General features: G+C 35.4%; 1 long non-coding RNA gene across 4 annotated transcripts; it reads right to left on the reverse strand.

The window, feature by feature from the left end:
• Nucleotides 1-12,493: 12,493 nt before the first annotated feature.
• Nucleotides 12,494-41,728, reverse strand: LOC145069032 (uncharacterized). Of its 4 annotated transcripts, XR_013689235.1 has the most exons (4): nt 40,966-41,564; nt 28,026-28,305; nt 12,765-12,948; nt 12,494-12,669 (listed from the first exon to the last, which is right to left on the reverse strand). It is a non-coding gene; the product is annotated as an uncharacterized LOC145069032 (long non-coding RNA). The 4 variants fall into 4 exon arrangements; XR_013689236.1 differs by lacking the exons at nt 12,494-12,669; nt 12,765-12,948 and adding an exon at nt 21,141-21,349; XR_013689238.1 differs by lacking the exons at nt 12,494-12,669; nt 12,765-12,948 and adding an exon at nt 41,572-41,728 and having other exon boundaries at nt 25,754-28,305; nt 40,966-41,030.
• Between the last annotated feature and the right edge of the window lie 30,361 nt (nt 41,729-72,089).

Genomic DNA, 72,089 nt, shown 5'->3' on the forward strand with positions numbered 1-72,089 from the left:
ATTATTTGTCGTTTCGGGTAATCAACTTCTTACTTGAATTATTACAACACTTGTCCCATGCTCTTAGCATGCACACAATGTTTACCAATGGTTCTTACTTTGTGAAATAGATCAAATGAACACATTTCCAATCATACTCATTTCACAACTCCTAATCCTTTTTTCATAAGTGAAAGAATATCAAATTCTTGCCACTTATAGAATATGTTAGATTCTAACATTTTATGCAATGATCCTTTCGTAATGTCATAGCACAAAAGTCACAATGACCATTGCCAATGAAATTACAAATTCCTCTATCGGAGATTGTTACAATTCCTTAGATGTGATGTCTCTCATTCAAGGTACATTCCTTTGAACATCCTTTTGCATAAAATTTCTAATCTAGACACAGACTTTTAATATCCAACTCCCAATATGGAAACATTTCCATGTTTTTCCATATGACAACTCATTCTTGATAGAATCTTTTCTATTTATAATAATTTCGATATGATCCATCCAATATCATGCTTCCAACTACTCACAAGCGACCAATCCTCGGCGAACTTTGGATTGTCCTTTGATAGTTGTCTAATTATCTTAGTCAAAACCGATTCTTGTCCTTTTCCCTCTAAATGCACTAGACATTTGGAAAATTTTAGAATCGTCAAATATTATAGCATTTGCCATCGATCCTATACCCGAAGCGTATGCGACACGATGCATAATGTCTTACATAAAGATTCGATACTTTATCAATCTTCTGCCATAATATTTTATGTGCTACTTTCTCTCAATTCGAAATATGAAGAGGAATGTCGTAATCATAATCGAATTTTTAAGAATGCACTATGTTTCATTGACTTAATTTATTAACATTCCATAACCTAAGCCTTTAGATTTGAAATGAAGCATAATATTCTCTCCCTGAATTATAGCAAAACAACTATTCAACCCTTACAACTTTGCAAAGTATGACTCTTGTTTTCTATAATTAATACTGCTAACTTGCAATACTTGCCTTAATAATCATGCAATCATAACCTTTATGCTCCCACTATCACGATGATTATTACAAACATAACACTTATGCTCCCACTAGCTATGACATGTATTCAGAAACAGCTTAACTTTCAGAAAGACAGTGCCTATTGAATTTCTTTATGTTCATATTTCTAATACCCAATGCTTTGATAATCTTTTATCAAGGCTTCTTAAACTTATACACCTTTGCCTTAGATAGTTTATATGTGTGTCTTAAACAATTCAGACTAATTGCCAAATCTCACAATTCGAATCATGGAAAGGGATACCGTAACCATAATCGAATTCGAGAATACAATTTTCACAATCACTATCTTCTTAAAATCTTCCTTAGTGAAAGCCTTTCCTCACAGTGATTTTCATGAAGGAGGGAATCTTATGACACTTATATTTTAATGGTGTATGTGTTCCTATCCATGTGAATTTATCAAAACCAAAGTTTACGACAAATTCAAACTCATATGGACCGAACTTTCTCTATCTTGATTTCTTGCCTTGTGTTAACACGGCTGCCCACCATGTCTTCCAAGTAGTGAAGCAGCTCACCCTTTCCTATCAATATACTTTCAATTGATCAAGGTCCTTACCTTTTATGCATTCAAATGAGAACTCATAGGGCTCACATGCATAATTAACTCAATTGGAACGACATAGAAACAAGATAGTGTCAACACAATAGGTTGTGAACCTCAACTCGTGTGCCAGTGATGATCAATAAGGTTTATTTTGATTTGTTCTTGAAACCTTTCAAGACCATTAAGACTCCCACTGACTCCTTGACATATAAGATTCTCTTGTCAATAAACATTTCTTGACAAACAAATATTCAAAAGTTAGTGTAGCCTTTATCAAGACAAAACATTTCATAAAATTGGTCCTATTTGGTCTTTGTCTTATCCAAGACATCACAACTTTCCAATTTCAAATGTGCAAGAATAAGAAAACCTTTTTCCATATTCTACATTTGATGAATGTTATAAACCTTCTTAAGACTTGTCACTCAATATTACAATCTTAACTCTAAGACTTGCTTTGGAATGAAGTATGATTGACTTCTTGATTTAACCATTACTTCAATTCTTGATTCCTCTCCTTAGACATGCAATTGTACTAAGATTTACTTAGATGATCAATTGAGATATGGTTCTTAATCATTAAGACATATCATAAAGCATAAAAGGTACTCTCCCTTCTTCTTAGAATAAAGAAACTTTTATCTTTCTGCCTACTTGATTCTTTTATTCGTTCTGCTATTGATTTAAACCTTTTCAATCAATTCAGAATTACACTTAATCTTATAAGTATAATCATATTTACTAATCCTTTAGTAAATCATGACGAATATCTTTGTTACCATTGTGGTGGACTTGATCAACACACAACTTTGTGTACTTGATCTCCTAGTCCTTCACTTGACACTTTGTCAACGAATTAGTCTAATTTCCAAATATGAAATTTCTCATTCATCATGTAACCAAGTTGCATGATTCCAAGTTTCTGTCCACTTGAAACTTGGACGATGAAAAACTTTCCCTATTTGGTAAATTCTTGACATTTCCACTATTAACACAATTAAGAATCACATCCATTTGTTGTAGAAATATGTAAGCATCAATTTTTCATAACGATTTCTTTGCAAGGAACTAAATAAATAAATAAATACGTCAAAAAAAGGTTATTTTATTCATAAAAGCAGCGGAAAACATTTGTCCTTACAATGCAAAATCAACTGAAAAACTATGTAGAAAAATTCCTAACAACTCTATCATAACTTTCTAAGCTCAAAATCTAATCTTCAAATCCACGCGATCGAGATCCATTTCTTCGTGATTAGATTTATCTTGCTTTTCCATTAAGCTTCCTCTCTTTTCACTTATCCTGTAAAACATTCAAATGCAATCTTATCACATCATGTATTAAGAATCAACGAATAGGAACTTAATGGAGTTAGACAGTGGATTTTACCTGAAGCACAGCCATACTCTTTGACTCTCCCATCTTCTGGACTCTTCAGGCTCTTAGGGCAGACTTGTATCCAACGCCCTTTCTCTTGGCAGCAAACGCAGGTCGGTTCTCCTAGAACGTCCTCGGAAGCATGGTTGGTTGACTTTCCCAACAAATATGCTCCATTGCTTTTCCAAATCATTTCTGATTCAGTAGCAATGAGCATGTAAGTTAGGTCAATGAGGTTATCGTCATGATCCATCATATAATACTTTCTTTTGAACTCATTATATGATTCAGGAAGTGACTGCAGAACCCAGTTCACAGCCAACTTATCCGGGAATGACGCACCCAACAGTATCAACCTATCGATGTGTGATTTCATTCCTAGAATGTGGGCACACACGGGTTTACCATCTTCATGTTTCATTTCCAATAGGGCTTTAGTGACATTGAACCTTTCAATTCTTCGATCTTGTGGGTTAGGGAGAATAATTGGAGGAGGAGGAGGAGGAAGTGAAGCATGATCTCTTGTTCCTCGATCGAATCGTGGAATATCATCTTCGTGTGGAATGCTTGTTCCACGGGATTTGGGAAGACCATAGTTGTCAAACTTTGACATCTACAAAACGGGAGGAAAAATACATTCAAATTAGTTGATTGATTGAGTCCTTAATAAATCACCCAAATGAGATATTAAGGCTAGGACCCAACACAATACGCTACAACCTAGAAAAGGGATGCCGTAATCTAGTTGCAGAATATTTGAAGGTAAGTGAATGACGATTCACTAATTTCCACCATGAAAAATGAAAAAGAAATTTAAGTTTTAAATCTATGAAAACTCCTAGATCCTTTGAGATTCATTGAACATTTCAACGACATGTTTAAATCTCGATATGCCCCTCTAGTTTGTGACTGGGATGTTGAGGATCACAAAGTGGGTGTGAATAACCATGCAAACTTACATGGTGCCCCCACATGTTACAGTCACCTATTCGATGTGCCGGTTAACCACACACGCTCCACCGAACTATGAAAAACATTGAGTCGCCCTTTGCTACCTTTGCTTAGAACCATTTAGTGTGCCGGTTAACCACACACGCTCCACTAACGTCTTCGCAAGGGCACAAAGTGTAATTTCATGGAATTGCATCAATTCACTTTTGCCTAAAGTAACTAAGATTGAGAATTTTATGAAAACATTTAGTTACTTTTATACTTCGTTATACTTATAATGGATGGTTTCTGTCCTATCCTACCCGTTCGGCTAACGACCCTCCACTGGTCAAGAGTGCGGTGGGTAAGAGTGGATACCCGTTCAATCGCCATTTTATAGGCAATTTCCTTAAACACCCCTTATAGACCAGCTTCGTGAATGAGGCCTACTAACGGTAAGACTGACTTTTACTTATACATATATATAATGTTAGACTTTTAATGATATATATATATATATATATATATATATATATATATATATAGTATAGGGAGTATTTTACACTTTTAAAATACTAGGTGGTCTAATTTAATAATTATACTTTTAATTCAATTAAATTGTAAACCAAAATTTAAAGGATTTATTAAACCTCTTTTAATTATACACCTTAATTAATTAATAAAACCATAAGGGTGTGATTTGAACTTTTCAAAACAATACTAGTGTTTTAGAATTTAACATTTCTAAATTAAACTTTTAATCAACTTTTAAATTCCAAAACTTGAGGGCAAGTTTTGAAACATTTCAAAACATTAGGGGTTAGAATTTAAATATTTCAAAATCAAACTTTTCAATCAAAATTTAAATTTTAAAACTTGAGGGCAAGTTTTGAAACCTTTTTCAAAACATTAGGGTTTCAACTATTTAAATTTCAAAACAAAACTTTTGAGTTCTAATTTAAACTATAAAACCTAAAGGGATTAATTTGAAACTTTTCTAAACTTTGTCAAGAATATTCTAGATCACATAATTCAAATAAAGCAATTAACTATAATTGGTGGTTATCTAATTAGATCTAGTTCAAATTCTTGCAAGATAATGATCAAATAATTTCCATAACTTAACATTTATCAAATAAGGTAATAATTAATTATCTAATTAGATGACCAAAATCTTTTATTTTGACAAGGATAATCATAAGGAATCAATAAAATTCGAATTTTATTAATTTTAAACAATTATGGCAATTATCCTAAGTCAAAATAGGCAAAAATCCTGAAACAGCCTCCTTCTGACGCTCGAACTCGCTGAGTTGGAGCTACTCGCCGAGTCCACATTGGAACTTGCCGAGTTCATCAGACAGGGGGCCAAAAAATTGATTTTTGAAGCTTGAACAAATAACCAAGGCATCAATACAATAGAAACCAATCAACGCTCTGATACCACTGATGGGTTTTAGCAATAAGAACATCCTATGTGCTCATACAAACCCTAATGCTGGGATCTAGGTTTCTCTATTGTACATGCAATTCATCTGAGACTTTAAACCCTAGATCTATTAATATAACATATAAATTAGGGTTTAGATCATACCTTGATTGTTATGTAGCAATAACAATCTCAAATCCTCCTTGTATTGACCTTAGAAAGCTTACAGTCACAAATGTCACTCCTCTAATGGTTCACAAACACCAAGAGCAAGAGGATGAAGAGGAGAAGAGAAGGAGGTTGCCCAAAATATATTAATAAATCATATTTAATCCTTTCTCTTCATTATTCATCCTATCAAGTTGCTTTGATGAAGGCAACTCAAAAGGACCATGCACCATCGGGTCAAGTACATACCAAAATAGTTATGGACTTAGACACTAATCCAATACAAACTCCATAGTATTTTTTCCTTTATGGACATCAATGATCGTGTGAGCGGTATTCATGAAAGGTCTTCCAAGGAGGATCGTAGATTGTTAGATAAGCATGTGAAAAAATGTAAGTCATAATTTTCCAATGAACAAGTCTCTCATATATTGTACAATTCAACTTATACAATACCATGCATTTGTCTAGTTGGCGATGAGATTTCTTTTTCACCTGGTCAATTATGACAATACCATAAGTGATACCATAGGAATCAAATCCATAATTAATATTGCTTATATTAGAAACATAACGAACACTTTCATTAAATGTCACTGCAAGGAAATAAGATAAGGCAACTGTGTAAACCAAAATTCCGCTTTTATTGAAATAAATGAAAAATTGGAACTTGTCCTTACAATGCATGAAATGAAAAACTATATTTCTAAACATCTCAAAAGAGTAATAAAAATCTATTAAATTATCCTAACTCCCTATTAATAGCTCCAAATTCTTACCATCGAACAGTACAACAAGAGTTCATCTCCCACGATCAGATTTAGCTCACTTGGACTAAGCTTCCTTCTTTCTTTTAGATCCTGCAATACCATCAAAATGTGATCATCAAATCATGTATTAAGAGCCTATGAATAGTAATTATTGATTTAAATAATGGATGTACCTGAAGTAGAGTCATACGAATTGACCTTACCATCTTCAAGATCTTTTAGGTAGTTTGGGCAGCTTTGCTTCCGATGTACCTTTAATTAGCAGTAGAAACAAATGGAATCATTGGGGTCAACATGTGGAATGATCTAAGATTGAGCCTTTCTGCTTACCATACGATCAAACAGTTTGAACTTGGTTGATCCCTTTCGATTGGGAATAGAAATCTTTTATTGATCGACAATGTCACCATTGTCAATGTCCATGGAAACCTTGGGATTAGACCCTATAATCATTTTTGCTTTAGTTGTGTTCTTAAGCATTTCTGCTTCAACAACCATCAACATATAGGTCATATCAATTAGGGTTACATCGAGATTCCTCATATGAAATTTCTTAACGAACTGACCATATAGGAAGAGAAAGAAGAACCAAAAAATGGATTGATCCTTTGGGAATATGACACCCATACTTTCCAACTTGTCAATGTACAAATTCATTTTCAGAACACACAATTACCATCTTCATGTTTAAATGCCAATAGGGCTTGAGTAGTTTCATATCTTTCAACTCCAGGAAAACGTGACGTTAGGAGAGTCACATGAGGAGGAAGAGGAGGAGGAGGAGGAAGAGTTGAAGAGAGACGATGTCCAGTTCCTATTGGGTTTTGAGTACTATAACACTCCTATGGTGCACATACAACCCTAAATCTTTGGATCTAAGTTTTCTCTAGTTATACATGAAATTTTCCATTTTCTAAAGCATGAAACCTAACTAGCATGCAACATTGATATATAAATCATAAAAACTAGTTAGATGATTACCTCTTGTAGTAGCTTGTAGAACTTAACCTTATGAGAGCTTAGAACCTCAAGTGTGATGCCTCAAATGGTTCACAAAACACCAAGAGCAAATGGAGGATCATGAGAGAGAGGTTATGGAGCCACCAAAATCGTCTACCGTCTTCATAAAATACTAGTGTTCCGATTTTGGAGCTAAGGGGTTACATATATAGTATAGGATTCCAAGAGTCACTTGTAACCCTAATCCACTCACATAGGATATTGATCCAATATATCATTTTCATGGACTCCATATAAACTTAGTACATTACTAATCAATCATGGATCATTAGCCCAGACTATATGTATCATTGATTTACATAATCAGCCCCTGTTAATTTAATTAGTCTCTTTTGATCAAAAAATTAATTCCAAATTAATTCTTGATCAACACTAATTAAATAATATGATTTCTCAATTAATATATTATTCTTATAATATATTAATACATCACAAATAATCACTTTCTCAAATATCCTTCCTATCAAATTGCTCCGGTGAATGCAATTCAAAATGGATCATGCTACTATCTGGTTAAGTACATATCAATTATAGTTATGAGCTTAGACACCTAATCCAATAGTTTCTCACTTGGATAAGTCTAATAACTATAACTACATGTACGACTTAAAAAACCGACTAGCAATCGTAGCTCTCAAAAGGCGTTGTTGAACTCTGACGCGTCCATTAGATAAGGGATCAAATATTCCTCCATTATACAAGATATCGTATGAACTAAGACATGGATGACAATTATTCTCTCTGTTCATGCGTTGTGTCCTGATTTCTGATTTATGACCTATGACTAATTGAACAAATCAAATTACTCTAGGCTTGGACAAGCACTTAGGGTATCATCACTAAATCATCGAGGGTCCCACAAATATCGCTTTTATCCCTCATTGGGTAAAAGGAATAAATAAACGTTGACTCATATGCTTGCTCTATTACTCATCAAATCATACATAACAATATGTTTAATAATACCAAGTTACTGGTGTGTTTACATATCATCAATGTGCAACCGACTTGTAAACTACAACTCACATGTCTTGGTTTCAAGAATATAAGATATTATCGTCTCACAATCACTCGTGATAAAATCCGTGAAGTGATTCACGTGAGCGTGGGTTTAACCCAATACTCAAATCTTATTATAGGAGTACTCATGAACATTGCAGCAAACTTGTGCTATGTCTAAACACTTAGGCAATCTACAGTTGGATCCATGACAGTCTTACATCATTACTTACTTCCAAAGTATGATTGACTGTAGATGTTTGATAAAACCTAGTTATCTAGGAAGTAAAACTTGCAAAGTGAAACACAAGAATAATCAAATCCAATATGGTTTCAAAGCTTTTGAATATAAATCAAACAGTTATTTAATCACCATATTGATTACACATTATTCATTGTATAATGTTTCAATTAATCAACTTAATACTTGAATTAAAACAATAATCATCCCATGCTCCAATCATGCACACTATGTTTATCTATGATCCTTACTTTGTGAAATAGATCAATTGTAAACATTTCCAATGATACTCATTTCACAATTCCAAATCCTTATCAAAATTCTTGCCACTGTTAGAATGCGTTAGATTCTAAACTGTCATGCAATGATCCTTTTGTATTGTCAATGCACCAAAGTCACAGAGACTTGGACAATGATATTACAAAGTACTCTACTGGAGATTGTTACAAGACAATTCCACAGATACGAAGTCTTTCATTCGAAATACATTCCTTTGAACATCCTTCTTGCATCAAAGTTTCTAACTTACACAGATTCTTAATATTTAACTCCCATTATGGAAAATTTTCCATATTTGCCATATGACAATGAATCCTATCTATTCATAATAATGTCAATATGGTCCATCCATTACTATACTTCCAACGGTCCATAAGTAACCAATATTTGGCGAATCTTAGATTGTTCTAAGTAATTGTTTAACTTTAGTCATATCTGGTTCTTTTCCCATTTCCATCTTAATGTCCTAGGCATTTGGAAAATACAGAACACATAAATATTATAGCATATGCAATCGATTCTATACCCGTAACTTATGGGACACAATTGATAATGTCTTACATAAAGACATGATTCTTTACCAGTCTCTCGCTATAATATTTCCATATATAGAATTTCCTTGTGTTGAATCATTTCAACATAACATTCATATATTTCATTGACTAAATTTGATTACAATCTCAATCTAAGCTTTTATATTTGAAATGAAGTATGAGTTCCTCTCCCTTAATTATAGCAAAACAACTTTTCAAACTCTACAACTTTGCGAATTGAAACTTTTGTTTTCTATAATTTACATTCCTAACTCGCAACACTTAGCGTAATAATTGTGCTCCCACTAGCATAATAATTACATTCTTATTATCATAACACTTATGCTCCCACTAGCTTTGACATGTACCTAGAAATAAGCTGGACTTATAGAAATCAATACTTGTTGACTTTTTTACCAAAGTTCAGATTTCTGATACAAGATGCTTCGATAAGACTTTATCTAGGCTTCTCAAACTCATACACCTTTCCTTAGATAGCTCACACGTATGTCTAAACAATTTTAATACTTACATAAATAAGTCTCAAATGTTTAGACCTTTTTTTGTTTCTCACAATTCAAACTATGAAGAGGGATGTCGTATTCATAATCGAATTTGAGAATGCAATTAAAACAACTGCTATCTATTTAAAATCTACTTAGTGAAAGCGTTTCCTCACCATCATTTTCATGAATTGGAGAGAAACCTTAGTCACTTAGATTTTATGGTGTATGTGTTCTTATCCATGTGAATTTGTCATAACCATGTACTGAACTTGTTTAATCTTTATATCTTGCCATTTGGTAGCACGAGGGTCCTACAATTACTTCCAGGTTGTTGAGCAGCTCACCCTTACAGATCAATGTACTTTCCATTGATCAAGGTGCTTTACCTTATGCATTCAAATGAGAAGTCATAGAACTCACATGCATAGTCAAACTAACTGGAATAGGCATAGAAACAAGAATATGTCAAAACGATAGGTTACAAACCTCAAGTCATGTGCTAGTGATTAACAATATATTTACTATTGATTAGGTCTTGAACCTTTTCAAGATATTTAAGACTCCCACTGACCTCTTGACATATAAGATTCTTTGTCAAGAACATTCCTTGACACCCAAATATTGAAGAGTTAGTGTGAGACCTTATCAAGACAACACTTCATGTAATTGGTCTTAGCTGGTCTTTGTTTTATCCAAAACATCATAACTACCAATTTCAAATGTTCAAGAATAAGAAACATTTCTATTCCACATTTCATAAGGCATTATAAACCTACTTAAGATATGTCACTCAATGTAAAATCTTGGAACGAAGTATGATTCATCTATTTGATTTAACGATTTCAACAATTCCCGATTCCTCTTCTTATCCATACATGTGCACTAAGGTGTCCTTAGAGGATCAATTGTGACATGGTTCCATAAACAATAGGATGATCATAAAACATGACACTAAAGTACTCTCCTTTCCTTTTAGATTGGAGAAACCTTTATCTTTCTGCCTAATTTGATTCTTCTTATGTCCTATTTGTTTATCTCTTATTGCCACTTAATGGGAGGCAAGTCTGAATCTGTATGCTTAAGAGTGTTTGTTTACATATTATTTTAGCATCTTAATCTGAAAAATATCACTTATTCGGTCAGACTTCTCATCACATCTGAAAGAGAAAAAAAAGACACCTTCCCTTTTTGCCCTAACCCAGTTCCTTCCTTGGTTCTCTTTTTACATCCAATGAACACCAGTCTCCACCCCTCCCTCTCTTCTTCCTGCATCTCCGACGTCTCAGAAGCACCAGTTCCCACCGCCCACAGTCGGCCACCGTCGATTGAGTAGGGGAGATAATCAACTCATGCAGACCATCGTCTCCACCTTCTATTCTTGGTAATCATTTTCAGAAATTGGTGTTCTTTTTTCGATTTTCTTTTTGAAATAGCCACCCTCTAGCCTCCATCTACTCTAATCGGAATTGCGGGTCAAAAATAGGACAAGAACATGGATACTCTTCTTCTCCTTCTTGCCCCTGTACTGCATTTTTAATCAAAGAGACGGATCAACAAGGATTTATGTGATGGAGATGATGGATGTAATTAATGATGGCAATTTTTGTATATCGGGGGTTTAGTAGAGGAAATCAACCAAAATCCATACTTTCTTTGCTTTAATTTGATGGCAGCTGGATGAATAAGGTTGGGGAATAGAACTTGTGTTATAACATCAACATCTTTTAATAGGTATTTGTGGTAGTTTACAAGTTCCATTAATTGCATATTGATATCAACAATCTTGGAGCAAATGGATATTGACAATCAAATTGGTAAACCCATGATCAATGGGTCAACATTGGATTCCAAGATCATACTTTGGAGCTGACTTTGATCTTTTTTCTTCTTTTTGTTACTTATATTATTGTCAAATCATGAATTTTTTTAAACTTTTGGAAGTTACTTGATAGAATTAAATAACAAGATGAAACTAATAGGAATGGTTTGATTTGGATTTGTGTTTACTTTTGAATTTAACAAAAAATTATACATAAGGGTAAAATGGGCATTTTTACAATTCAGAGGTTCCAACCAAACAACATGTTAAAATTCAGATCTTAAAAATTCAGACCCTCTTAGAAATTCAGACCTCTTAAAAATTCAGATCCTGCTAAACACACGCTTATTCGTTCTGTTATAATTTGAATCTTTTCAAAGTATCAGAATTATACTTAATCTTGTAAGCATAATCATATTTACTGAGCTTTTAGTAAATCATGACAAATAAACTCTATCGTCGTTTGTGGTGGATCTGACCAATTCACATCAATGTGTACTAGATCCTTCTATCTTTCACTTGACATGCATACTTATGTAAACAAGGAATTAGTCCCAATTTTCCTGAGTACCAAGATTTTCATACATCACATGATTCAAATCATATGATTCCACATTACTGTCCAATTGAAACTTGGGCGATGAGAATCTTTCATTACTTATAAAATTACGACACTACCACAATTGATATAGCTAAGAATCAAACCATTATCAACATTACTATTAATAGAAACATATAAACAACAATTTTCACAAATGCCATTGCAAGGAAACTTATAATAAGATAAAATCAAAATCTCTTTATTTATTAAAAGGTGCGGAAAAAATCGTCCTTACAATGCAATTACAAATGAAAACTATGTTGCTATCTATTCCTAAGTAATCTATCATAACTCTTAAGTAACAGCTCAAAAATCTGATCGTCGAACCATGTGATCGAAATCCATCTCTTCGCGATCAGACTCAGCTTACTCTTCCTTTAAGCTTTCTTTCTTTTCTTTGATCATACAAAACATCAAAATGCAATCTTATCACATCATGTATTAATAATATTATAAATAGGAACTTAATAGAGTTAGATAATAGATTTACCTGAAGTAGAGTCATACATTTTGACTTTACCATCCTTGCGATCCTTCAGGTAGATATGGCAGCTTCGCAACCAATGCCCCTTCTCTTGGCAATAGAAACAAACACACTCTCTTGGAATAGTACACGGGACAATCTCAGACTTAGTGCTTGTGCGTTGAAAACATACGAATGGACCAAACCTCATCTGGGAGACAAAAAGTGACATGATGAGTCGCTATCCACATCTGTTTGCTGATGCATGATTATGGGACGGAATCATTTTAAGGGTGAGAGAATTGTAACGCCCGTGTTTCTGGGCTACGCATTAGTATAATGATTTAATAGTGAAGGTCAACCATTGTAACTCATTTTGAAGTAATAAAGAAGAATTATTTGAATATTATGTGAATTATGTGATTTTGTGTGCTTATATACTTATTTATAAAGATATAATAAAAATAAGCATCAAAAATAAAATATTAGATAAACCTGATATATATATATATATATATATATATATATATATATAAAGAAAGATGTAGTGGTCGTGACAAGGATTCTGGAGATATAAAGAACGCCGAAATCCGAGTTATAACGAAAAAGTTATGGCCTATCGAAGTTTCGCGACAAAATCGGCACGACACTATGTGACGTAAAAAGTGAGTTTACGATAAAGTACTTTTTAGCCTTAGCGATCTAAATAAAAGTCATAGCATATGTTAAACCGAGAGCGTGCATAAAAAGAACGCCCAAATCTGACTTCGTATAAGGAAGTTATGATTTTTCCAAGTTTCGGCTTAGCAGTATACAACCCCAATTTCAAATATTAGACCGACCGATTTTTCGCTGGCACAACCTAAACGAAAATCGAAGTTCTTGTTAATAGTAGTTTATCGGTAAAAAGATGGATGAAAATGGACGTCGGATGACGAAGTTATGATTTTTAGCGGATTTTTCCTTTCTCGCATGTTAAAAATATAATTTTAAAAATAAATTCAAAATTAGCTGACGAAATCTAAACGAAAGTTGTAGAGTACAGTCCCACCTACATGTGGATATAAATAACGTCGAAAACAGAGCTCGTATGCAACGTTACGAATTTTAGAAGTCGAAGGTGTAAAATGCGAGGTTGGTGCAAGGACTACTCCTCGCTTATAGTCAGACGCCTTGCGTACCAAAGTACGCCCCGCATACAAAGCCCATACGCCCGAAGATCTCGCATTGCTCGGTCCGGAAGAAGCCACGATGCACCATGCAAAGTTTGACACGTCGACGTATGAACGCGCTGCATACCCTCGTACGTGCAGCGTTCCAAGGAATGCCCAGCGTACCACCGAAGGTACGCGCAACATAGTCAGTAGCCTCCAACTATAAATAAGATGCGAGGTAGCCCTTCTTTCTCACACTATTTCACACTTCTTTCTCTCTCTAGCCTCCCTAAACCCCAAAAGCCTAGGAAACTTCCCTAGCACTAGAAAAAAGCCCCGGAGCCCCCAGAGGCTTTGAGAAAAAAAAGTTTTTTGGTTTGAAACTCTACCCGCGCATAACCCGATTTTCAAACAAACCTTCAGGTTTCGTCAAAGGAAATCAATTTTTTAAAAAGCGAAGCGCTGTTCAAGTTGGAATCACCACCTTATCAAGTGAGTGTATAGTTACTTTCATCATACACATAGATATGAAGTATTTTATATAAATTACGTGCTTTGTGCGCATATTATCTGTTTATCTTGACGTCTATGTTGGGTGAAAGTTTTAAATTTTGTTATTCAGATCTAAATTGTATATGTATTTTATATCTTGATATCTATGTTGGGTGAAAGATTTAAACTATGTTTTTTTGTCAGATCTAAACTTTTTTCTTCAGATATAAACTGTATATGTATTTTTTTTTCAGATCTAAACCTTTTCTCCATATCTGAAATGTATATGTATTTTATATTTACAAATATGTTGGGTAAAACATGGTTATATGAAATAATTGGTGTGTGATGAAATAAAATGATGAGAGACCTTGACGCTGATGATGATCCAATCATCTAGCAGAGTATAGATGATGACCACAGACTTTTCTAGACAGTCCAGTGGAACGCTGGTAGGCTCGCAGCCAGTAGGTGTTTGTGAACGATGTGTTCACCGGTGTACTCCATCCCCCTCATGGCTGCCTTAAGGACATTTATTGCTGAGGAACCCCCTTAGTAGTAGTGTCCAACCCGATGATAATCCTTTGGCTAGGTCCCCTATAATAGATGTTCTAGGGACGTAAAGTGAGAATAAGGAGAATAGGTAATCGGGTTGTTTGGTTTGATGAAATTAATAAATTTATTTATTGTGGGTTGAAAAACCTATGTGCTCATCAGGCTCCCAAGTCTGACCCACTCAGTTTCTTGTATTATAGGTAGTGACACAAGAGCATAGTTGGATTACTGGATGAGGGATTATGGATTATAGGCCAATAGATATAAATAAATATAGTAAAGTCTATGTTGTACTGTTTATGCTTTTGATCTGTATTAACAATGACATCCCGAGGTTTTAATATAATGAAATACATTTCTTCGGAAATGCTTTGATAATTCTTTATCATATTTTCTTATGGGAACAAATTCCGCAACACTTTTCAATAAAAGGTTACTATGATTTTCAAAACAAAGCATAAACAAATTGGTCTTTTCTGGCCGTGAAAATGGGGATGTCACACATGTCAATCGAAAGGGAAGAAGCTAACGACCTAACTGAGTTCATGAGTCCACAATAGAGCAACATGGAAGGAGTAACCTATGAAGGAGTAAGTCAAACAAATGGAACTGAGGATGCCATAGAAGGTGAAATCCAAAAGATGATGAAGATGGCAATGTCCTAGATGTGAAAGAAAAACCAATGTTTAATAAAGACATACCTTGGAAGAAGCGGTTGCCAATTCTAGGTATGAGGTTCACCAACCCTAAACAATCGAAATTCATGCTTTGTATTTATGTTGTAGCCAATGGGTATCAAATGTACTATGAAAAACTGACAGTAAAAGGTTATTAGTTAAGTGTTGTGATGGTGAATGCACATTTGGGCTCGGGCGTCATGAATGAGTGAGGAGCACTCATTCCAAATCAAGTCCCTTATCAATGAGCATAATTGTGCCAAGAACATTAAGTTAGGGTCAGTTGTTAATTATAGATGTATTGGTATTCATTTAACCAGGGAAGTTCTTGAGAATCAAAAATTCAATATTAGGATGCTAAAAGAGGAAGTAAAGACTAAATTTGGCATAGAGGTTAGTATGGGACAATGTAAGAGAGCTAAGAAACATGCAGTGTCTTTTTTTGAAGGTACCATAGTGGAATATTATGCAAAGTTGTGGTCCTATTGTGAGGAGATAAGAAGGTTTAATCCAGGGTCAATTGTCAAGTTATTTGTGAACACTATGCCGATGGGAAAACTTACATTAGCAAGATGTATATATGTTTTATGCACTAAAACGGGGTTGGAGAAGTGGATGTAGAGGGATTATAAACTTGGATGGGTGTTTTTTTAAAAGGAATGTGTACTGGTTAGTGTTGAAAATAAAGACAATTGGAAATGGTTTCTGTAAAAATCTGCAAAAAAGATCTGCATCTTGAAGGTGAGTATGGCAAGACATTAATATCAAATTAACATAAGTTATGTTTGTGTTCATTATGCCATGTTTTATGTGTTTCATATATGATCTATTTCTAAATGTCCTTATGATGTAAATGCAGGGGATAATTGAAGTTGTGAATGATCTATTCCGAGAGGTAGAACATAGGCAATATGTCAGGCATGTTTTGTCCAACTTCAAGAAGAAATATCTTGGTGCTCAATAAGAGACATTGTTTCGAACATTGTTTCGGAAGGCTTGTAAGGCATCAATTGAACCTCTTTTCAATTCTGCAATGAAAGAGATTCAAATGATTAGCCCTACTGCATATGTGCATCTTATGGGAAGTGATCCAAAGTCATGGTCCAGAGCATTTTTTCAAATAGGAAAGGGGTGTGATGTTGAAAATGGGTTGTCTGAAAGCTTTAACAATGTTTATATTGGATGCTAGGAAGAAGCCAACTATTACTATGCTAGAGGATATTAGATTATATGTGATGCAGAGAATGTGTATTTTGAAATAAAAAGGTAGTGGATGGGGACATTTTGATGTATGTCCAAACATAAGGCTTTCCATAAATGAACTGAAGATCCAACAAAGGTTTATTCTTCTTTGTCATTATTTTTCAACCATAGTAGCTCATTGTAACTATGTTTATTTGTAGGTACTGGCAAGTGATTTCTAGTGGACTGAATACATTTGAAACAAGAAACATAGGAGAGTCATATGTTGTTGATTTGGAAAAGAAAACATGTACTTGTAGGATATGGCAACTGAATAAGTATGGTTGTGTCCATTCAGTGGCAGCCATTTCTTATGTAAACAAAAATGTGGAGGCCTTTGTTGATCCTTAATATCATGCTTGCACATACATGAACACTTACAAATACTCAATAGGAAGTATAAATGGGAGTGCAATGTGGCCCACAACAGACTACATAGCACCATTACCACCACTAAAAAGGAAGATGTCAAGGAGACCTACTTTTAAGAGGAGGAGGTGTAGTACAGAGGTTAGTGGATCTCACTGAGTATCAAAGTCAGGCAAAAGGATTGTATGTGGTCTTCGTAAACAGGCAGGGCGCAACAAGTCAACTTGTACTGCAGTGGCAAGGCCCCCAAAATTTCAGGTTAAAAAGAAAAAGGCTGAAAATGGAGGTGGAAGTGGTTTGAATAAGGGAAAGGGTAACAAAGTGGTGCATATTGATCTATTAAGGTATCGCTTTTCTTATATACCGGGCCATCGAAGACGTGGTAATCCTTGGGGACCAAGGGTTGTACAGTGGACCACACTCATCTGCCACGTAAGCAGTGAGTTGGGATCCACATAACCATTTATTGATGATTTGGCGAGGACACCATTTATCAAGGGTGTAAGGACTTTTTAAAATGGTCAACTTTGAGTTTATTTTGTTAATGTGCAAAAAAAAAATCGATGAGCTTTTAAAACAAACACAAAACATTTGATGGGCTAATATAACATTTTTCCAATTACATAAGCTTTCATTTATAAGAAAAGCTTCTTATGTTATTATATTGTAATTTAAGGGATCGTAGAAAAAAAAGTAGGATAAGGAATTGAACCTAGGTTAGACTATTCACTAAATATCAAATGTCATAATTAACTCATCTACAACTTGTATTTAAAAATATAAATTTCAGTTATATATATATATATATATATATATATATATATATATATATATATATATATATATATATATATATATATATATATATATATATATATAATATATATATAATATATATATATATATATATATGTGTGTGTGTGGGGGGGGGGGGGGGGGGTGGGGGGGGAGGGGGGTTTAAAATTTAGGGCACCAAACCATTCCCCCCCCCCCCTCCCTCCCAATTAGGTTGGACCTAACCACAAGAAGCACAATCTCTTGATTTGTTGAACACTCCACAAACAAGTGTTCTTCGTCATCGTCTTTCACGCTACAGATATGACATGTGATTGATGTGCATCGTCATCGGTTGAAGTCGTCATGCGCCAAAAAAAATTGTCAACCACCACCAAACATATGATCATTGATGCGCCTCGTTATTAGTTGAAGTCGTCATGCAACCAAATAATCTTGTCAATCACCCCTAACCTAAGAGACAACACCATGTAACATCCGGAATTCTCAAGGCCCTAACTCTATCGATCATGGTCTTGATTTAAAAGTCTCGTTAATAATAGTTAAATCATAATAAATTTTAAAAAAATGATCACTCCAAACAAAAAACTTCGCGTATATAATTGCATACACTTTCAAAATACTTGTTCTTTCTTTGTACAAACGCGATAGGAGATACAAAAAGCTAAACAATAAAATTTCTCACCCACTAGATTTATAACAATTGCCAATGTTTTTCTTTATGTTTTCATTGTGTTTTCGTTATGTGCTGCTAGCACAGAAAAACATCGCCACTACAGTCTCCTATCACCCACCCAACATTTGAAAACGTCAACTTAATCTATAGAAATTTAACACATATGATACTTTAATTAATTATAAAAACAAAACTAAACCCGTAAAAAAAATACAGAATTGGTAGAAAAGTTACCTAACTCTTTTTAAGTAATGTAGGAGTGCCTAAAATAAACCCCGATTGAGGTAGCGTTTGGACAATTACGTGTACCAAATAGGATGCACTATTTATGTAGTTTAAACACTCATAACGTTCAATGTACGCTTGACGTTATCCATCCATCTGAACTCCTTGATACTTGATATTCAATGGTGTAATATCCCTCTTGGTTAACGTCATTCATTAACTACAACAAGGCCCATTAAAGCTTTGTGTTGAACCAATCACCACTAACGGAATTCACACCACAATTCAATATCGTCTCCGCAAACGCATGGTGGAATGCAAGAGCCTTATACTACAAGTAACATCCCCCGAGCAGGACTTTGAAAAAAATGTTATTTTTATGGCGTACTTTTGAGATGGTGATTAGTAGTTGCTTTATACGGATAATGCACTCCATGGTCGAATGGTAGCCAACATATTGGTAGCGTCCAGTGACAAATGTGTTTGGTTGGTGAATTTTATTGATAGTGGTTTGATAAAACTTACTTGTTGATGATTATAGACGAGGGTATTAAGAAGATGTTTAAGGTTTTCGGCGATGGTGGAATCTATGAAACTCTAGTAATTACAGTTCATGTTCACAATATTTGTGAAAAAATCGGAAGGGGTGAAACAAGTAACCAAAGAAACGAATAAGTGGAGACGGAATAGATGACTTTTTACGGAAGGCATTTAGGGGCGGTGACGGATCCAACTGGAAAGTTAACTGTGGTCCAATATGATTAATATAATAAAAAAGTTTTAAAAAATTAAATATTACAAAATAGAATAACATTAAAAACATAGAATATAAAAAATATGTTAGGCAATGAATAAAAATATGTTGTTGTTTAAGGTTAAAAATAAAATTACGTGTTGTTTTCGACTATGGTTACATTTTATTTTAAAAACTAGAAATATATAAATAAAATTACATTTTATAATATGAACTTAATGACATTATAATTAATTTATAATACATGCAAATATATTATTAAATGTATTATAAAACAAATAATTATCAAATATTATAACAAAAATAATATGATGGCCTTTTGATGAATAATTATTTTAGAAAATTACATTTATATAGTAACATATAATATTAAAGCCATTTGTAAAATAAAAATAAACATAACTATTACTATAAAGGGGATAATATAAATTAAATAGACAACTTTAATTTCGTTATTTCAAGTTTGTATGATTTCAAATGATAAAAGCAATTTCTTTTATAAACATTCAATAAAGTTATTAATGATTTGTTATAAATATGATTTATTTATCAATAGGCTTAGGCTTATGTGTAATCAAATGAGATATTTTGGAATAAAAATATTCATTGAAGAGTGGTTATGGTAGTCTTCAAAGTTGAAATTCAAGTTATCATTCATAACTTTTGATTACAAACTAATTTTTGATAGTCTTCAAAGTTGAAATTCAAGTTATCATTCATAACTTTTGATAGGGGCTCTTCAATTAATCTTTTGATTCCAAACTAACTCATTTGATTACATAAAAGTCTAAGCCTAATGCATACTTTGATTCCAAAATAACTTATTTAATTACACATAAGTCTAAGCCTACGGATAAATCATATTTATAACAAATCATTAATAACATATTCAATGTTTAGAAAATAAAAATGGATTTTATAATTTAAAATAATACAAATTTGAATTAAAAAAGTTAAAATGGTCATTCTAGTTTATATTATCCCGTACATAGTAATAGTTATGTTTATTTTTATTTTACGAATAGTTTTATTATTATATGTTACTATATAAAATAAAAGTAATTGCCTAAACTAATTACTCATCAAAAGACCATCTAATTATTTTAGTTATAATATTTAATTATTCTTCGTTTATAATATATTTAATAATATATTTATATGTATTATAAGATAATTATAATGTCATTCAGTTAATATATTAACTGCAATTTCATTTATATTCTTTTAGCTTTTAAAATAAAAATAAAATATAATATGATTGTAATCGAAAACAAAAACGCAATTTTATTATTAACTTTAAAAGACGGTTGCCAAACCCATTTTTTATACTATACTAGACTATGACCCACGTTAAACGCGGGAAACATAAATTAAATACATATTACATTAATAGGTGATATTGTCTTAAGAGTAATTTTAATAAAAATGTTAGTTATATTCATTTTTACAGTTTTTGGACCAAACTTATTAAATAAAATTATTTAATATTTATATTAGAACAATTTGTTTTTTTAATACAATAATTTTTAACATGAATGATCCATGTGATCTTTGTTTTATCACGACAAGATGTGACTTTTTGATTAAAACATGTTGCGTAGTAGCTTTATGAATTAACTTTGTTCGATGTACCAACCCCCATGAAGGCTCATATGATTCTTTTCATATTGGCCCTATAAAATCAAAAACAAAATAAGTTGTTATATGTACCAACAACGTTAAATTTTGCAAAGAAATTCGATAAAGATTACAGTTAAAGAGCATTGTCATAACTATAAACATCAAATTCAAATATTTTAATTTGGTCAAGATGGCATAACCAATTTGATCTAAGGATGGAAAATGTATAAGTGAAACACAATCAAAATTATTTATTTCTTTAGATGATGAAATAAAGTTTCTCTTTAGACATAGAATTCAATCTTTTATATTGTAAATATAAACGTCTTAGTCTTCGCCTCCCTTTAGCATCATTGTAATGAGTTTTATTATTTGAATCTATAAAATTATAGAATATCATTAATATATAAAAATAATAATATTTTAATGGTAAATATTTACTAATAAATTTATGAATAATTTCACAAGGATTTATTAATAATTGTTTCAGAACAGTTACAAAATTAATAAAAGTTTAGAGTTTCATAAAAAATGGTAGTTTTCTAATATTTATATTGAAGTTGTAATGAATAACATTATAACAATGTTGACAAATTTACATTCAAACGAAATAATAGAATAAAATATTATTAAATTTCTAAATTCATCTGAGTTTAAACCAAAAAGACAAATAGATGAATAATTCAGCATTTCATAAAACCCAAAATGTATTCAAATGATCAAAATTCTAACCCAAAAATGAATAGTATGAAACAAAGTCATCAAAAATCAAACCCCAAAACCAAATAGTATGTAAACAAAATATGAGATTAATAATATTCAAATCATTCAACTACTCAAACAAAATCATGAAAATCATATATTATTTTTCTTGCTTTGGAATTAACAATTTTGACTTGACTTCTCTAGAAGTACGATATGTCATTGATGTTGATGGTCATTTGTTTGAGGACATTGTTGTCAAATTATCAACATCATAAACATCTTCCATCATGCATTTTAATTATTCATGTCCATACACTTTTTTAAAGGATGTCCATTTAGTTAGTGGACTTGTTGCAGTGCATTTATCAAGATTCAAAGCGGGTGTGATGTTATCACCAGTAAACGAAACAACATCCTAAATGTAGAAAATAAATTCATATGTCAATCTAGAAGTTAATAATAATTTAAAGTATTTAACATATTAGTTTTAGTTATATTATATTTAAAACCTTCTAATTTAACGTGTCTTGAAATCCGAATTCTGCTAATAAAACGTTAAATAAATCAGATTATGGCGCCTATATTTTTAGTACATAGAAATATGTTAGTTGATCAACCGAAATATTAAAAAAAATGAAATTTAATAAGTGCAGTGTTTGTAGCATTCTTCGTAAAAGAATGTTTCATGTTTGATGTTAATTTTTTTTTTTCCAATTCAATAATGATTGTATTATCAACAGTGAAGTTTGAGATTGCATAACCATCAACTTTGTTCTCCAAATTATAATGTAAAACTTGAATTTTGAACACCAATTTTTTTATCCAAAAGTACATTCAAAGAAGATGGATAAATCTCCATAATACCCTCTTAAAAATTTAAAAAAAAAGGTTATAAAAATCAATAGACAAAAAGTAAAAAATTAGTATTATATAAATGAAGTTAATATCGATAATCTCGTTAAACTTTTGAAGCAACTCTTGTGCGGTTTTTTCTAGAAGTTTCTTTGCATCATGATCAAATATTGTAAGTAACACCACATCGGTAAAGTCTTGTACTCGAATGATGATTTTGAAACTAAAATCATTAATATAAACAAATTCAGTAAAATAAAATTAGAAAATTTAACTGAAGAGTATAATAATATGTATAAAAAAGTTCTTAAAAACCTTAAAACAACATATATGTATTTGTTCATGAAAGTTGAAGTGTAATAATAAAAAACTTATTTATCTTGCTTTTGGTCCGGTCCACGAGTTTTGTCATCATGTATTAAAATGACTTTTATGGCTTTCTCTTAACAAACATAGGTCAACACACACACACACACACACACACACACATATATATATATATATATATATATATATATATGGATATAATTTATTTTTTATAACTAAAAGAATGAAACTAATATGCTTAAAGTAGATTAATAATTTTATTAATGACCTCTCAATAGGAATAAAGTAGAAATAAGAGGTAATAAGAATAGAGTAAATACAAGAGATTGGAGAAGAAGAAGGAGAACACGGTAAACAAAGAACTTGGAAAAAAGAATAAAAGAATAAGACCGCTAAAGAAGAAACACTGTAAATCATAGGATTCAATCTAAAATCGTAAGAAGAACAACTTCAATGTAATCGTATATATAGGTTGTTTTCCAATAAGGAAATCATTATCTTTCAAAAAAATGGGATCCTAAGATATCATCTTGGAGAATTTTGGTTATTCATCTAAAAAAAAATATCATTTTTATTGTGTCAAAATTTCAAATTAATTGACTTTCTTAATTAATAAGTTTTACATTCAAAACCATTATCTCAAATTGATTTCTTTTACGTGGGATATTCCGAGAGATAAATTATGAATAATATTGACTTTAATTTTAACTATTAAATATTTTACAGATTTAATGGGATTAGATTGGCTTTTATAGGTTAATTACTAAAATATTTATATGCTTATTTAATGGGTTTTTCAAAAAAAAAAAAAAAAAAAAAAAAAAAAAAAAAAAAAAAAAAAAAAAAAACTAAAAACTAAAAACTAAACGGGTTTGAATTTTGAAGCCAAAAGCTATAAATAATGGAGTCAAATTAGGAACAATATTAATTAGAGAAACTGATATCTAGTAAATAAATAGAATGATATGTGGTAATTGATAATATAATTGCTGAATTTAAAGATTCTATAATTGAATCTTATTGTGTTTGAATTATATTTAAAGAAGATGATGTAACCAATTTGATCTAATGGTGGAAAACATAGAATTGAAATTCAATTAAGGGTCCTGATTGCTTCATTGGTAAATTAAGAGTTCTCTTTTAATAATTTTTAAAGATAACTGAATTATTTATATGCTTATTTAATGAATTTTTTCAAAAAGAAAAAATAAAAACTAAACGGGTTTAGATTTTGAAGTCAAAAGCTATAAATAAGGAAGTTAAATTAGGAACAACGTTAATTAGAGAAACTGATATCTAGTATATAAATAAAACGATATGTTGTAATTGATAATATAATTGTTGAATTTAAAGATTCTATAATTATTCAAGATTCTATAATTGAATCTTATTGTGTTTGAATTCTATTTAAAGAAGATGATGTAAGCAATTTGATCTAATGGTGAAAACGTATGATTGAAATGCAATCAACGATCCTGATTACTTCATTGGTGAATTAAGGGTTCTCTTTTAATAATATTTGGAGATGCTTTTAATGTTATTCTATTTTGTAATATTTATTTTTTTTAACTTTTTTTATTATATTCAGCATATTAGACCATAGTTAACTTTCCAGCCCGATCCGTTACCGCCCTTAAATGTCTTCAATAAAAAATAATTATCTATTATGTCTCTACTTATTCGTTTTTCTTGGTTAATAGTTTTGCTCGTTTCGATTTTTTCACAAATATTTTGAACATGAACTGTGAATACTAGAGTTTCACATACAAATGTGCTTTGGGCCGGAACCGACTGGAATCGGACCGGACCGAATAACCCAAATTGGATGAAAAGGCGGAACCAAAATCCGGACTAAAATAACATTTACACTATACTTTTGAACTGAAATAACCCAAATAACCCAAATAAAGAAATATTATATCTAGTTCAAGAATATATATATATATATATATATATATATATATATATATATATATATATATATATATATATATATATATATTAACTATTGATATATCATATTCCAAAAATCCATCAATTTTCGGGTCGGTCCTTTAAGCCCAATTAAACCGTTATTTGGGTAACCCGGACAGAATAATCCGAAAACCGAATAAGCATAAAATACATACCCGATAACCAACCGTGTAACTTAGTTGGTCATAATTCAGTTCGGGTTTCGTTTTCGGTCCAAACATTCATCCATAGTTTCACAGATTCCATTATCGTTGAAAACCATAAACATCTTCTTAATACCACTGTAGATAATCATCAACAACTAAGTTCTATCAAACCATTGCCAATTAAATTTACCAACCAAACACATATGTCATTATAATCTACCAATGTGGTGACTACATGTCGATCACGGAGTGCACTATCTGTGTAAAGCAACTACTAATCGCCATCTCAAAAGTATGCCATAAAAATAGCATTTTTACCGTAGTCCTGATCGGGGGATGTTATTTGCGGTATGAGGTTCTCACATCCCACCATGCTCTTGCGGAGACGATCCAAAATTGTACTATTTGTGTAAAGCTTCGCTGAGCCTTGTCGTAGTTAATGAATGGCTATAACCAAGAAGGATATTACATCATTGAATATCAAGGAGTTCAAGTTAATTGATAGTGCCAAGCGGACCTTGAATGTTATGAGTGTTTAAACTACTTAAAGAGAGCGTCTAATTTTGGTACACGTACTTGTCCAAGTGCTACTTCAGTAAGGATTTATTTTAGGCATTGCTACATTACTTAAAAAGAGTCAGGTAACTTTCTACCAATTTTATATTTTTTCAGGGTTTTAGTTTTGTTTTTATAATTAATTAACGTATCATATGTGTCAACTTTCCATAGATTAAGTTGATTTTTTTATATGTCAGTACCAGTGATAAGAGACGGTAGTGGTGATGTTGTTTGTGCATCAACAACACAAAACAAAAAGATACCAAAACACACAAGAAAACATTGGAAATTGCATAAGTGTGGTGAGAGGGGCAATACTATTGTTTAGCTTCTTGTATCTCCTATCGTGTTTCTACACAGAAAGAACAAGTATTTGTACAAGTGTATGGAATTATATACGGTAAGTTTTTTGTTTGAAGTGTTCAAATTTTTTAAATTTATTATGTTTTAACTATTATTAATGAGACTTTTAAATCAGGACCATGATCGCCACAGTTAGGCCTTGAGAATTTCGGCTGTTACACGGTGTTGTCCCTTAGGTTGGCGGTGGTTGACAAGATTATATTAGTGTATGATGACTTCAATAGATGGCGTGCATCATTTACATGCTTCTTGGTGGTTGACAAGATTTCTTGGTACAACATGACTTCAACAGATGACGACACACATAAATCACATGCCAACTCATAGAGCGGCAAAAATCGACCCAACCCGCCAACTCAACCCGAACCCAACCCAAAATTAGCAGGTTGGGTTGAGATTTTCAACTCATTTAAGTTAAATGGGTCAACCTGTCTAACCCATTTAATTAAATATGTTAGGTTGGGTAAAAATTATCAACCCTTGTTAAACCCATCAGGCCTTTTAACTTTAATATATGTTTAATTTAATATTTATTTGAATATTATCATGTATTAATCGAAGTATTAATTTATAAATTAAAATGTTGTTTTATTATTTGTGTTTTTAAAAAATGTAATCTTAATTCTCATCTTTTTCTTATCTCCAAAAATACTAGTCACTCTCCAAAACCCTTTTGAAATTAAATATTTTTTTATGTTATTTGATCAGTTTAATCAAATTTGTAAATTATGATTGTGCTTTTCTTATACTTTGAAAATTTATTTATGTTTGAAATTGATTTATATAGTATAATCTTTAGTTAATATATTTAATTTTTTGGTTTTAAATAAGTAACCTAAGTTTAATTATTTATTTAATAGGTTGGATCAATAACTATATAAATGGGTCAACTCAGCCGCAACCCATTTTTCTATAAGGATGGATTGGGTTGGAAATATCAATCCATTTAAATAAACATATTAGGTTAGGTTGATATTTTCAACCTAATTAATAAATGGGTTGAACCCGAACCCAACCCAGGTCGACCCAGTGCCACCTCTATAGCGTGAAAGACGAGGATGAAGAAAACTTGTTTGTGAAGTGTTCAACTGCCGGCGAGGTTTCTACTTATTGTGGTTAGGTCCGACCCAAAACCATGGGTCGGGGGAGTTGACAACGACGCAGGGCCTCGTAATGGTTTGGGCCCCCAAATTTTAACTAGATATTACATAAATAATTGAAATTTATATTTTTAAATACAATTTGTTATAGATGACTTGGTTACTATGTAATTATCGAGTTCAAAATTTCAAAAGCGGTTATAAGCTGGTATTTGAGATCGTGGTTATAGTGGTGGTATAGCATTTTTTAATATTATGTATAATTTATTATTTTATATTATATATTTGTATAGAATTTATATGTTAGAATATTAATATTATATATTACACAAATATATATGATATATGGACAAATTAAGAATTTAAACTCATAACTTCATAAATTCACTAATTTATGTTCCTAAAGGCTAAATCACATATTCATAGCAAGGATTGATTGTTTCTATGCTTTATAAATTCAAAAATTGTATTGATTGCTTCATAAATTCACAAACCGACGAGTTCATAAGTGTGATGCATTGAAAGATAAACATTGAACATTAAATGATTACAGGAAACATGACATTTCACATTTAACATATTCACAGTAAGTGATTGAAACATTTGACAGTCATGAGTTTGTAAGCGTGAACTGTGAAGCATTGTATGTTGCAGTGTGTGTGTGTGTGTATAGAAAGGAAATGAATAAAGGAAACCACACATACCTGTTACTATGGAGTAGCCAAATGGCCGAAATATGAAAGAAAGAGCAAAACCGGATGTAGCGCCTCTATAGTGGTGATGCGTATCGTTGTAAATAGCACTCAATAGCGCCTTTAATAGCGTCATCTCTATTTGTAAATGCTATTTTGAAAGAGCGGTTATGTACCTCCAATAAACGATATAGCGTCGTTATTGTTGGATTAGTGTCTAAGTCCATAACTATTTTGGTATGTACTTGACCCGATGGTGCATGGTCCTTTTGGGTTGCCTTCACCAAAGCAACTTGATTGGAGAAATAAATAAAGAGAGAGGTTATTATGATTTAGTAATATGTTATAAGAATAATATATTGAAGGAGAAATCATATTTGTTTAATTAATATTGGTCAATAATTAATTAAGAATTAATTTTGTGATCAAGTGTAATTAATTAAACTAGAGGGGCTGAATTGTAATTATGTGATAGTTACAAAATAGGGCAATGGTTATCCTTGTTAAAGGATGGACGAATTCAAGGATAAGGATATCCTTAAAATCGTCCAAGGTCCAAAAGATCCAAGCATTAGGGTTTGTATGAGCACATAGGATGTCTTATGATCAAAAACCCATCAGTGGTATCAGAGCCTGGTTTGGTTTCAATTGTATTGATGCATTGTATAACTGGAAAATTCGTTTTTTGGGTTTCTGGAGGCTGGACTCGCCAAGTCCATGGCTGAACTCGTCGAGTCCATGCAGACTCGCCGAGTCCAAGCCTGACTCGTTGAGTCAGCTCGTCAGATGGAGGGTACTTCGGGATTTCTTGCTGTTTTTTGCTTATGGATAGTTACCTTATCATATTAGATCAATATAAATCCGATTTTTTGATATATATATGACTATATTTTTGATCTAATTGAAGATATTTATCAATTAATAAGATAATTGTTTCCTTATGTGATAATTGATTAATTATTTTGACTAAATTGATAAATTGTTTTGCAAGAAATCATTAAATAAATCAAATATGGATAATTATGTAATTAAATGTTAATTTAGATTATTTGTTATTTGATCCTTGTTGTTATGAAATGTTTCATATTTTGCCCTTAAGGTTTTATAGTTTAAATTTGAACCCAATAGTTTTGTTGTTTTGAAATTTAAATAGTTAAAACCCTAATGTTTTGAAAAAGGTTTCAAAACTTGCCCTCAAGTTTTGGAATGTAAATTTTGATTAAATGGTTTAATTTTGATGTATATTTAAATTCTAAACCCTAATGTGTTGAAATGTTTCAAAACTTGCCCTCGAGTTTTGGAATTTAAAAGTTGATTAAAAGTTTAATTAGGAATGTTAAATTCTAAAACTCTAGTATTGTTTTGAAAAAGTTCAAATCACACCATTATGGTTTTATTAATTAATTAAGGTGTATAATTAAAAGAGGTTTAATAAATCCATAAAAAGTTTAGGTTTACAATTTAATTGAATTAAAAGTATAATTATTAAATTAGACCACCTAGTATTTTGAAAGTGTAAAATACACCCTATACTATATATAACATTAAAAGACTAACATTATATATATGTATGAGTAAAAGCCAGTCTTACCGTTAGTAGGCCTCATTCACGAAGCTGGTCTATAAGGGGTGTTTAAGGAAATTGCCTATAAAATGGCGATTGAATGGGTATCCACTCTTACCCACCGCACTCTTGACTAGTGGAGGGTCGTTAGCCGAACGGGTAGGATGGGACAAAACCTTCCATTATAAGTATAATGAATTATTAAAGTAACTAAATGTTTTCATAAAATTCCCAATCTTAGTTACTTAGGCAAAAGTGAATTGATGCAATTCCATGAAATTACACTTTGTGCCCTTGCGAAGACGTTAGTGGAGTGTGTGTGGTTTACCGGCACACTAAATGGTTCTAAGAAAAGGTAGCAAAGGGTGACTCAATGTTTGTCATAGTTCGGTGGAGCGTGTGTGGATTACCGGCACATCAAATAGGTGATTGTAACATGTGATGGCACCATGTAAGTTTGCATGGTTATTCACACCCGCTTTGTGATCCTCGACATCCCAGTCACAAACAAGAGGGGCATATCGAGATTTAAACATGCCATTGAAAGTTCAATGAATCTCAAAGGATCTAGGAGTTTTCATAGATTTAAAACTTAAATTCTTTTTCGTTTTTCGTGGTGGAAATTAGTGAATCGTCATTCACTTACCTTCAAATATTTTGCAATTAGGGTTACGACATCCCTCTCCCGAGTTGTAGAATATTGTGTTAGGTCCTAGCCTTAGTATCTCGTTTGGGTGATTTACTAAGGACTCAATCAATCAACTAACTTGAATTTGTTTTCTCCTGTTTTGTAGATGTCAAAGTTCGACAACTATGGTCTTCCAAAATCTCGTGGAACAAGCATTCCACATGAAAATGATATTCCACGATTCGATCGAGGAACAAGAGATCATGCTTCACTTCCTCCTCCTCCTCCAATTGTTCTCCCTAACCCACAAGTTCAAAGACTTGAAAAGTTCAAGATCACTCAAGCCCTTTTGGCAAGTAAACATAATGAAGGCAAGTCGGTGTGTGCACACGTCCTAGGGATGAAGTCACACATTGATAGGTTAAGAATGTTGGGATCCGTTGTCTGTGAGGAAATGACTATTGATCGGGTTCTTCAGTCACTTCCTAACTCATATAGTGAGTTCGTAAGAGAGTACTATATGATGAACTACGACGTGAACCTTATAGATCTCACCTATATGCTTGTTGCTGCTGAATCAGCAATGGTTTGGCGCAATAGAAAAGCAAAGTTGGTTGGTGAATCTGCCTTCAAGACCTCTATGGATAAAGAGAATGGCGACGAAAGACATGCTATGATCTAAAAGTTTGATCATAAGAGAAAGGCAATGTCTGAAGTAGTTCCATGTCACGTTCCAAAAGAGTCAATTTGCTTTTATTGCCAAGAGAAAGGGCATTGGAGACGAAGCTGCCCCATTTACCTAAGAGATCTAAGAGATGGGAGAGTCGAAACGTATGGCTCTAATATAGGTAAAATCCATTAACTAACTCTTTTAAGCTTCTATTCTAGATTCTTAATACATAATGTGATAAGATTGCAATTGATGTTTTGTAGGATCGAAGAAAAGAAAGGAAGCTTAAGGGAAGAAGTGAGCAGAATTTAACCGTGAAGGAATGGATTTCGATCGCATTTATTGAAGATTAGATTCTTGAGCTACTACTTAGAGTTAGAATTAGATTGCTAATAAAATTGTATTAACATAGTTTTTCAATAAATTGCATTGTAAGGACAAATTTTTTCCGCAATAAAATAAATTTTGATTTTATATTATTTATTCATCCTTGCAATGGCGTATATGAAAAATTGATGTTTGAATGTTTCTATTATTAAAAATAATGGATTTGGTTCTTATTATGTTATTTATGGAAAGTCGAGAATTTACCAAATAGGGAGAGTTTCTCATCGCCCAAGTTTCAATTGGACAGAAATTTGGAATCATGCAACTTGGTTGCACGATGAATGAGAAATTTCATATTTGGAAATTAGACTAATTCGTTGACAAAGTGTCAAGTGAAGGACTAGGAGATCGAGTACACAAAGTTGCGTGTTGATCAAGTTCACCACAAGAGTAACGAGGTATTCGTCATGATTTTCTAAAGGTTTAGTAAATATGATTATACTTACAAGATTAAGTATAATTCTGAATTGATTAAAGGGTTTAGATCAATAGCAGAACGAATAAGAAGAATCAAGTAGGCAGAGAGATAAAAGTTTCTCCATTCTAAGAAGATGGGAGAGTACCGTTTATGCTTTATGATAGGTCTTAATGATTAAGAACCATATCTCAATTGATCCTCTAAGTGAGTCTTAGTATAATTGTATGTCTAAGAAGAGGAATCAAGAATTGAAGAAATGGTTAAATCAATAAGTCAATCATACTTCGTTCCAATAACAAGTCTTAAAGTTAAGATTGTGACATTGAGTGAAAAGTATTAAGAAGGTTTGTAACTTTCATTAAATGTGGAAAGTTGTGATGTCATGGATAAGACAAAGACCAACTAGTACCAATTTATGAAGAGTTTTGATAAAAGCTACACTAACTCTTGAATATTTGTTTGTCAAGAAATGTTTTGACAAGAGAATCGTATATATCAAGGAGTCAGTGGGAGTCTTAATAGTCTTGAAAGGTTTCAAGAACAAATCAAATAAACCTTATCGATCATCACTAGCACACGAGTTGAGGTTTACAACCTATCGTGTTGACATTATTTTGATTCTGTACCAATCCAATCGAGTTAATTATGCATGTGAGTTCTATGAGTTCTCATTTTGAACGCATAAAAGGCAAAGCACCTTAATCAATGAAAGGTACATTGATAGGAAAGGGTGAGCTGCTTAACTACTTGGAAGACATGGTGGGCAGCTGTGCTACCATAATGCATGAAATCGAGATCAAGAAAGTTCGATCCATAAGAGTTTGAATTTGTCATAAACTTTGGTTTTGACAAATTCACATGGATAGGAACATATACACCGCTCAAATCTAAGTGTCATAAGATTTCCTCCTTCATGAAAATGATTGTGAGGAAATGCTTTCACTAAGAAAGATTTTAAGAAGATAGTGATTGTAAAATTGCATTCTCGAATTCAATTATGGTTACGGCATCCCTTTCCATAATTTGAATTGTGAGGTTTGGCAATTGTTTAGACACACATATGAAGTATCTAAGGCAAAGGTGTATAAGTTAAAGAAGCCTTGATAAAAGATTATCAAAGCACTAAGAATTAGAAACATGAACTTAAGAAATTCAATTAGCATTGTTTTTCTGAAAGTTAAGATGTTTATGAATACATGTCGAAGCTAGTGGGAGCATAAGTGTTATGTTTTATAATAATCATCATGATAGTGGGAGCATAAATGTTATGATTGTATGACTATTAAGGCACATATTGCAAGTTAGCAATATTAATTATAGAAAACAAGAGTCATACCTTGCAAAGTAGTAAGGGTTGTAAAGTTGTTTTGCTATAATTAAGGGAGAGAATATTATGCTTCATTTCAAATCTAAAGGCTTAGGTTGTGGAATGTTAATAAATTTAGTCAAAGGTACATAGTGTGTTCTTAAAATTTCGATTATGATTACGGCATTCCTCTTCACAATTCGAATTTTGAGAACATAGCAAATAAAACATTATGCGTCGTGTCCCATACGCTTCGGGTAAAGGATCGATTGCAAATGCTTTGATATTTGACCATTCTAAAATTTTCCAAATGTCGAGCGCATTTAGAGGGAAAAGGGACTAGAATTGGTTTTGACTAAAACAATTAAACAACTATCAAAGGACAACCCAAAGTTCGACGAGGATTGGTCGCTTATGAGTAGTTGGAAGTATAGTATTGGAAAATATGGAAATGTTTCCATATTGGGTGGACCATATCGACATCATTACGAATAGATAAGATTCTATTAAGAATGAGTTGTCATATGAAAAATATGGAAGCGTGTCCATATTGGGAATTGAATATTTTAAAAAAAAAATTCTATGACTAGATTAGAAACTTTTATGCCAAAGGATGTTCAAAGGAATATACTTTGAGTGAGAGACATCATATCTAAGGAATTGTCTTGTAAAAATCTCCGATAGAAGACTTTGTAATATCATTGGCAATAGTCTTTGTGACTTTGGTGCAGTGACATTACAAAAGAGATCATTGCATAAAATGTTAGAATCTAGCATATTCTATAAGTAGCAAGAATTTGATATTCTTTCACTTATGAAAAGGATTTGGAGTTGTGAAATGAGAATGATTGGAAATGTGTTCAATGTGATTTATTTCACAAAGTAAGAACCATAGGTAAACATTGTGTGCATACTAGGAGCATGGGACAAGTGTTGTAATTCAAGTAAGAAGTTGATTACCCGAAACGACAAATAATGAGTAATCAATATGGTGATAAATAAAAGTGTTTTATTTATGCTCAAAGGGTTGAGGCCATATGGGATTAGTATTATTCTTGTGTTTCACATTTGCATGTTTTGACTTCCAGAATAATTGAGTTTATTAAGAATAATCGAATTATTCAAACGGGCCATAGTCGTTCATATGTTGGAAGTAGATATGAATGAAGACTGTCGTGAATTGGTGTGTGGATTGTCTAAAGAGCATTAGACATAAGCAAATGTTTGCTGCAACGTTCATGAGTGCTTATGAATATAATTTGAGCATTGGATTAAACCCACGCTCACTTGGATCACTCCATGGATTGTATCACGAGTGATTGGTGAGATGATAACATCTTATATTCTTGAAATCGAGATGTGTGAGTTGTTTCTTGCGAATCGGTTGCACATTGATAATATGTAAACGCACTAGTAACTTGGTGTTATAAAACATATTGTTGTGTGTGATTCGGTTAGTGAGTGCAAGCAAGCATTGTATCAAAGTTTATCCGTTCCTTTTATTCAAAGTAGGATAAAAGCGATATCTTTGGGCCCCTCGATGATTTAGTGATGACAAACGTAAATGCTCGGCCGGGCTAGGGCTAATTTGATTTGTTCAATTAGTCAGTCGTCATAAATCGGGAATCGAGATATAGTACAAAGAGAATGATTTGAAATCATATCTCATATGATATCTAGATTGGAGGAATATATGATCCCTTATCTAAGGACACGCGTATCTGATAGGATCAGAGTTGACAGCGGCTTTGGAAAGCTACGATTGCAGATCAGGATCTGAAGTCATACGCAGAATAGTTATTAGACTTATCCAAGTGGGAGACTGTTGGATTAGTGTCTAAGTCCATAAGTATTTTGGTATGTACTTGACCCGATGGTGCATGGTCCTTTTGGGTTGCCTTCACCAAAGCAACTTGATTGGAGAAATAAATAAAGAGAGAGGTTATTATGATTTAGTAATATGTTATAAGAATAATATATTAAAGGAGAAATCATATTTGTTTAATTAATATTGGTCAATAATTAATTAAGAATTAATTTTGTGATCAAGTGTAATTAATTAAACTAGAGGGGCTGAATTGTAATTATGTGATAGTTACAAAATAGGGCAATGGTTATCCTTGTTAAAGGATGGACGAATTCAAGGATAAGGATATCCTTAAAATCGTCCAAGGTCCAAAAGATTGGGATTTTCAAGGCTTATCTTATGGTTGCTTGATGGGCAAGTAACTAGATAAGGATAAGGACTGAAACCCTAATCCTAACCCTATATAAAGACCCCAAGGCTCATGAATTTGTCTAAGCCTTCCCAAGAGGTCCTAGAAACGAATTCAATACCTCCTCTCTCTCCTTATACCTTCTCCACTTGCTTATGGTGTTTGTAAGCCATTAGAAGAGTGACCCTTGTGACTCTAAGCCTTCCAAAGTCAATTCAAGGAAGAATTGGGATTGTTATTGCTACATAACAATCAAGGTAATATCATAAACCTAATTATATGTTAATATTGATTTCCATATGCTAGAATTAGGGTTTATAGTCTTGGATTCAAAGCATGTACAATAGAGAAACCTAGATCCAAGCATTAGGGTTTGTATGAGCACATAGGATGTCTTATGATCAAAACCCATCAGTTATAACACCTCTATAACGCGCTATTGATAGCATAGGTTGGTTATGACATTTGATATTTGGTGATTAGTCGTACGTGAGTTCAATTCCCTGCGCTATTTTATTTTTTTGTTATCCCTAATGTAACATCCCGAAATATCAAGAGTAGAGTAGAATGGCTAAAAGAGTAAATTGGGAAAGAGTGAATCGGCGAGTCCATGGGTGGACTCGGCGAGTAGAGTCGTGACTGGGCCGCGTGTTAGGTAGCCGACTCGGCGAGTCAGTAAGATGGACTCGGCGAGTAGGCGCTGAGTGGAGAAAACCCTAATTCTCGGGGTTGAGCCCTATATAAAGAACATAACATCCCTCTCTCAGCCTCTTTGTTCATCCTCAAGTCCAGAAACCCTTAGCCTTCGTGTGTGAGTGATCATATCTCATTAGGAGCTTGAAGGGGTGTTTGATTGAAGGAATTTTGGGAGTTTGAAGGCTTGGAGCAAGGGGCTTTGCTTGGATTCGAGCTTCATTGCAGTTGGGGGGTGTTCCTTGGAGGTAATATCTCGTTCTTGGGCTGTTGTTATGTTGTTTCTTCGTTTTGGGGTTTGTGGGGAGCTTGTCTTTGGATGTAATTGGAGTCTAGAGGTTAGATCTGAGGTTGCTACCTCAGATCTGGAATGGAGAAGGATCAGAGAGCATGAAAGTCCCTGTGTTGGAGTGTTTAGTGGAGCCATCATGTCCCAAACCCTAGTTCAATGTGCAAATGGCCTAGATCTCTTTGGATTCACGTAAAGTTTGCCACTTTACGTGATGGATGGGTTGTAGGGGGCTAGATCTATGTTTTGGATCAATTGCATGGCCTGGAATGCTTTTGAATGGATTCAGACCGGTGGTACTCGGCGAGTCACATGGGTGTACTCGACGAGTTGCTTGAAGATGAGCTGGAACTCGACGAGTTGGAAGAACAACTCGGTGAGTTGGATGAAGATGGCCTGGAACTCGGCGAGTTGTATGAACAACTCAGCGAGTAGGTTGAAGATAGCCTTAGACTCGGCGAGTCTGTTCTTGGGCTCGGCGAGTCTTGTCGAAGAGTCCTAATATTTTCTGGTCGAGTCGAGAATCGGTGAGTCAAGGGATGACTCGGTGAGTTGTGTGCGAGTGGACTCAGAGTTGTTGAACTCGACGAGTCTCGGGGTGACTCGGCGAGTTAGGTCGCGGATTAAGGGAAGTTCTGAGTATGGGGACTCGGCGAGTCATCGGGTTGACTCGGCGAGTAGAGTCAGTCAGGGGTTGACTTTGACCTTGTCTTTGACCAAGGGTTGACCAGTGGTTTCCAGCGGCATTTTGGTAATTGTTGATTATTGTTTTGAGTTCAGTGCATTGGTGATTGTCCAGTGGTGGAGATCGTATCAGTGATCGGAACAGCTTGGGTTATCTGTTCAGTCGGCGGTTTCGAGGTGAGTTATCCTCACTATATCAACAGGGTCTAAGGCACCAAGGCCGGCCCTTATCGGATTGAGATCCGGGTAGTTGTTGTTATGTTGTTGCTATGTTATGTTTGCATCCCGATAGCTAGGATGGTATATAGAGACCTATTTGAGATCGGTACCCTGGGAGATAGGGAGATGCTATGCTAGAGACCTGTTAGGTCGGTATCCTGGTTAGGATGGTGATATGCTATGTGATCTGTTTGATCTGCTTGTTGACTGTGAATTGCTATATGATTGTATGTATATGTGCACATGGTTGTTTGGACTGGAGTTGGGTTGAGGCGGGTCCTGCTGCGTGCTGTAGGCCAAGATACCCAAGGCGGACCGGTTGTCCCGAAGGCCCCGCGAGCGGTTCGGATAGGCTGTAGGCCCCGAAAGGGCGGACCAGACGTGCCGAAGGCTTGGAGAGTGGACCAGATAGACTGAAGGCCCGGTGCGGGCGGACCAGTCATACTGTAGACTCAGAGAGTGGACCAGGTGGATTGAAGGCCCGGGAGCGGGCAGACCAATCACACTGTAGACTCGATGTATGTTGATAGACTCAGAGGGTGGACCAGGTGGACTGTAGGCCGGTGCAGCGGACCATTCACACAGTAGACCCGAAGTGCATGACTGTTCTGTGATCAGATATGTTATGGCATGTTATGCGTGTATGGTATTTGTGGTTGGTATTTTGGGGATATCTCACTAAGCTTTCGGGCTTACAGTTGTGGTTTCATGTTTTTCAGGTTCTTCAGGAGACTGTGGCAAGGCGAAGGCGTGATCGTACCGCTCCTCATGATTTCATAGTATTGTGATTCTGGGAAAACGTTAAATGTTTTGTATTGAAAACCTTTTGTAAAGATTTAATGGAATCGAGATGTTTTTGAAAAATTTAAAATTGATTGTATTTTTCGGTTGTTGCACCTAAAAGAAGAATATAATAAGATATGAAGCTTTTATTATTAATGAAAGCTTTTTGTAATTAAGTGGTAATGTTAATATAAGAGCCCGAGTTTAAAGCTAGTAAAACATTGTTTTTTTTTTTTAATTTAATTTAAAGGAAATATTATATAAAAGGTTTGAACCTTTCAAACAAAAAGCAGAAAGAAAAAACTTTAATTTGAAAGAAAAATACTTAGGTGGTTCAAACCTTGTAAGGTATTTTCTTATTTTTTTTAAGGAAAAAAAATGTGAAGTTTTTAAGTCTCCATATTTATTTATTTTAAATTTTAAACTAAATAATTAATAAGTTTGTTTTAAACTTTTAATATGACTCACGAAAAAATATATAAAATTCCTATTCATAAAAAACCAAAATAGATACCCTCCAGGTGTGAAGCTTCTTATTTTAGAAACATTAGTTTACGTTTTTATAAAAGAGGTTTCTTTTTTCATCTTTGACACAAATAGGAAGACTGTATTTTAACCGTTATTTGTCGCTTTTGTCTTGATTTGGGTATTTATTAGCAAAAATGGTCCAATTTTTTACAACGATTTTTTTTAGAAAAAACTAATATTAAGGGATCTTTTTTATTTGTTTTCTCTCCGGGTTGATCCAACATGGTTGGATCGGCCCAGTTTGTGGTCCGAATTGAAAGGAACAATCTATCTTTATTTGATTGAGAACAAAATCAAAAGCGCATTTTTTGAGTAGAGGGAAAGTGCATTTTTTGAGTCTATCTATCATATCACTTTTCTATTATATTCATATCGCTAATGATTACATCTTCTTATTTTCTTAAACAGCTATAATTATTACTTAATAATTATTACTTTCTTTTTTTCTATAATTAAATAATTATTACATGTCAAATTATTTTTTCTTTTTATTTTTAAAATCTTATTATTATTATTATTATTATTATTATTATTATTATTATTATTATTATTTTAGTTTATATAATTTAGAAAATCTATTTACATTTTGCTTGTTTGCATTTTTGAGTGACATTTTTATTTTAATAATTATGTTAATGTTTTATTTAAATATATTAGCTTGTCGTAATATGTTATTTAACTTTAAGTATTATTATATTTATCTTTATGATTTTGGATATTTATTATAATCTATTTACATTTTGTTTGAATATATATTAAACAACATATTCTAACAAAACGACAAAAAAAATATTAAACAATATATTTAAATAAAACGTCAAACATTTTTTAAAAGAAATCCACTGTTAAAAAGGATTTTTTAAAGGGTTTAGGTCATTTTTGGTCATTTAACTTTTGGTTTTGTGCTTATTTGGTCACTTAACTATTTTTAAGTTTTAAAAGGTCATCAAACTTTTGATTTTGTGCTCATTTAGTCACTTAACTTTTGGTTTGGTCACATTTAGTCACTTAACTTTTAGATTTGTGCTCATTTAGTCACCCAACTTTTAAAATTTTGCTCATTTAGTCACCAAACTTTTAAAAAAATTTAAAAGTTTAGTGACCAAATGAGCACAATTTTAAAAGTTAGGTGACTAAATGTGACTAAACCAAAAGTTAAGTGACTAAATGAGTACAAATGCAATAGTTTGATGACCTTTTGAAACTTAAAAAAAGTTAAGTGACCAAATGAGCACAAAACCAAAAGTTAAGTAACCAAAAATGACCTAAACCCTTTTTTAAATTATACAAAGAAAGATAAATAAATAAAGTTTTCTTTTATATTTTGTTTGAATCCGTTATTTAATGATGTTTTCATTAACATTTTGTTAGTTATACATATGCACAAACAAAAATAAGTTTTAAAAAATCAAGATTTTTATCCGATTAAAATGGCTTTTTCAAAAGTCTTAATCCGATTTTTTTTTAAGATTTCAATAACAATAAATTCGATTTAAAAAAAATTAGATTATAACACACACACATATATATATATATATATATATATATATATATATATATATATATATATATATATATATATATATATATATATATAAACGAACAAAGCGTAAAAAAAACATTAAAAATATATATTCAAACAAAATACTAAAAAATAATAAAAAAATGTTATTCGAACAAAATGTCAAATAAATAAACGAATAAAATATCAAAAAAATATATTATAAATACTTTATAATATTTTATATAACATAACTTTAATATAATGTTTTATTAAATGGATTTAAAAAAGAAGAAATATTTGGTATTATAAAAAATCTACGCATCATTATTTTATAACTAACTATTAACTATTGGTAAAAAGATAAATTATTTTGTAATAATGAGTAAATTACATGAGTGGTCCCTATGGTTTAGGATAATTTACGTGTTTGGTCCCTAAATTATTTCTTTAACTCAGAAGGTCCCTATTGTTTGTTTTTATTACGCGCTTGGTCCCTGTACATAAAAAAAGACTATTTTTTCCTTGATTTTTTAATTTATTTAAATAAACACACCCTTAACCCCACCTCCTCACCTTACCTTACATACACCACCATCTTTCCATATTCAAATATTAGTATTTTTAGGTAAGGCAGAGACCAAACGCGTAACAAAAACAAATAATAGGGACCAAGCGCGTAACAAAAGCAAACACTAGGGACTTTCCGAGTTAAAAATATTAGTTAGGGACCAAGCATGCAAATTACCCCAACCCATAGGGACCATTCATGTAATTTACTCTAAATTATAAGTAAATAGATATAAAATTATTATATAATCATTGATTAAGGAAAAAAATATAATGCAATTATTAAAGGGTATAGGAATGGGTATAAATAATGGGAATCTACAAATATACGTATACAAGGTATGTGTGGGCTGGGCTATACAAGGCCATGGCCTGATACAAGACTAATAAAATAAGTCTATATCTTGGGTTATGCTCCAACAAAAAACAAATTCAGTAAATCCAATAGTGGTAAACATATAAGGTCTAAATCTTTAGAATGTAATTGAATACTTACTTGAAATCTTGGGTTATGCTCTCAAATGTTAGTGTAAGTTTATGACTTCATGTGTTCCCCAAAACCTGCAAAAGTTACAGATATAATTCAGGTTCACGACAGATATATCTACATATCAATAAAAATGATACAAGCAAGTTGATTACCAGATTGATTGAATAATACCTCACAATTCTGTTGTATATCCAAAAAAAAAGAAGCAAAACAGAGAAGTTCAAATTAATTTTATTGACAATGTATAGATGTATAGATATTGTTGTATTTTGTTTCTAAAACAATTTCTAAATTTCTTGTTTGTAGTTAGAGATTGATTGCTTCAGGATAGAGGAAACAGTCTAAATCATCCAAACATTGGTTCATTTCAACCTGTGGAATTTTGGAAACTCAAGGTAAACCCAAACTTGCAAAAGAAAATAAATATCCGAGATGTAGGTAAATGCTAATTCCACATATGACAAAAGTGTTATAAACAGAGGACAAGCCTACATATACATACAAACACCACAATTTTCAATAATCAAACTTTAAAAATGTTGAAAAAAATAAGAGAAAACAAAGACAAGAATAGGAAGGATCTTGAAGTGAAAACAAATACAGAATACATACAAGATTTACAAAAGGTAATTATTACTAAATATGAGTGATCTTAACACTTATGCGTGATTTAATGGTTACAAACTAAAGAACCAACTGACAAGATGGAAACAAAAAGAGAAAAGGGTTTGATAGAGGAGATCGGAGACTACGCAATTATGCTCTCTCTCTCTCTCTCTCTCTCTCTCTCTCTCTCTCTCTCTCTCTCTCTCTCTCGGTAAATAGCTACATAAATTACAGTTTCAACCTTCGGTTTACAGAAACTTGTCAAAATCTACCCTACTACAAACTTTTATCTTTAATATTCCTTAACTTTTGCTCTAGCAAATAGATTAAATTAAAAACAAACAGTTTATAAAGAAAAACAAATATTATTAACTTTTCAAAGTTAGGTTTGGATTAATTTGACAGTTTCAACAAAAACTTGTAATTGGAAACCATGAGTTATTGTTGTAACAAGTTTTGGCATCATCACATACGCCTACAATTAACCTACAATTCCCCAAAAAAAACACATCCAAAGTGCAATTCTGTGTAAATTACGAAAAAACAAAAATATAGTTGCTTTAAAAGCTCATTCAAAACCATCCGTCTATTATTTGTAAACTCTAACTTTTGTCTACAAGCTAGCTTCCTCTTCTGTTCAAAATCCAAATGCAAACTTGGCTTTATTTTTTCACATTTTGTAAACTCTAGCCTTGTGTCTAAAAGCTAGCTTTTTCTACTATTCAAAATCCAAATTTATACTTAGCTTTATTATTTTTTTTTCTGCGATGGAATGAGAAGATGGGTGTGTTCTTATTTTTTTAACCATAAATCTAATCTATTTTTAAATTACTTCCTCCACTTCAAAAAAAGATAGATACAACACCTATACTATTGATGGGGTAGAAGCCATTTAATTGTGGGTCCTCATTTACACACTCTACCAAACATCCAAAGACACAAAACTAATTAGGTCCCCACTTCCTTTTTTATTTTTATTTTTATTTTTTATTTATTTATTGAAATGTGGTTGGTTCCATATTACAACTCGAACTCCATTAGTGGAGCCTCCATCAAAATGCTTTCAGATCTAATTTCACAATCAGGTCTATATACTTATAGTTAAAACTCCATCATTAGTAATAAATTAAATCCACACGTCTGTTATTTATATTATTAAGTGCCATATTTAGTAATAATTTAAAATCGTCACGTCTCTTAATGTATTCAAATTTGCTAACCTTTACTTTTGCATTAATGTTTTTGGCATATTAAGCATGTGCAGGGCTTTCGACAGATTTAATTATTATCAAGATTGTAAAAATCGCTCGGCGGTAGCTCGACGGTTGACTGTTGTTAGGGGATTAATCGGTATTGGCGGGGATTAATCGGGGATAATAGATTATTAATAAAATATTAAAATTAATCAAATATTAATATATCTTAAGAAAAACAAATACTTCAAAATTAGAAAATAAGAAAGTTTGTAATTTAAAAATACAAAAATATGAACATTTTGGTATAATATTTGAAATTTTGAAAATTTGAAAATTTTGGAGTAAAAAAGTTGATTCTTTGATAGAAAAAATTTACTTTTTAAAAAATTGTTGACATTTTTTTTAATTTTTTTTTGACTTTTTGACTTTTGTTGACCGATTAATCCCGCCAAGACCGATTAATCATAAATATCCAATTAATACCATAATTCCTCGACGGTTGGAGAACGCCAAACGATTAATCCACGATTAATCCTGATTTCTGCAACCATGATTATTATACATACTAGTTTATAACCCGTAGGAACCACAGTTATAAAATTAATTAACCATTTATAGTAAAAACTCAAAATTAGTAATCAATTATTTTAAATAAATATTAATTAAGAGATATTTTTATTAATTGTGTAAAATTATAACTGTTGATTCAAAGAAATATGTAAAAGTAATTTTTAATATATATTAGATATTTTTTATTTGTGAATTAATGAAAACAATAATATAAAATTTAAATTTAAAATTAAAATAGTAAATAAATACATTGACAAATAACATCACATTAATGAGGTTAATGAGGATGTCTACTAAATTTAAAATGGAGAACTAATATATTAACAAGTGGCAAAACATTAATTAAAATGTCTAAGATGATGACACATGACAAAAACTACTCTTTTATAAGTATAGAGAGATATATAACAAATAATATTATTCGTATATCTTAATCATTCAGAAATTTTGAGTATTTAATTTAATTAAATATTTCAAATATAATTAAGGGGCACTCGTCGTTAATATCACCCAAAAACATATTTTTTTTAAACAACAAACACACACTTCGTGTCTATTCTTAAACCTTTTTTTGTCTTTAAATGAGACTCAACCTCAACCTATTCTTAAACACACACTTCGTGCCTACAAGCCCTTGGGTTTTCTACAATAGTTGTATATACTTAGAGGAGGATCAAGGATTTGGATAGGGAGATCGGAGGCACAAAAAATATTCCTATACAAGTTTTTCGGGATTGGTAAAAATGTTTAAAATGCCGCTAAACAAAAAAAAAGTGTTTAACTTCATTTGTAGAATTCGCCGGTTCTTTTCAACATATCAAATCAAATAAGGATTAAAATATTCAATACAAGCAATAACAACTAATCCGATAACTAAGTACCACCAATCGTATTCTTGAATTTTTCAAAATATGAAATTTCATTATTCATTTCATTGTAATCGTACCACAGCAAAAGGTTTGGGCCAATTAAGATTGAGTACATTGACCATACAACCATTCCATGCAGACATAACTTTTATCATATTTAATTTCCATACCCTTTTTCTCGAAATATCATTTCAATTCGTCGTTCATATCTTCTTAAATACTATGTGTACAATGCCATCAAAACAATTTGTGTGTATGAGAGATTTATGTTGATTGATGGACTATAAACATTCGTAGCCAGGTCTATTTACAAAACATTGTTCTAAACTACATTTACTTGTTCCTTAGAATTGGAATTATATAAGTGCAAAGCTTTCTCCTATAAAGATTAATGAGGTTTTGTAGTCTTTTAATTTAATATAGGGGACAATGAAATATGTTAAGATATAAAGACAATAACCCTAAAAGGAATTCGCCAGCTAATGCTACCAAACAACTTTGGAAATCTGGTTGTAAAGTTGCACCCTTAACCTTTATTATCAATATTACTCTACTTAAAATAAATAATAATTTCTTTTCAACTAATATAGTTCAATACATATCGATGGAAGACAAACGGACAACAAGCTGCGTCGCTAACCCTTTCTGGATTGCAAAACTAATTCTTTTGAAAACAACATCTGTGGATCTAGGAGATATGACACTAGAATGCATGACCCGTTGGACTCTGTTGAGGAGCTCCACCGCCTTTGGTGCGAAAAAACCAAATGTATCGAATAAGCACATGTTGATTTTTTATATATACATTCTCATGCTTGGCCACTTTGCACGCAGCGGCATGCCCAGCTGTGAAACCCCCGCTCCTCAAACCGACGACAGGAGAGACCCCAGTAAGATCCACACACACATGCTTCCCTCCTACCCATCCAAAGACCAAAATGTCAGCCGGTCTAAGTGTGGATCTTCCATCCTGCGGGTCCGTCAAAAAGTTCACTGGTGTTTCTTTCTTCGCAGAAATACCAACACGCCGACAAGCAGCAAACAGAACATCCCTAACTACATCATGTCTATACTTGAAGTCAGAGTGCTCTCTACAATGGACTGCGTGTTCCCCAAAGATATCCAAACATGCCTTGCGGCAAACTGGGCATATCTCGTCAATTAGGAATAGAGGAATCATGAGGCGGTAACGAAGGATAGTACGGTACTCTACAGGAGACATATGCTGGCCAAGGCCATCAATAGGGATAGTTAGCAGAAAATCTTGAGCATAAGGTTCCTGAAGGCACTCAAAGACTACTTTCTGCCTAACAGTCATATCAAAGTCGACTTCCATATGTTTGACGATTTTTCTAAAAAGGGTACACGCCAATGCTTTTTGGGATTTAGGGGGGTGGTGTCCTTATTAGTGAAACTACTACAGTCAAATCCTAGAATCGTGTCGCGAAGACAAGTCATAGCACATAGGTAATCCACGTCCACACCACATATGCAACTGTCACGTAAGATGTGGTCTTGTAATGCCCAATACTGGGCCCTCGAGGCTACAAATGCATAGGAGGAAACCTCGTATGCCGAGTACAAACCCAAACCACAAAAACGAATAGGTAAGGAAGCCAGACGCCACCGAATGTCTCTAAAGAATGGGCCTCCACATACCACTATATCTTCGATAGACCTGCACAATCCTTTGTCAAAGAAAAAAGTTGCCTCTTCTATGTATACCGGTTGGCATGTCCTTAAACCAAAGAAAAGTTTTGCAATTCCTATACATGATCAAAGTAAAAGGAGCTCACTCTGCGGGTCACATAGCTGTGGAAGAAGGCCCATCAAATCAACAACATTGATAGCTCTCTTCATGGACAGCCCGCTAATAAACCCTGTGTCTCTGCTAACAGCCCCCCAAGGAGATTCACCCCCAAAGAAGGTATCCCTATATCCGTTGGGAATAAATCAGAACTGTAATGCCCAGGTTTCGGGGCTAAGCATTTTTGACAATGTAATAGTCTAGGTCAACTATTGTAACTCTTTTTGAAGTAATAAAGATGAAATATTTGAGTATTATGTGAATTATGTGTATTTATGTGCTTATTATTTAATTATAAACGTATAATTAATAAAGAATAAAAATAAGCATCAAAATTAAAGTGTGAGATAAGCCCGATATCTTTATATAAAGTTGTAATGATCGAAACAAGGGTTCCGGGGATATAAAGAACGCCGAAATCCGAGTTATAACGAAGAAGTTATGACCCGTTGAAGTTTCACGACGGAACCGACACGATACCGGAAAGCGTAAATAGTGAATTTACGATAGATCGAGATTTATCCTTAGCGGTCTAAACGAAATTTGTAGAATACGTTAAACCGAGAGCGTCCATAAAAAGAACGCCCAAATCTGACTTCGTATGAGGAAGTTATGATTTTTTGAAGTTTCGGATTAGCAGTGTACAGCCCGAAATTCGAATATTAGATCGAACGGTTTTTAGCCGACACAACATAAATGAGAATCAAAGATCTCGTTATTTGTAGCATAACGAGAAAAAGATGGGCGAAAACGGACGTCGGATGAAGAAGTTACGAGAATTTAACAGACCAATCCTGTCCTGGCCTGTTAATAATATAAATTTTAAAATAGAGTCCAAATTAGCCAACAGAGTCTAAATAAAAGTTGTAGAGTACGTTCCCACCTTCGCGTGGATATAAAGAACGTCGAAAACGGAGCTCGTATGCGATAGTTACGAATTTTTAAAGATTGCATTCGAATTTGCGAAGCCTATTGCTCAATCGATGACGTGGCAAGATCACAACCGTCGCTTGCAGCCCATGGTCTCGCTTTGGATAAAGGACACGCCACCCCTCGCCTACCCCCCGTGTACTCCGGTTCTTATCCACTCCAAGATCAGTCCACGTGCGAAGACAGCTGGAAGCCTCATCCGAAGTTACGCCCAGCGTAACCATTTCCGAATGCAGCGCGTAGCCAGCAGCCTCCGACCTATAAGAGGGCTGCGAGGGCTGCCATAATTTCTCACAAATTCACCATAACTTTCTCTCTCTGCATTCTCTCATTACCCCCAAACCCTCCCCTAAGCCTAGGTGATCCCCTAGCACCCTAAGGAAGCCCCGAGGCTCACGGAGTCCCGAGAAAAAGGGTCTTTCGGTTTCGGAAACGCTGCTCCGAGCAAAGCCCAGTTTTCTTTAAAATATGTTGTAAGTGAGCTACGCTTACGCAATTTTTAATATAGCTTTCAAATAATTATAGTAATGTTATTAGGTCCTTCAAATAATTATTTGGGCTATTATTATGAGTTATAATTGAGTGTTATTTAACGCTTATATAATAATAATAATAGCTAGACTATTAGTTAGTCGCGATTGACGTTAGACTAAACCCTAGTGGTATTGATACTAGGTTTTATCGAAGGAAAATTGTTTTAAGAGTATCGAAGCGTTGTCCGAGTGCTGAGTCACCACCTTTCAAGTGAGTGCATAGTTACTTTCAGCTTACACATAGATATGAAGTATTTTATATAAATTACGTGTTATATGTGCATACTATCTGAATACTTGCTATCTATGCTAGATGAACGTTTTTATACATTTTTTCAATGATTTAAACTGTATATGTATTTTATATCTACAAAATGCGTTGGGTAAAACATGGGTAGATGTAATAGTTGTTGTGTGACAAAATAAAATAATGAGAGGCCTCGTTTTAGATGTTCTTGATGATCCAGTCATCTAGCGAAGTATAGATGACGACTACGGACTATTCTAGACAGTCTAGTGGAACACTAACAGACTCGCAACCTGTAGGTGTTTATTTGAACTGTGTGTTTATTTGAACTGTGTGCTCACCAGGTGTACTCCATCCCCCACATGGTTGCCTTAAGGACATTTATTGCTGAGGAATCCCCTTAGCGGTAGTGTCCATCCCGATGATAGTCCTTAGACTAGCTCCCTTGTGTTAGATGTCTTAGGGACGTAAAGTGAGGATAACGGGAATGGGTAATAGGGTTTGTTTGGTTTGATAAAGTTAATAAACTTATTTATTGTGGGTTGAAAACCCTATGTGCTCACCAGGCTCCCAAGCCTGACCCACTCAGTTTCTTGTATTACAGGTAGTGGCGTATGAGCATAGATGTGATGTCTTGGGATAAGAGATTAAGGGATTTTAGGCCTTTAAATACAGAATAATGTAGTAAGGCCTATGATGTATTGTTTATGCTTATAATATGTATCGAACATGACATCCCGAGTCTTTTTAATGAAATACATTTCTATGGAAATGCTTTTGATAAATCTTTATCATATTTTGTTTTGGGACAAATTCCGCAACACTTTTAATTAAAATGTTATTCTGATTATTAAACAAAGCATAAACAAAATCGGTCTTTTCTGGCCATGAAAATGGGGATTTCACAGTTGGTATCAGAGCATTAGTTTAAGCGAACTAGGAATTTGTAGGATTTCTAGACTTAAACTTAGAATGCTAAGCGATGATTGTGAGGTCTGAGCACTAGCTTATTTTAGGAATTATGCCTAAAATGCTTTTATGTGCTAAATGCTTTGTGCCTTATATTCTATTATTTGTTCGGATCTATGGTCTGATGCCGACCGGATCTGGAAACCTTATGTGTTTAGGATTCTAAACGTACGACTACGATATTAGAACTAGCATGTAAACGTTTCGGAGAGATAAGGATAATTTGAACATCAGTCCTAAATAAAGATCTAAATTCACCTTATTCGGTGTATAGATCAAGATGGCAAGGACCCGTAGCGGAAACATGAATGCAAATGGGAACAGAAACCAACCCCCAGTGATTGAGCAAATACTGGTTGTGGAAGCCGCTGCTTAGACAATAACGATGGCCGGAGTGCAAGCGATGATCCAGGCGATGTTGGATCGTCAAATGGAGGAAACCAGACGTTTTCTCCAGCAAAATCGAGAGGAAGCGACCATACAGATCGAACGGCCCGAGTTGAACGAAGGGTAGACTAAGGAGGGAAACTACAGTGGAACCGTTGGTCAAGTCAACCCACTAATAGTTCAACAAAACAACCAAGATGACAGAGTCGAGAGGAGGCGTGTCAGTTTCGAGGAGGTGTTGTATGTTGGTGGAATACCTTGGGGAAGACTTTAAGCCCCAACGAGCCCCTGCAACTGACATGGGTAGAATTTCTGGTGCAATTCAAACGAAAGTACTGCTCAGCTCAAAACCTGCTCCAGCTAGAGAACCAGTTCCTAACCCTGAAGAAGGGAAGCATGTCAATCGATGAATACACGAACAACTTCACAGAAAATATGGAGTTTGCCTTGCGTCTTTTTCCGGACGAGCTGATGAAAATCGATAAGTACGCAAAGGGACTTCCATGGGAGTACGCGGTGTCAGTGCGTCAGGCACATACTCTGGAGGCAGCTATCTGGGCTGCCAAGTCTGTGGAGGATATGATTAAGGGAAGAGCAGCCAGCGAAGTTGAGGTTGGCGAGAAGAGGAAATTTGAAGGGTCTGCTAAACCCAACAAAAAGAAGAGCAAGTTCGGTTCAAAGAAGTTCGGGGGAGGAGGAAATGAATTGAAATGGTGCGAGAAGTGCAAGAAGAAGCACTCGGGAAAATGTAGCGAGGAAGTAACCTGCTACAAGTGTGGGAAAATGGGGCACTATGCCAATGAGTGCACCATCAACAAGAGGGTGTGCTACGAGTGCCGTGAAGAAGGGCATATTGCTAAGGATTGCCCAAAGAAGAAAGATGCGAGAAGGCCTAACGTTCCACCGAAGCCGAAGGTGAGAGCCTTCCAGATGATGCTCGAGGCTGCAAAGAAGGCAGCAGACGTCGCTTCAGGTACCTTTCTTGTAAATGGTTTTCCTGCCAATATACTATTTGATTCCGGAGCCAACTACTCCTTTGTGTCGCAAAAATTTGGCGGAAAACTAGCATTACCTATAGAAAAACTTGATAATTCCCTGATTGTAGAAGTTGCTAGTGGCAAGTTCGTACCTGTTAGTAATCGTATTAAGAACGTAGTCATCGACCTAAATGGAAACGAATTCCACGAAGAGCTATTACCCATAGAGTTAAACGGTTTCGACATCGTTTTGGGTATGGACTGGCTTAGCGCCAACGATGCCGAGATATTATGCCGAAAGAAGATAGTTAGGGTAAATCCCCCTGGAAAGGAGTCATTTATGGTGTACGGGGACAAACATAGAGTGAATTCTGGAATCATCTCCCTGATGAAAGCCAGAAAATGTTTATCCAAAGGATGTGCATTATATTTGGCATTTGTGATTGATGCTAAGAAGGAAAAAAAGGAGGTGCAGAGTATACCAATCATATGTGATTATCCGGAAGTCTTTCCCGAAGATCTTCCCGGATTATCACCTGATAGGCAAGTGGAGTTTCGTATAGACTTGTTACCAGGAACAACATCGATAGCAAAGGCACCTTACCGATTAGCACCGACGGAGATGAAGGAGCTTATGACGCAACTTCAAGAGCTGTTGGACAACAGTTTCATTCGACCTAGTTCATCACCTTGGGGAGCTCCGGTGTTATTCGTGAAGAATAAGGATGGAAGCATGAGAATGTGTATAGACTACTGAGAGCTGAATAAGGCAACGGTGAAGAAAAAGTATCCATTGCCGAGGATTGACGACCTATTCGATCAGCTGCAAGGCTCGAGCTACTTTTCAAAGATCAATCTTAGGTCAGGATATCATCAGCTAAAGGTGAGAGAGCAGGATATTGAGAAGACTGCATTCAGAACTCGATATGGACACTACGAGTTCTTGGTTATGTCATTTGGACTAACCAATGCTCCTACAACATTCATGGATTTGATGAACAGGGTTTGTAAACCATTCCTCGATAAATCTGTGATAGTGTTCATCGACGACATTCTGATATACTCGAAAAGCCAAGAGGAGCATGGAAAGCATCTACGGGAAGTGTTGGAAGTGTTAAAGAAGGAGAAGCTTTACGCTATGTAAGGTCCTGAAAATGGATCTTACCAGTGATCAATAGCAAACACAATCACATAAACAAGAATAAAGGTAGAGAAGCAAATCAAACAAGCTTGCACATGTTCTATTGAATTAAACGTCTGGTACAACTTGATATGGGGCTGTGAACAATAAGGCATCAACAACAAAACACGACTGACTAACCATCTATTTATAGGGGACTACGACCGAGAAGAGTTTACGGTCGTAAACTCATTACAAACCGTAAACGGCTATTACTCCTACTAACATACTCTATCTAAACCAAACTACTATTACATTGCAAAGCCTAGACCAAACCACTAACTTGGGCCCTTCAATCTCCCCCTTGGTTTGGTGCTAGCTTGAAGTTAACCTTTATTGACTACCATAACGTCTGCTTGCCCCATTGCCCCATTCCAGATACGCTTGTTAAGAATCTCAGCAACCATAGTCGTATACACCTTCGCAACATCCTCAAAAGTATCCTCCGCAACCAAAATCTGATAGTTGCTTAGATGATGGATGTCCCACTTTCGAAATTGCAACAAATCCCTTCGGTTATAGAGTTGGATGAAACCATTTTTGAGCTTGATTACAGAAGCGGAAGTAATCTCATCAAAAACCCAACATTCCATAGAGCCGAGAGATCCATCTTGATAATTCTGAAGCACAGGGAACTGTTTGACCTGCTTGGTTGCGGGCTACATCACAACTTGCAGAGGCTTGTCAGTTTTAGGATCAATGATATCAGGATGCTCTACTATAACGAACTCAACAGTTTTCATGGAAGGAAACCCTTTCTTAACCTGATCTTTAAGGAAGTGCTTGAACTGGGTCGCCTGAGGATTGTTTGTGAGATTTGAGAAAGGAGCTCGTGGCAATTCTGCCAGATCGACCCTAGTCCATGAACTGAAATCATGACAATCTATGTAAAGTTTAGAGTTGCCACTTTTCCTTAGCACAATCCACATCTTGAGAGGATCATGAAATCCCCAAGAAAAAATTCCCGATCTATCACCGAAAGAATCTCTGAATCGAACAACTTCAAGATCAGTCACTGTAATTGTAGGTTCATCCCAAGAAGCATTTTGGTTAGGGTTTCTTTTAAACAACATTTGCCCTTTCTTAGCTGCTTCCTCCTGTGCATCGTGAATTATTGCTGAAACATGGGGGGGCTTGAGGAGGCTCATCTTCAACATGATTAACAACTCCTGATGTCTGACCAGTTGGCAAAGTAACTGGAAAGGCTTGAACGTGTAGATTGATCTTGTATTCATCATCAGACGTCTGGTATTTAACACCGAGGTCTTCCTCAAGCTTCTTCTTTAGCTCAAAATAGCTTGAAGTCAAGAGATTGAAGTGATCTTGAAGATCAGAAATCTGTTTTGACTTTAGAGCTTTGTCCTTAGTAAGATCAGCTACTTGCATACCAAGCTTTGAATTGTCAAATTGAAGCTTAGACAATTGAACATTAAGCTTTGAATTTTCAGCTTGAAGATCCGACACATGGATGTCAAGCTCAGTGTTTTTCTGACTCAGCACTGATATCTCCTTCTGTAGCCCATAGATAGTTAGGTTGTCTCCTCCAGAACCGCCATCCCCTATAGAAACACCTTTACCGCAAGGGGAAGGCATCAAAAATTGCTCCTCAGCCAAATGCATGGCTAATCTTACAGAAGCGTCATCGTGATCAGATCGAGGAGGAGTAAACCCTGGTGGAATAGAGGAACCATCAACATCAAAGTATTGTCTGGATCCACAGTAAAAAGTTTGGTTGTGGTAAGACTGGGAGTAGTAGTAGGTGGTATTGGGAGGCCGCTAACGAGACTTGCAATTAGCTCAATCTGCCTCGGATCCCTTCTTCTTCTTTTCAACGGGGGTTGACCAGTCTGTGTTGTTGTAGAATCACTCACAAATAGCTCTGAAGTAGGAGAAACAGTAACAGGAGGAGGAAATCCCATAACTGTCTCCATCGGAGTGGAAATGTTTGCCATTTGGTTTGAAGTAGGGGTTGCAGTTTCAAAAACTTCATTAGACTCCCTTGTCTCTGTGTTGGAAGAACAACTTCATCGACATTGTTAAAGATCATGTCAAGATTCTCATTCGTCACCAAATTAGCACTACTGGCTAGAGAAGCTGCAATATCATCATGATCAAAATCAGTGAGATCAAGATCACTAAAAGAATCATTTTTATCTCCCTCAACATTCGCTTCAAACTCCACATTCATTCCTTCAACATCACCTTGAGTACGATTAGATATTAAGCCATGTTCTTCTGCCACATGAGCATCAGGAGTAGGAGTGTCTTCTTTTTCAGTACTTTCATCATCAGATACATCAATAACAACGTTGTTTGGAGATGACTTCTCAGAAGATACAGGCTCAGAAGAAGCCTGGTCAGATGAACCATAAGATTCTGCGGGTTCATTCAGTTCAGTGAACTTTCCAAACTTTTCAAGCGAGTATTTTCATTGAAAAATAACCTTTCCTTTTCGATTCTGTTTGATGATTCCTACTATGTGGGGACCCAAAGATTTCATATCCAAAGTTTCACCTTCGTTTCTCACATCCGGAAACTGAGTATTGATAAGCAACCAAATAAATCTGGGATACAATAAGAAAGTATCCCGAGTTGAAGCTCGAATGTTCACAACAAACTCATCCAAGATGAATCTCGAAAAGTTAAACTTCACTCCTGCGGCGAGAGAAACAATTGCACCGGTATTCCTTTGAGAAATTTCATCTGCTCCTGATCTTCTCCCTGAAATGTAGCTAACGAACACGTGTGCTAAAAATCTCCAATACGGATGTAAGAGCTTCTTTAAAGTTGGAGGTGAAGTGCCTTCATAACTCATTCTCCTTAGAATCCTCTGAGCGTCTTCAGTCCCAATCTCCGTAGGGAAATTAGGTTGATCGTCAATCAGCAATGTATCTCTGATAAAGCTTTCATTAATCACAATTTCGCGTCCTTGAACTATAGCTTTAACAGTAAAATGACCGGCATCATTCATATCCATGTTGGCAGTCGCCCAGAATTCTCTAATTAAATTTTGGTAAACAACAGGATTTATTGTAATAGCAGATGCCAAACAGCACTGGCGAAGTCTGTGAATCATCGACCGAAGATCCGAGTGAACAGCCAGAGGATCCACCAAGACAATAGCAAGATTGTGCATATCCACAAATTTGAGGTTCGCCGTTACCCTGCACTTAACCATACCAAGTAAGAAAGGAAAAATCAAACGAACAACAAGAGTTTTAATTTAATTTTAATCCTAAAAATAACAATAACTTTTTTTAAAATTAGGTCAAAATTTAAAAAAACTTTCATTTAAATGAAATCTAAATCTGCGGTCAACACTAATTTGCGGTCAACACCACTTTGCGGTCCAAGAACAAGGTTTGCGGTCGACAAACAAGGTTTACGGTCGACGAACAAAGTTTACGGTCGACGAACAAAGTTTACGGTCGACGAACAAATCTTATGACCAACACATAAAAGTTGTGGTTAATAAGGATTTACGGTCGCAAATCATGGCCAGTAAACTATCGATCATTCGGAGTTTGCGGTCGCAAGCATCGTGCGCCCGTAAGCTTGGGCCGCAAGCCCCGTCGCACCATTTTTCTCGATTTTTGCCTCGAAAACTCGATTAATCACACAACAAGATATATATTCCTGATCCAGAACACATTACCTTCGAGAGTATCAGATTATATTTGCACAATATGACAGAAAAAATTTCGACGTGAGAGAGAGTGGGAGGGGTGTTTGCGGCCGGAATCTTGAGTATGAAGAAGATTTCGGCGGTAAACTCCCTTTTTATTCCCTTTTAACATTTACCTGATAACCACACAGTATAAAGCAGGGTCCAACACAGTTAAAAATTTAAAAATAATTCCTTTTGAGGATTTTTACTAAAAATAAATTAAAAATAATAAAATAAAATTAACTATGCAGAATAGAATAAAATAAAAATAAAAATAAAAATAAAAATAAAAAACTTAAAAAATTTTAACAGTTAAAAAATAAAAATAAAATTAAAAAAAATAAAAAATAAATCTAAAATAATTTAACTTCAACTAAAATCTAATCTTAAAATTTAGCTACCGTGAATGAATTTGTGATGCTGAGATCAAAGTTGTTGGACAGCCTTACTCCACTTGTCGGTACCATTATTTTCACATCTTCGTCTAATCGATCGCCAATATTGTGGTCCACTTAAAAACGAAAAATTTATGACAATTTTTGGACAATTTACCAATGACATGATACATATACATATAAATGATTATAATTCCTCATTATCATGATTGACCCTAATTCTTAAATAAAATTGTCTTATGACCATTTAACTGACTACGACCAATGATATTGTTGTCCACCTAAATTGAGCAGCGAGATCTACAGACAACCTGTATGTGTTCAATTTTAGTTGTAATAGAACGTGTTTTCCGCTTTTCGGCATGCCCCAGCCATCAAGGGCTTCCAGAATACTCCTTACACAAGGTGAGCAGACAATTATTAAGAGAGAAGATAGATTTAGAATGCATATGCTGTACATCCACGTCAGATCTCTTCCAATCACGCAAAGGATGAAACATATGACTAACTGAAGTTTCAGAGGGATTGAGAAGAGAATGGTGCATATACTGTGTACCAGGTCGGATTTTGAGTCACGCAAAGGAGACAATATATGACTAACAGATAGAAAGAATTGCATAGATAGAAGATACAGAGAGATAGAGTTACATATGTTACAGTCCAGGTCGGATCTCTCGATCACGCAGAGGAGGTAACATATGACTAACAAACAGAAAGAAAGAAAATAACCTTCCACAGACCTAATTTATCGGAATTCCCCAGTCACCCCATCCAACCGGAATTAAGGATAGAATCTGCACATCGAGGAAAAGTGAATCCACAGTTCTAGATACGGGTTCATTAGTGTGACCGGTAGATTCTCATGTATATCTCCCTGCTCAACCTATCCGAGCGTCATGATGTCAGGCTAAACGGTTCTAACTAGGTCAAGATTTGTCAAGTCCTTAAATTCATTAGGTTCAACATTCCCTAGTCAAGTCCATTTAAAATCTTGCCTACCAGCGCATTGAGCACAGAGGGTTGACAATTCAACTTAGGTACGTTACGCATATTCAGATTGCCTGTTATCACTTGCTAATTTCATTTCCTATCACAACACCTACAAGCAAAACTATCAACAATATTTTTTTTAATTTTCTGGTTTTTTTTATTGTTTTTGGATTTTTGAAATTTTTTATTAATATTTTTTTTATTTTATTTTTTTGATTATTTCTCCCCCTAAATTTGTGCATGGGTGAAAATGAAAATAAAAGAAAATAGAATACGCAAATTTAACTAAGGCTACCTAAAAAAAACAAAGTTTTAAAAGAAATAAAAAAATGAAAGCAGAAAAAAACTTAATCCTCAAAACGAATCATTTTCAGAAATCCCACAAGCACATCAAAACGAGCTTTGTTAAAAGGCTTGGTGAATAGATCCGCCACATTATTAGCACTGTGGACCTGTTCCACCCGGATTAGCGAACGTTCATAACAGTCTCTGATGAAATGAATTTTAATGTCGATGTGCTTGGTTTTAGAATGTTGGACTAGATTTTTGGAAATTTGAATTGTGGCTTCATTATCACAGTAGATAAGAGTTTCTAAATAATTCAAACCGTAGTCCAACAGTTGATGTTGGATCCAGATAACTTGAGAACAGCAGGCCGATGCAGCAACGTATTTCGCCTCCGCTGTGGAAGTTGAGACAGTGTGTTGCTTCTTACATTGCCACGAAACTAGCCTGTCACCTAGGTATTGACACCCTCCTAAGGTTGATTTCCTGTCAAGCTCACAGCCTCCGTAATTACTGTCAGCAAAAGCATATAGATTAAATTCAAAAATTTTCGGATACCAAAGACCCAATTTTGGGCTGCCTTTGATATGCCGAAAAATTCTTTTGACAACAATAAGATGTGAAAGTTTAGGATTATCCAGATAGCGTGCGCATTGAAAAACTGCAAACATTATGTCAGGTCTGCTTGCAGTAAGATACATCAGTGATCCGATCATTGATCGATAGTGAGTCTGATCTATGGATTTACCGTCAGGATCTGGAGTCAGAAGAGGTTTTTCAGCCATTGGTGTTGAAGCAGATTTAGCGTCGTGAAACCCAAACTTCTCAAGAATATCCTCCACATAATTGGCTTGATGTAGCAGGATTCCGGTTGAATTCTGTTTAACCTGAAGCCCCAAAAACATGGTCATTTCTCCCAACGAACTCATACCGCTTCTTCATTACACCTTCGAATTCTTTGCAGAGCTGCGGACTAGTCGACCCAAAGATAATGTCGTCAAAATAGATTTGCACAAGTATCTGATCATTGTTGACATGCTTGATAAACAGGGTCTGATCGATAGTGCCACGAGAGTAACCATGCTCGAGCAAGTGTTTTGTTAGAGTTGCATATCACGCTCTAGGAGCTTGGTGTAACCCATACAATGCCTTGTCCAACTTGTAGACATGATTAGGAAATTTTGAGTCAATGAACCCAGGTGGTTGATCAACGTAGATTTCTTCCTTCACCTTGCAATACAAGAAAGCAGTCTTGACGTCCATTTGATAAACGGTAAAGTTCATGTAAGAATCATATGCTTGGAAGATACGAATAGCCTCCAGGCGAGCTATTGGAGCATAAACTTCAGTGTAATCAAGACCCTCGACTTGTCGAAACCTGCGAACCACCAACCGAGCTTTATTTCGCACAATAACCCCTGAATCGTCCTGCTTATTGCGATAAACCCATCGTGTGTCAAGAGACTTCTTGCCCTTGGTAACTCAAATAACTTCCAAACACCGAGTTTTTCAAATTGGTGCAGTTCCTCATGCATTGCATCTACCCAGCTAGGTTCATTTATAGCCATTTCAACATTCTTAGGCTTTATTTGAGAAATAAAGCAAGAGTAAAGACAAGCATTAACGTCTCCACTCTGACTTCTGGTTTTAACACCGTCACCTAGCTGACCAATGACGTTGTCGATCGGATGATCGCGTTGAATCCTTGAAGGTATCTCTTGGCTGATGTCATTGAGAGAGATAGGAAGAGTGTGAATGTTGATACCTCCTTCATTTGCTGATTGAGCCGCTCCAGACGGCTTTGCTACAAACTCATTTGAGATAAGTTCAAGAAAGAGTAGTTCAATAAAAGTTGAAGAGGCATCGGAAGCATCATCAGGAGAGAACTCTTTCTCTATAGAAATAAGTGGTGAAGTTTCAGAATCTGGAGTATCAGATTGGGCTGAAGATTTAGGACTATCATGTTGCATAGACGACTCCCCCTCAGGTATCGCAGATGACTCCCCCTCTGGTGTAGCAGAGGACTCCCCCTCAGGTGTTGCAGAGGACTCTACCTTGGACTTCCCTTTGGATGATGAAGAGGATGTATATAGAGGTTTGTACACAAATTCTTCGTCTTCATCTTCAGGAATACTCTTCCAACCAGAAACAGGTCTAGATAAGCCACTTGAAGACACATTTATGGATTTGAACAACGATGTGTAATCAAACAACCAATCCGGACCCACTCTAGCGTCCGTCTCATTTTCTTCCAACCAACGCACGTCATAAGATTCCACAATCTGTTTTGTCTTCTTATTGTAGACTCTATAGGCAGTGCGAGCAGCATACCCTACGAAGTAACAGTCATCGGCCTTGGCATTAAACTTCGGGTTGACATCTAAGTGAAGAAGGGTGCAAAGGTAGCAAAATACACGGAAATGACTGACCGATGGCTTGTGACCATAGAATTTCATACGGGGTCTTCATCTGAGCTTTGTTGATCAACACTCGATTTTGAACGTAACAGGCAGTGTTTATCGCCTCTGCCCAAAAGAAAACTGGTAGTTTTGAATCACACAACATCGTTCTTGCAATGTCTTTTAATGTTCTGTTCCTTCTTTCAGCAACACCATTTTGTTGGGGTGTGTGAGCAGAACTGAATTGACACATGATACCCTTTTCTGTGCAAAAGTGATCTAGTACAGAATTCATAAACTCTGTTCCGTTGTCGGTACGGAGCGCCTTCACCCGATTGTTAGTTTGGTTCTCAACTAATACAATGAACTTCTTGATCAAATCAGCAACTCCAGCTTTGTTGGATAGAAAGAAAACCCAAGTAAACCGAGAGAAATCATCAATCACAACCAGACAATAAGAACTTCTGTTGATGCTGAGAACGTTTACTGGACCAAACAAATCCATATGTAGCAATTGAAGCACCTGGCTAATTGAGTTGACCTGTTTTGGCAGGTGTGGTTTTCTATGATGCTTTCCTTGTGCACATGACACACATTTTTCAAACGTGATGAAATCTTTGACAAGAAATCCATGGACCATCTCATTTTTCGCAAGACGATTCAGATTCTTGGCATTAGCATGACCTAGTCTTCTGTGCCACAACATTGCAGTTTGTTCGGAGATCTTGGAGAAAAGGCACGTAACTTGTTCTGGAAGATTGCTATTCATATCAATGATATAGGCATTTCCATCCCTTTTAGATTTTACAAGAATCCACTCTTTTGGGATGACAAAGCCTGGCTTGAGAATCATGCATTCCTTATCAGTGAAATGAGTAGAATAGCCCTTGTCACAAATCTGAGAAACACTTAACAAACTATGCTTCAGCTCGGGAGCAAAATTAACGTTCTCGAAACTTAAAACCCCATTTGAGACAGTTCCTCTTTGAGTGATTTTGCCACCTTCTCCACCCGCAAAGGAGATGTACCCCCCATTAAATGATTGAATGTTGTGAAGTTAGGTGATATCTCCTATCATATGCCGGGAACAGCCGCTGTCGACAAACCAGGGTTTGACGACATTCCCCCGCAACTGTCCCTGCAAAATGTGCGGGTTTAATTAGATTTGGGAACCCAGGTCATTACCTTCCTGGGTGGTCCCGATGCCTTTTCAGATTGATAATTTTCGGATTTCTCAGAGGACACAAATGATGAATTGGAAGCCAGTTTGGGCAGCCATTGATAATTAGGTTTTCTAATAGTCCTGATTGACTTTGAAATTGAGTGTTTATCAGTTTGCTTGAAGCCTGTGGGCTTTCTACCAGAGTTGGTTGAAGACCCATTGCTGCTTCTTGACGAATTCGACCTTGGCTTGGTCGTACTCGGTTTTGGCAAATTGCATGGGACTTTGCGATGAGAAACCCTTTAATGTTTTTGAAAAACAACCCGTTTTCTACTCCGATCATTTTTCCAATCATCATTTCGGGAACGAATTCTAGAGGACTTTCTATTTAAAGACCTTCCTCTGAATTCGTTCTCTCCTCTTGGAAGTTCGAAATGTACAAACATACGATTTTGACAATTTCTAGCTATATGACCGCCAGTACCACAATTAAAACAAATCTATTTGTTATTGTTATAACTTGTACTACATTGATGAGATTTGCTTTCCATACTAACACCCTTGCTTCTCTCACAAGAACAAGAATCATTATTAGGTTGTGAGGCAAGTGAGGGTATATTAGATGGAGAAGATTATGAGACTGGTGGTGTTTCAACATTTTCATTACAAACACCAAAATTGACAATCACATTATTTAAAACAGTATCAGACACTTGAAAACCATTCAAAACAGTATCAGAAGAAACAAAAACATCACAAAAACCATTGTCACTTAAAACATCAGAGAAAACATTGTCTTTATTAAAAACTAAAACTTTAGGTTGGGACTCAGTTTTATTTTCAGAAACAGATCCTTCAACTTCGTGCTTTGACTGATTCAAGGATTGATCTGTAGGAGAAGTAGAAATGTTAGTATTTTCAACATTAATAAATCCTCCCGAAAAAAACCAGATGGCTTGCCATAAACCATGAATGATTCATTGGCAATCTCTTCTTTGCTCAAAGGTTTAGGTTGATATGAATGATTGAAAGGAGGAGGCACATGGTTGTATCCTAGACCCTTTGATTGATTTTGTTTAAATTGCATGCAGTGGTCTATCACATTAACAGCTACCAAACTCGATACATCATATTTTCTGAAATCAAAATCAGCAGTTTCAAATTTTCCTTTTAATGATTCAATTTCAGTCACTAGTTCAGAGTTCTGTTTCTTTAAATAATCGTAATTTTCGCATTTATTACTATAGTCCTCCTGAAGTCTCCTAAAGTCCTTTATTTTAGACTCTAACTGTGCTTTAAGAGGTTTTTGCCCTTTTCTAAGTTGGTAACCTTCATATCTAAGATCTTCTACTTCCCTAGTTAATGAATCGTTAAGCTCACGAAGAATTTTGAGGTTATCTACTTCTCTATCTAATGCCTCAATTTTGTCATGTAGAGATTTAACATAATCAAGACAGGCTTGAGAGCATGAGGGTAAACTTACCTCTGTTTTATTAGGTCCATGAGAAGAAGATACCATCAATCCATACTGCAGCTTCATCGCCTCATCTTTAGTTGCCACAATTTCTGCCGGAGCATCATCGTTGACCTGTGCCAGGTGGGCATTTTCTGGTCTAGATAAGTTCAGGGCCTGCATCTGATCCTCCCAATCGAACGACTGTGCAACCATATCCTTCTCATTGTTTGTCTGAGCACCACTTCGATTGTTCCCAACTGCAACTATTGTCCTATCGTTATTTAATCTTCTGTCTAGATGTGGGCAATCACGAGCAAAATGCCCTGGCTCGTGGCAGTTGAAACATCGCAGCTTTCCCTTGTTGAACCCAACTTTCTTGTCAGCACTCATCCCCCAGTTGTTCTTTCCAGTCTTTTTGGCATACTGTTTCGTCTTAAAAACTACCATGGCGATTTGCCATGTAATATCCATCTCTTCAACGTCTTCAGGGTGGATCTGATCAAGATCAGCAAATGACAATTGAGGTGGAAGCTCCTCGGCCACGAGTTCATTGTAGCAATTGACAAGCCCTGAGGCAAGTGCGAGATTTTCATCACCCTCCTTTCCTCTTGAAGAAGAAGCCATATTTGAGGATGAAATAGCTTGACTAGCCACGAACGATTGGTTTTGTGAGTAAGGCATGGCTGATGCAGAGGAAGCTGATGGATTGGGAAAATTCTGAATTTGAACCATTGGAGTAGAGAAAGATTGACCTGCAGAAGAAAGAGAAAAAGATGAAAGAGCACCATTAGTAGAAATTCCAAGGTTTGCAGCTGAGTATGAGTTCGCATGGTTCATTTCTCGCTGCTTGTCATCAATATCACAGGCCTTGATGACAGCCATAACTTCAGCAAGAGAGAGATGACTAAGATCCTTAGTCTTCTTGATGACAGCTACATTCATGTCCCAAGACTTTGGGAGAGCATTCAGTAGCTTCTTTTTTTTTTTTATCTCAGACTTTGTGTAGAAGATTCCAGCTACAGTCATTTCAGTGTTAAGAGATGTGAACCGTTGCAGCTGTGCCTCAAGAGTTTCTCCACGAACATAATTGAACATATTAAAACGTTGTCGCAGCATGTCTTGGCGACTCTCTCTCATATCTTCATTCCCTTCATAGACCTCAATGAGGGCTTCCCACAAAGCCTTAGCAGAAGTGTACTCCCTGAAACCTTGAGCAATGTCTAGAGATAGTGCCATGGTCAAGATGGCCAAAGCCTTTTCTTGCTCTTCAACCTTCTTGAAGTCTTCATCAGTGTAGTTTTCCATCTTTTTGTCAACCACCTGGCCTGCAACAGTAGTGGTTATTCTGACAGGATTTCTTACTATGCTTCTCTAGATTTTAAAATCCTTCATTTTTATGTACTGCTCGATTCTGTACTTCCATTCTGGGAAGCATTCAGCTGATAGGAGTTTAGGAATTCGGGTGGTTGTGCCTATGACTGAGTCCAGCTCTTGGTGATTTTTTTGACTTTGAGAATCCATTTTTTTATTGCTTACTTAATGTGAAATAGAAAGCAAATTAATTAAAATTTAAATTGAGTTTCACAGTTAAAATCCGATTTACTGCCCAAAAGGAATTTACTGCCCAAAGTCAGTTTGCGGCCGTAAACTCTGAGTTTACAGTCGAAAAGAGAATACGGTCACATGATTTCTTGTTTACGACTTAAGAACGCAGTTCACTGTTTAAGATCGTTGAAGAGTTTGTGGCCGTAAATAGAGATTACGGCCGTAAGCTACAATTTTTGCAATTTTTCGATGAAACCAAAAACTTTCTTGCAGAAAACACGAACTTTAGTCTCAAACCAATAAAAACTCGCTCCAAAATCGATTGTAGAGTGCCTTTGACGCTGGTCCTGCTCTGATACTAATTGTAAGGTCCTGAAAACGGATCTTACCAGTGATCGATAGCAAACACAATCACAGAAACAAGAATAAAGGTAGAGAAGCAAATCAAACAAGCTTGCACACGTTCTATTGAATTAAACGTTTGGTCCAACTTGATATGGGGCCGTGAACAATAAGGCATCAACAACAAAACACGACTGACTAACCATCTATTTATAGGGGACTACGACCAAGAAGAGTTTACAACCGTAAGGTGTTTACGGCCGTAAACTCATTACAAACCGTAAACGGCTATTACACCTACTAATATACTCTATCTAAACCAAACCACTATTACATTGCAAAGCCTAGACCAAACCACTAACTTGGGCCCTTCACGTTAAGTTCTCCAAGTGTGATTTTTGGATCCGAGAAGTCCAATTCTTGGGTTATGTGGTTAACCAAGAAGGGATAATGGTTGACCTTGAAAAAATTGAAGTTGTAATAAAGTGGGAACGTCCAAAGAGTCCCACGGAGATCCGAAGCTTTCTAGGATTAGCCGGATATTACCGACGATTTATCCAAGGATTTTCTTCGATAACTACTCCATTGACAACTTTGAATCACAAAGGAGCTACATATACGTGGAGTGAGAAACACGATGAGGCATTCGAGAAGCTAAAGAAGAAGTTATGTGACTGATACTTTCTCTACCCGATGGAGTTGAAAACTTTGCGGTTTACAGTGACGCATCTGGAGTCGGGTTGGGTTGTGTTCTGACCCAAAGAGAAAGGTGATAGCATACACATCTCGAAAATTGAAAGAGCACGAAAAGAACTACCCCACTCACGATTTGGAGTTGGCGGCGGTAGTATTTGCTCTAAAGATATGGAGGCATTATCTCTACGGCACGAAGTGCAGGTTGTTCACTGACTATAAGAGTCTCCAGTATCTCTTTAATCAGAAGGAGTTGAACATGAGGCAACGACGTTGGCTAGAACTACTCAAGGACTACGACTATGAGATACTTTACCACCCAGGTAAAGCCAATGTTGTCGCAGATGCTCTCAGTCGAAAAGTCAGTCTTGAAAGGAAAAGTCCAAGAGCGTTAAGAATTAAAGTCGTCTCGACAATTGTGGAAAGTATCAAGAAAGCTCAAGAAGAAGCTTTAGAGAAAAATGATCGAAAGGAAGAACGTTTGGGCAAAATGTTAGTGTTCGGTACAAACAATCGAGGACTGAAGGTATTCCAAGATCGGATTTGGGTACCTAAGACGGGAGGAATAAGAGATCTTCTGATGGAAGAAGCACACAAGACCACGTACTCGATTCATCCCGGTAGCATTGAAATGTATAGGGACCTAAAACCCTACTACTGGTGGCCGACGATGAAACGCGATGTTGCGAAGTATGTGGCCGAGTGTGTGACATGTGAGAGAGTTAAGGCACAACATCAGAAATCGTATGGGAGTTTAGAACCTTTACCTATACCCATGGGTAAATGGGAAGACATCACCATGGATTTTGTGACTAAACTACTCAGGACGAAGAACGGTCACGACATGATTTGGGTAGTCGTGGATTGTTTCACTAAGAGTGCACACTTCATAGCAGCCAACGAGAAGTGGTCTATGGATAAGCTCGCAAATTCTTACGTGAAGGAAATTGTAAGACTTCACGGTGTTCCTCTTACGATTGTATCAGATCGTGATAGTCGTTTCACGTCAAGGTTATGGAGAAGTCTACAGGATGAGTTAGATACGAAGTTGTGTTTGAGTACAACTTACCATCCGCAGAATGATGGAAAGAGCTAAAGAACGATTCAGACACTGGAGGATATGCTAAGAGCATGTACCCTCGAGTTCCAGGGGAACTGGGATGAACACTTACCTCTGGTAGAATTTTCCTACAACAATAGTTTTCACTCGAGCATCAAGATGACGCATTATCAAGCTTTGTACGGACAGAAGTATTGTACGCCGTCTTGTTGGCTTGAAGTCGGAGAGATAGTCCATGAGACTGCTGCGAAGTTGAAAGTGATTAGGGAAAGGATGTTAGCAGCTCAAAATCGTCAAAAGAGCTATGCTGACAAGAAAAGACGACTGATGACCTTCGAAGTTGGGGATTCGGTTTTGCTTAAAGTCTCACCGTAGAAGGGACTTATACGATTCGAGAAACGAGGAAAGCTGAGTCCAAGGTTTATTGGATCGTTTAAAGTTCTTCAGAAGATTGGGAACCAAGCTTACAAGATGGAATTGCCCGAAGAACTCGATGGTATTCATAACACCTTCCATGTGTGTTATCTGAGGAAATTCACGGGAGAAGTTCCCGACATAATTCCAATCTCAGAGCTAAGGATGGATGAGAATAAAAGGTTGATTGAAGAGCCTGAGGCAATTGTTGACCATAAGACTAAGAAGTTACGACGCAAGATGGTCGACTTAGTGCTAGTCCGATGGAAACATTCGAATGGGCCGAATCTCACTTGGGAAACAGAGGATGACATGATGAGTCGCTATTCACATCTGTTTGCTGATGCATGATTCCGGGACGGAATCATCCTAAGGGGGAGAGAATTGTAATGCCCGGGTTTCGAGGCTAAGAATTTTTGACAATGTAATAGTCTAGGTCAACTATTGTAACTCTTTTTGAAGTAATAAAGACAAAATATTTGAGTATTATGTGAATTATGTGTATTTATGTGCTTATTATTTAATTATAAATGTATAATTTAAAAAGAATAAAAATAAGCGTCAAAATTAAAGTGTGAGATAAGCCTGATATCTTTATATAAAGTTGTAGTGGTCAAAACAAGGGTTCTGGGGATATAAAGAATGCCGAAATCCGAGTTATAACAAAGAAGTTATGACCCGTCGAAGTTTCGCGACGGAACCGACACGATACTGGAAAGCGTAAATAGTGAATTTATGATAGAGCGAGATTTAGCCTTAGCGATCTAAACAAAAGTCGTAGAATACGTTAAACCGAGAGCGTCCATAAAAAGAACGCCCAAATCTGACTTCGTATGAGGAAGTTATGATTTTTCGAAATTTCAGATTAGCAGTGTACAACCCGAAATTTGAATATTAGATCGAGCGGTTTTTAGCTGACACAACCTAAACGAGAATCGAAGATCTCGTTATTTGTAGCATAACGAGAAAAAGATGGGCAAAAACGGACGTCAGATGAAGAAGTTACAAGAATTTAACGGACCAATCATGTCCCGGCCTGTTAATAATATAACTTTTAAAATAGAGTCAAAATTAGCCAACGGAGTCTAAACGAAAGTTGTAGAGTACGTTCCCACCTTCGCGTGGATATAAAGACCGTCGAAAATGAAGCTCATATGCGATAGTTACGAATTTTTAGAGATTGCATTTGAATTTGCAAAGCCTGTTGCTCAATCGATGACGTGGCAAGATCACAGCCGTCGCTTGCGGCCCACGGTCTCACTTCGGATAAAGGACACGCCACCCCTCGCCTACTCCCCGTGTCCGAGGGAGAGTACGCCCCACGTACTCCGGTTCTTATCCACTCCAAGATCAGTCCACGTGCGAAGACAGCTGGAAGACTCATCCGAAGTTACGTCCAGCGTAACCATTTCCGAATGTAGCGCGTAGCCAGGAGCCTCCGACCTATAAAAGGGCTGCGAGGGCTGCCATAATTTCTCACAAATTCACCATAACTTTCTCTCTCTGCATTCTCTCATTACCCCCAAACCCTCCCCTAAGCCTAGGTGATCCCCTAGCACCCTAAGGAAGCCCCGAGGCTCACAGAGTCCCAAGAAAAAGGGTCTTTCGGTTTCGGAAACGCTGCTCCGAGCAAAGCCCGGTTTTCTTTAAAATATGCTATAAGTGAGCTACGCTTATGCAATTTTTAATATAGATTTCAAATAATTATAGTAATGTTATTAGGTTCTTCAAATAATTATTTGGGCTATTATTATGAGTTATAATTGAGTGTTATTTAACGCTTATATAATAATAATAATAGCTAGACTATTAGTTAGTCGCGGTTGACGTTAGACTAAACCCTAGTGGTATTGATACTAGGTTTTATCGAAAGAAAATTGTTTTAAGAGTATCGAAGCATTGTCCGAGTGCTGAGTCACCACCTTTCAAGTGAGTGCATAGTTACTTTCAGCTAACACATAGATATGAAGTATTTTATATAAATTACGTGTTATGTGTGCATACTATCTGAATACTTGCTATCTATGCTAGATGAACGTTTTTATACATGTTTTCAATGATTTAAACTGTATATGTATTTTATATCTACAAAATGCGTTGGGTAAAACATGGGTAGATGTAATAGTTGTTGTGTGACAAAATAAAATAATGAGAGGCCTCATTTTAGATGTTATTGATGATCCAGTCATCTAGCGGAGTATAGATGACGACCACTGACTATTCTAGACAGTCCAGTGGAACACGAGCAGGCTCGCAACCTGTAGGTGTTTATGAAGGGTTTTGAGCATTCTAACACTTCCTAAGTGTACATGCAACCCTAATAAACCTTGGATCTATGTTTGTCTAAGATACATGCAAATAATTATTTTTCCAAGGTTCATATCCTAACTAGCATGGCATGGGGAACTTGAATCAAATAGAGCTAGTAGAAACACTTACCTTGTAGTTGATTCCTTGGAGTTTTAGAGCCTAGCACCAATAGTGTGGATGCCTCAAATGGAAATCACAAATCACCACAAACTTGGAACTTTGAGAGAATAGTCACTACTATCTTGAAATCGGCCCTCACCTCCACAAGTGTCAACTAGTATGATTTCAAGAACCAAAGCCTCCTTTATATAGTGTGATGGATTAGGGTTACATCCATGTAAACCCTAATACCCATGTCTCTTCATTTCCATGAGATCCATGGGTTAAAGCTCCATGGAGTATCCATGGACTTTTCCATGCAAGCCTAGCCCATTCCAAATAAGCATTAGCCCACACTATATAAATATAGAAGCCCATATTTAATTAGTAATATCTTTGATCTCTAAATTAATCCTAGATTAATTATAGATCAATACTAATTAAATAATATGATCTTATATTAATATATTAGAACTTATAATATATTAATAAATCATAACCTGTACTATTCTCAAATATTATCCATAAATTGTTCGGGTGAAGTGCAACCCAAATGGACCATGCCGAGTCAGGTCAAGTACATACCAAATATAGTTATGGACTTAGACACTATATCCAACAGTCTCCCACTTGGATAAGTCTAATAACTATAGTTGCAAGTATGACTTCAGAAACCGATCAGCAATCGTAGCTCTTTAAACTCTGTTGAACTAGAACGCGCCATTTAGATAAGTGATCATATAATCCTCTGTTCTAGATATCAGCCGGACAAATACATGGAACATGGTCTTACTTATTGTCCAGCATTTGTTTCCCGATTTCCGATTTGTTTGACATAGAACTTAACTGAACACATCAATTTAGTTCTGACCGGGCCCGGTACATAGGTCACAACACAATCATCGAGGGGCCCAGATATCAGCTACTAATCGAAGAAGGAACAGATAAACTTCGACTCATATGTTTGTTCTACCACTCATTGAATCATACACAAAGGCACGTTTTATAACATCGAGTTACCAATGCGTTTTTGTACAATCAATGCATAACCAACTGGTAAGTAACAAATCATATCTCTAGGTTTGAAGACTTATATGATATTACCGTCTCACGATCACTCGAGATAAAATTCCATGAAGTGATTCCAGTGAGCGTAGGTTGTGTCCAATGCTCAGAACTTATGAGCACTCATGATTGTTGTAGCCATGTCCAACTCCTTAGACCTCTGCAACCAATCATGATAGTCTTGATTCATACCTACTTCCGACATATGACCGACTGTGGAGGTTTGAATAATATGATATACCAAACATAATTATTCTGGAAGTAAAAACATGCAAAAGTAATATAGTAAACGATTGACAAGAGATAGCAACACTTTACTCATAAATAAAACACTTTTTATTCATCATCTAATGTCAATTACACTTTACAAATTTCATAATTTATCTAACTACTAAAACTTATATCATCCTTCAGCCCTATGCTCCGAGCATGCTGGAGATGCTTAACCCTACTCAGTCCCTTCGTGAGGGGATCTGCTGGGTTCTCATCCGATGATACCCTCTTAGCCACGAGAATTCCTTCTTCTATTCGATGTCTGATGAAGTGACATTTTCTATCAATGTATCTGGATCTCCCATGATCTCTTGGTTCCTTGGCTAAGGCAACCGCACTATTGCTGTCACAAAAAATCTCCATTGGCTCTTTTATAGCTGGTACAACTCTAAGGTCTCCGATGAAGTTCTTTAGCCATATAGCCTCCTTTGCTGCCTCGCTTGCTGCTATATACTCTGATTCACAAGTGGAATCAGCCACTGTCTCCTGCTTGGAACTCTTCCAAGTGATTGCTCCTCCGTTTAAGGTAAAGACCCAGCCCGACTGAGAGCGGAAATTATCCCTATCAGTCTGGAAGCTAGCATCACTATACCCTACGACTCTCAAGTCATCACTCCCACCGAAGGTAAGGACCCAGTCCTTAGTCCTTCGCAGGTACTTGAGGATATTCTTCACCGCAGTCCAGTGTTCCTTGCCAGGGTTCCCCTGATACCTGCTAACCATGCTCAAAGCAAAGGCTACATCAGGTCGAGTACACGTCATAGCATACATGATCGATCCTACAGCTGAAGCATAAGGAAGTCGACTCATTTCTGCTATCTCAGCCTCAGTACTAGGGCTTTGTGTCTTACTCAATCTGGCGTTACTCTGAATGGGTAACTCACCTTTCTTGGAGTTATGCATGTTGAATCTTTTCAACACTTTGTCCAAGTAGGTACTTTGACTAAGTCCAATTAGTCTTTTACTCCGGTCTCTCAAAATCCTTATCCCTAGAATATAGGCAGCTTCTCCTAGGTCCTTCATAGAGAAACACTTCCCAAGCCACGACTTAACTTCCTGCAAAGTTGGGATGTCATTTCCTATGAGTAGTATGTCATCCACATACAATACCAAGAAGCTGACTATACTCCCACTAGCCTTCACATAAACACAAGATTCATCTTCACTCCTAGAAAAGCCAAATTCCCTGACCTTTTAATCAAAGCAAAGATTCCATCTGCGAGGTGCTTGCTTTAATCCATTAATGATTTCTCAAGCTTACACACTCTATTAGGGTACTTGTTGCTGACAAAACCTTTTGGCTGACTCATGTAAACATCTTCAGTCAACTTTCCATTAAGGAAAGCGGTTTTGACATCCATTTGCCAAATTTCATAGTCATGAAATGCAACTATGGCTAACATAACCCTAATAAACTTAATCTTGGCTACTGGAGAAAAGGTCTCATCATAATCCACTCCAGGAATTTGAGAGAAGCCCTTTGCAACCAGTCGAGCCTTATAAGTGTGTACATTACCATCCATGTCGGTCTTCTTCTTGAAGATCCATTTGCACCCTACAGTCTTACGACCTGGTACATTCTCAACCAAGTTCCAAACTTGATTGTCATACATGGATTGTATCTCGCTATCCATAGCCTCTTTCCATTTCGCAGACTCGGGGCCTGCCATGGCTTCCGCATAACTGTTAGGTTCATCCAGACCTACTAGTGTCTCATCACTAATAAGTGTCTCACCTTCCGCAGTAATATGAAAACCATAGTAGTGCTCAGGTGCATTCCTAACTCTCATGGAACGTCTCAGAGGTACAAAATCGTCAATTGGCTCAACAGGAGTTTCCTCCTCAAGTTGAGGGCTAGAGTTTGAAGTTCCTTCACCACTTGATTCTTGAATTTCTTCAAGATCAATTTGCCTCCCACTGTTTCCTTGGCTTATAAACTCTCTTTCTCGAAAGACACCTCTTCTTGCTACAAAGACCACATTGTCACTAGGTCTGTAGAAGAGGTAACCAAAGGATTGTTGTGGGTAGCCGATGAAAATACACCTCTCGCTTCGTGGTTCGAGCTTATCATGAGTCTCGCGTCTCAGGAAAGCCTCGCAACCCCAAATCTTGATGTGGTCTAGTTTAGGTACTTTACCAGTCCACATCTCGTGAGGATTTTTGGCAACTTTCTTTGTAGGGACTAGATTAAGAATATGGGCGGCAGTCTCTAAGGCATACCCCCAGAATGAGATTGGTAGCGTAGCTCGACTCATCATGGAACGAACCATATCCAACAAGGTTCGATTACGCCTCTCAGCCACACCATTCAACTGTGGTGTCCTGGGAGGTGTCAATTGTGAGACAATCCCACATTCCCTAAGATAGTCGAGGAACTCTGAACTAAAATACTCACCACCTCTATCGCATCGAAGCATCTTAATGTTCCTGCCCAATTGATTCTCGACTTCCTGTTTAAATTCCTTAAACCTTTCGAAAGTCTCTGACTTATGCTTGATTAAGTAGACATATCCATATCTACTGTAATCATCAGTAAACGTCAAATAATAATGATTAGCATCCCTTGTGGCATGTTTGAATGGTCCACACACATCCATGTGTACAAGGTCCAAAAAACCTTCACCCCTCTCACAAGAACCTGTGAAGGGTGACTTTGTCATTTTTCCAAGTAAGCATGATTCGCAACTATCATCTGACTTTAGGT

This window comes from Lactuca serriola, chromosome 8 (genome assembly GCF_051521515.1).
Source record: "Lactuca serriola cultivar US96UC23 chromosome 8, Lser_US96UC23_V15, whole genome shotgun sequence".
NCBI lineage: Eukaryota > Viridiplantae > Streptophyta > Magnoliopsida > Asterales > Asteraceae > Lactuca > Lactuca serriola.